The 70,926-nt window shown below is 40.7% G+C and overlaps 1 protein-coding gene across 1 annotated transcript; it reads right to left on the bottom strand.

The window, feature by feature from the left end:
- Positions 1-13,895: 13,895 nt before the first annotated feature.
- On the bottom strand, positions 13,896-57,046 carry MCOLN3 (mucolipin 3). Its single transcript, XM_036756902.1, has 13 exons — positions 56,997-57,046; positions 51,644-51,873; positions 45,269-45,436; positions 38,290-38,443; positions 33,143-33,227; positions 32,965-33,061; positions 27,880-27,979; positions 26,199-26,311; positions 25,922-26,071; positions 23,475-23,576; positions 23,232-23,354; positions 19,033-19,239; positions 13,896-14,027 (listed from the first exon to the last, which is right to left on the bottom strand). Exons 2-13 carry the CDS (start codon positions 51,869-51,871, stop codon positions 13,896-13,898), a joined length of 1,659 nt encoding a protein of 552 aa, XP_036612797.1. The 5' UTR covers positions 51,872-51,873; positions 56,997-57,046.
- Positions 57,047-70,926: the final 13,880 nt, after the last annotated feature.

Genomic DNA, 70,926 nt, shown 5'->3' with positions numbered 1-70,926 from the left:
TGCATGGACTATTACAATGACCTCGTAATTATTTTTTCTGTTCCAATCTCATCCCTACTGCCTCCAGCTCAAAGCATTCCTCAGCTTGGCATTTAAAGCCTTTCACCACCCTCCTAGTCTATCTTTCTAGGCTCATTTCTCATTACGCCCTGTCATTTACTCTTTCTTCCAACCAAACTAGCCTGCTTGCTATTCCAGGGTGTAATGGATAGTGTTGGACCTGAGTTCAAATTCTCCCTTCGACACTGGCTATGTGACCCTGGACAAGTCACTTAATCTCTGTCCCTCAGTTGCTTCATCTGTAAAGAGGAAGGGATTGGATTCAATAGCCTCTTTTCTAGCTCTAATCTAGCATTCTCTGATTCTCCCATCTTTACACAGGCTGCCCACCATGCTTGAAAATGCATTCTTCCTCATCTCCATTTAGAATTCTTAGTTTCCCTTGGGGCTAATTTCAGGCTCATGTCATTTCCTCAGTCCTGCCGTTGCTGATTCTTAGTCCTCAGTGCCTCTTCAGTCCTTATGTTGCATTTATTTAGTAGGGGAAGAAAAAGCTAGACTGGGAGTCAGAGGGACCTGAATTCAAATTTCATCTCTGCCTCTTGCTACCTGAGTTATCTTAGACAAGTCACTTGCACTCTGAACCTGAGTTTCCCCATATGTAAAATGAGCTGTTGAAGTGGATGATCTCTGAAATCCCTTTCTAGCTCTAAATCGAGTATCTATTCTGTGCCAGGCACTGTGTTAAGTGCTTAACAATATCTCATTTGATTTTCACAACAACTCTGGGTTGTGGGTGCTGTAATGATCCCTATTTTAGAGCTGAGGAAACTGAGGCAGACAGACAGGTCACACAGTATCTTCCAGCAGAATGCAAGTAAGATTCTTGAAGGGAAGGAGGAACGTTTGGGTTTTTCTCTAGTTTTCACCCTAGTGCCTCACACAGCACCTAGCCTTTAGAAAGTACTTAATTATTGTTTGTAGAATTAAATATAACAAAGAGATCCTGCCTTTATTTTAAACCTAAAATATGCGTCATATTTCTGGTTTTGTTTTGTTTTCTAAGAGAAAAGTGTGTCATAAAAGCAATTTCCTTCCAGCATAATTGCATCATTATTATACACTGTGTCATATTAATGGCCTCAGTTTTCAGAGATTTGGCTTGAAGACACCCAAGGGGATGGCCAAATGCACCCAAGTTAGTTAATACTGAGAAAGTTAATAGCTAGGCCCTGCAACTAGGTTGCTTTCTCTAGCTGAACTTTGAAACATCTATTTCAATTCAACTCATCAAATATTTGTTATGTTGCCATAGTCTCAAAGGGTTCCCAACATGTGTGGTTTACATAAGCCAGCAGGCCATCAGCGTAGAGACAATGCAATTCTATCTTTTCTCCATACTCAAGCAAACTCAATTCAGATGATTGCTCATTATGTGGTGACTGTGTGCTAGGTGCTGAGGAGAGAGACAAAAAAAAAAGCAAAAGCAGCTCCTGTCCTCAAGAAACTTGCCTTCTACTGAAAAGAGGTGGTGCAGTGGATAGAGCACAGAGCCTGGAGTTAGGAAGACCTGAGTTCAAATTCAGCCTCAGATACTTAACTGCATCATCCTGGGTGAGGCATTTATCCTCTGCCTCAGTTTCCTCTTCCATCAAATGGGGAGAATAATAGCACCTGCCCCCCAGGGTTGTGGTGAGGACCAAAGAGACAGTTATCATGAAGCACTTAGTACATGGCCTGGCACACTGTATGCACCATATAAACGTTTTCATTATTATTGTTATACGGCATTGTGGTGATGGGCTATGATGCCAACGTGGGTGATTTAGGAGGAGACATGGTGGAAAAACACAGTTGTTTGTGAAAGGAAACAAGGAAAGGCATTACATTAATGAGTCCGTTATTTGATTCCATATTTTTAACTTAAACATCAAAGAGGATCTTACCAGGTGGCACTTCCTACTGTCCATCATCTATCCCCTCCCCCTACTCATTTTGTGTGTCTATATCTCTATCTATCTGTCTATCTATCTATCTCTATCTCTATCCATCCATCCATCCATCCATCTATCCATCCGTCTATTTATCCCCCAAATGCTGCTCACCCCTCCACTTTAAAGAACTTTAACGGTTTTGCTTTCTACTTCTCATTATTTTATTGATACGATGAGAACAAAAAATGGCCTCTATTCTTGTCAGGAAGAATAAGGTATAAATGGAAAATTAATTCCAGCCAAATGAGAGGTGAAATGATGTAGCCCAACAGTCCTCAGACTTTGGTCTTGGGATCCCTTTACCTTCTTTCTTAAAAATTGTCGAGGACCCCTAAGAGCTTTTGTTTATGTGAGTGATATCTATTTATATTCATCACATTAGAAATGAAAACATTTATTATTAAGATAGTTTTGACCTCACAGACCCTCAAAAGGGTCTTGGGGGCCCCCAGGAGTCCCTGGACCACACTTTGCCTGTGTGTATGTGTGTATGTGTGTGTGTGTGTGGGGTGTGTGTATGGGTGTGGGTGTGGGTGTGGGTGGGTGGGTGTGGGTGTAGGTGGGTGGGTGGGTGGGTGTGGTGGGTGTGGGTGTAGGTGGGTGGGTGGGTGGGTGGGTGTAGTGGGTGTAGTGGGAGCATTCTGGCCTTGAAATCAGGAAGAACTAAGGTCAAGCCCTCTCTCATACTTACTAGCTGTGCAGGGGTAATCACTTGACATCTCAGAGGCCTAAGGTAATTCTAAAGTATAAGACTACAATTTATAGATAAGTAGCTAATTTGCTGTGCTGGTAGGTATTTCCCTACTGGGAGTGCCCCAAAGCAATGTAATCCTAGGACCAAAGTCAAAACAAAAAACTCCCAAGCAAAATATTTTCAGCCAACAGCTGAGCCTTCTTGTCAGCAAATACTTAGGAAAAAGAAAAATGATTTGAAAATTAAAAGAGGAATTCTTTTCACTACCTTCTCTAGGAGGCCTTTCTGAACTTGGCAAAGGGAAGTTTTAGATTCAAAACCAACCTTAATTCAACCAGTACACTTCCTCTTTGTATTATGAATGACACTGGCACTGTTGATTTTTAGTAGGACTATCCAGCTAGAGCTGGCAGGGACCATTGATAAGGCTATCTAGTGCACCCTCCCTCCCATTTTATTGATGCAGAAAGTAAGGACCAGAGAGTTTTAAAAGCTCACCAAAGGAACCATGAGTTAAGAAACAGAAAAATCAGGATTTGAACTTATGTCTTCCAACTCCAAATCCAGGCTTTTTGTACTGTACCACACTGTACTCTCGTTAGTTGCTTGTTTGAAGATCTCCAGGAGCATCCTAGCTTCCAAAGGAGAAGTGACAGACAGCAGATGCTTCCAGCCACCTGATCCATCGCCATCACCTCCCATTGCACAGCGGGGGACTGTTTAATCATTACTGAGCTTGCATCAAAACTTTACTGCTTAGATGTGAGTCCCTTCCTCCCAAAAACATATACCCTCCTTCCCAAAGACGCAGACTAAAGGGTGAAGGCTTCTTTTACCACATCTGTCAGGATGAAATATTCAATTCAAGTGAATAAACATTTCTTAAGCACCTATTATGTGTCAGGCACTGAGTTGGATACTGTAGATGTGAAGATTAAAAAAACAAAGCAGTTTATGACCCTAGGGAACTTAGAAAATCCTACTGGCCTCTTCCAAACCATGCAGGACAACTTTCTGAATATTCAGGTTTCAAGCACCCCAGCCCTGTACCTACATGGGCAAAGTGCTATGCTCCAACATCCCTAATACATAGAAGAACAAATGATGAAAAGGCATTTATTGGGAGGAAGGTATAACAGCAACCACACTGGCATACCCAGGATGGCTGCTAGCACAGGTTCTCAGATCTGCTTTACTAGGAAAGATAGCTGTTTAAGGGGTCAACAATCTTCTTTAACTACATTCACTAGTTCAGGAGAAAAGTCAGCACCCTGAACTTCAGAGAAAATACAAGCAGAGAAATAAAGACCAACAGACAGGGCTCTGATTGCCTGAATCAAAGCAACATTGCCGTACACTTTACATACACCACTGGATTGAGAAAGCCTTTAGATCTGAGCAGTCAGGGAGCTCTAAACATACTCAGAGTCTCAACCAGGGAATTATAAGGTCCTTCTCATAAGCAAGCCCCCAAAGCAAAATACCAACTCAGAGTACATACACACTTCGCAGAGCCAGAAAGAATCACAACCCTCGTGACTCAGTGCCTAATCAACTTAGTACCAAAATGTTTTGTGAAAGCCTTCCTACAAGCAAGCTTCCCTTAAGCAAGCTTCCCTTAATGGGCTCCATGTGAGGCTTATTAATGGGTAGGGAAAATCTTCCTATCCCATTAACATTACAGAAAGGAACAAGCATTTATTAAATGCCTACTGTGTGTCAGGCAAAGATTGCGGTGAGCACAAACATTTATTAATCACCTACTATGTATCTGGCACTATACTAAGCAGGGGATACAAAGAAAGACATAAGGCAATCCCTTCCCTCAAGGAGCTAATAGTGGAAGACAACACATAAAAAGAAGCTGGAAGGGGAGGGAACCAGGGAAATGAAGTCTTACAGCTGGGGGCAGGAAATGACCCAAGGAGGTATGAATGACAAAGTTGAATTTGTCTTGCAGGATGATGAGTTTCTGGAGATTTTAAAGTCAGGGAGGGTCTCTCTGATTCTCACAACAATCCCGAAAAGTAGGTGCTATTATTAATCCCATCTTACAGCTGAGGAAACTGAGGCAGACAGAGGTTAAATGACTTGCCCAAACCACACAGCTAGTAAGTGTCTCAGGCTGGATTTGAACTCAGGTCTTCCTAGGTCCAGGTTTCAGGTTCTATCCACTAAGCCAACTAGCTGCCTCACTAGCACTTCTGATGCGCTAAGCCCTATACGATTACAGGTAACACAGATACAAAAGAGTGACAGTCCCTGCCCTCAAGGATCTTAAATTCTAATAGTGAGAGAGAACACTTATAGGCAAAAGTGTGCTAGTAAGTATTTAACAACCGGCTCTCCTCCCACTCCCCCCAAAAGTACCCATGATACAACTTTCAAGTTTAATCTCTGATATTAACATTTTCTCCATCACTTTCTAAGCAATCAATAAAATAATAAATCAAGCTCTGATTTGTAGAGTTTGTTGATTTCTAAGACATAGATTCTCACACTGAAAATTTTACAATCATCTCATATCTGAGCTGCCTCAAAGGGCACCCTTGCATATAGAGAGTGATAGCCAGAAAAGGGTCAAGTTACAGGGATAGTACACTCACATATTAGTGGGGTTGTGCTTTGTAACAAGGAAATGCACATCACACAGTAAAGACAATCTAATTCTAACAGTGATAAGACTGAAAGTAATACCAACCTCAGCAAGCTTAAAACCAGGAAAACAAGAAAAAGAGAGGTATAATTTACTATAATGAAATTTATCAAAGCTTTAAAGATGAAACTTTAAAAATAGAGGTTGATACAACTAATTATTGTGTGGTTTTCTCCCTCTTCTTCCCCTCAAATAACTACAACATGACTCAGGTTTTATCAAATCCCCATTGTTTGAAAAACATTTTTCACCTTTCATTTTTCAGTATCTTAACAGTGTCTCTTCATTAATTAGGAAATCAAATAATATACCTCCTTTCCAAACAATTAGTCACTGAAAATAAGGCCTAAAGTGAAGAGGATTTATCAGGTTTGTGGTTTTAGCCTTCATGCAAATTTACCTGCTTTGAAATATAAAACTTTAGAATGATTAAAATGCCTCAGCTGTAACATTAGCCCATGGTATCTCCTATGACCTGTCAGTGTAACAAAAAACACTGCATTACTCAGCTAAGGCAAAATACTGTACTGCCTTAATTATAAAACTGTGCTGACACAGAAGAACTATGAAAATGCAACATGTTTTAAAGCATTTTAATGTTTTATTGCCAGTGGAAGGTTAAAACTGGGTTGGGGGAGGGGAAGGCATAAAGGATCACATGAAGAAAGTGGGAGTTGTCCAGACTAGCCTTAATATAAGAATGGGTACACTATAATTTTAAAGAAGCATTTGTTGTTCATTTTGTTGCTGTAAATGACATATTGGAATATGAATTTTTACAAATTTGTAAATATGTAGGACTATTTTTTAAATTAAATTTTACTTTCAGTTCCAAATTCTGTCCCTCCCACCTGTTCTACAAGAAAAACAAAACCCAGTATAAATATGTATAGCCAAAAGAAACTGAAATTCTCACATTAACCATGTCCAAAACCCAAATATACTTCAGTCTTCACTCTGAATCCATCCCCTCTCTATCTGGAGCTGGATAGCCTGCTTCATCACAAATCCTCTGGTTCCATTGTGTTGATCAAAGTTCCTAAACCTTTCAGTTGTTTGTCTTTACAGTATTCTTGTTTTTTTTTTTTTTTAAAAAGTCTTCCAGGCTTTTCTAAAACACTCCTTCATCATTTCGTACAGCATAACAGCATTCTGTCAAACACATATACCAAAACTTAGTCATTCCCAAATTTATGGGAATCCCCTCGGTTTCCAATTCTTTGCCACCACAAAAGGTACCACTCTAAATATTTTAATATATACAGGGCCTTCTCTTTCTTTGATCTCTTTGGAGTACAGACCTCACAGCACTATTGCTGGACCACAGAATGTACAGTTTGCAACTCTTTAGACATAGTTCCAAATTGCTTTCTGGAATGATTAGACTAGTTAATAATTCCACCAACAGTGCATAGATGTGTCTATTTTTTCCACAGCCCCTCCAGCATTTGTCTATTTCCATTTTTTGTCACCTTAGCCAATCTGATGGATGCAAGGTAGTACCTCAGAGTTGTTTTAATTTGGATTTCTCTAATTATTAGGTTTAGAACATTTTTTCACATGTCTATTGACAGCTTAGATTTTTCTCTTTGAAAATTGCCTATTCATATCCTTTGACAATTTAGCAGTTAGGGAATGGCTCTTATACTTATAAATTTGAATTTGTTTTCTATTGTGTTTTTTATCACAGAAATGCTTAAAAGATTTTCTTTCCCAGCTTCCCACCTCTCTTCTAATTTAAGCTACATTGGTTTTGTTTCTACAAAAACTTTTTAATTTAATGCAATCAAAACTATCCATTTTACATTATGTGAAACTATTTCCTATTTGGTCATGAATTCTTCCTCAATCCATAGATCTGGCAGATAATTTCTTCAATGCCCTTCTAATTTGTTAATTATATCACTCTTTATGTCTAAATCATATACCTATTTGGAGTTTGTCTCAGCATATGATGTGAGATGTTGGTCAACAGCTAGTTTCTGCTAGACTGCTTTTCAGTTTTTATTAAATAGTGAGTGATGGACTAGTCATTGCCTCTAGCTAGCTACTGCCCCCAGACCCATTTCTCATATTTCTCACAGAAACAGCAGGTGTGTCCATGAACTCATATTTCTCACAGAAACAGCAGGTGTGTCCATGAACTCATATTTCTCACAGAAACAGCAGGTGTTTCCATGCACTCAACCACAACCACATCTGTCTAATTTTAGACAGAAACACACTAGCTAGCCTATCAGAAAGCAGCACCATCAGGATGCCTGAGCAGGATGTGGACCCCAAAACAATAGAAGGGGCCTTCCCTAAGCAGACATCTATGCAGTAATAGCAAAAGCTGTCCTTTAGGTGAACTTATGATGTAGGGAAGCTTATTATAATATCATTATCATACATACATGCTCACCAAATGGGTTTTTCTATATGCATTATGTGTAGCCATATATGCAGTTCCACCAAGGCTGGGACCCGTACCCTATTACCTAATTCCTTAACAAACTCCTCCTACATTTTAATATTCATATATCCTGTAATGATGTAATTGCATCTTTTGCCCTATAAAAATCCCCATCCTCCTTTGACAAGCTGCTGGTTCCTTTTGGAATTCAGCCTGCCTCCTGAGAGGCATCACTCTTGGGTTAGAAATGGTCTGAGTCTGTGAATTCATTCGAGACAACCCCACATTACACCATGAAACCACAACACTAAGTTCTGGCCCCAATGCCTGGGATCTTTGGGTTTGTCAAATACTAGGCTACTGTGGTCATTTGCTTCTATATATCAGATACCTACTCTGTTCCACTGATCAACCTATTTCTTACCTAGCACCAAGTTGTTTTAATTATTACAGCTTTGTAGTATAGTTTGAAATCTAGTACTGCCAGGTCCCCATTGTTTGCACTTTCTAAATTAATTCCTTTTGCAATTCTTGACCTTTTGTTCCACCAGATGAATTTTATTATTGTTTTTTTTCTAGCTCTGTAAAGCAATCCTTTGGAATTTGATGGGTATAATAACACTTAATAAGTAAATTGATTGAAGTAGTGTTGTCATTTTAATAATATTGGCTCTGCCTACCCATGATTAATTAATATTTCTCCAACTATTTAGATGTTCTTATTTGTGTGAAGAGTGTTTTGTAATTGTATTTTTATAGTTCCCATGTGTGCTTTGGCAGGTAGACTCCAAATATTTTATACTGTCTGTAGATATATTAAATGAAATTTCTCTTTCTCTCCCTTCCTGCTGTATTTTGTTGGTAATATATAGAAATGCCAACAATTTTTGTAGGTATATTTCATATCCCACAACTCTGCAAAAGTTAATTATTTCTATTAGTTTTTAGTTAATTTTCTTGGGTTCTTTAATTCATCTGCAAAAAGTGATAATTTGGTTTTCTCCTTGCCGATGCTAATTCCTTCGATTTCTTTTTCTTTTATTATTACTATTATAGTTAGCATTTCCAGCACTGTATTGAACAATAATGATAATGGACATCCTTGCTTTACCCCTGATCTTACTGCAAAGGCAAGTAATTTAAGCTCATTAGAAATAACACTGGCTCTTGGTTTTAGGTAGATACTATTTATCATTTGGAAAAAAGCTCCATTTATTCCTATGCATTGTAGTTATTTTAACAGGAGAGGGTGTTGTATCTTGTTAAACCTTTTTCTACGTCAATTGATATGATCATATGATTTTTATTGTTTTTGTTATTAATATGGTCAATTATGTTTATAATTTTCCTGATATTGAATCAGTCATGCATTCCTAGTGTAAATGTGATATGTTGCGATAGTCTCTTTACTAATATTTTATATGATATATGATAAAATTTTATCAATGTTCATTAGTGATATTGGTCTATAGTTTTCTTTCTATGTTTTGATTCTCCTTGGTTTAAGTATCAAGACCTATGTCATACAAGGAATTTGGTAGGATCACTTCTTTTCCTTTAAAAAAATACTTTATATTTGAAGTTTAAGTGTTTGGTAGAATTTGTTTGTAAATCTGTTTGGTCCTGGGGTTTTTTTCTTTGGGAGTTCATTTATGGCTTGTTCAGTTTCTTTTTCTAAGATAAGATTAATCTAGGCAATTTACATTTTAGTAAATATGCATCCATTTCATTTACATTGTCAGTGTTATTGGCATAGAGTTGGGCAAAACAGTTCCAAATGATTGCCTTTATTTCTTCTTCATTGGTTGTGAATTCACTTTTTTCATTTTTGATACTGTTGATTGGGGTTTCTTCTTTCTTTTTTTAAATCAAGTTGTTAGCTAATAACTTATTTTATTGTGTTTTTTTAAACCAGCTCCTAGTTTTATTTATTAATTTAACAGGGTTTTTTGTGTATGTTCAATTTTGTCCATCTCTCCTTTGATTTTTAGGATTCATATTTTGGTGTTTAACAGATGGAGTCATTCTTAATTATATTCTGAACAAATTTTAATATTCTTAGCCTGTGTGCACAGCCTTTTCTTCTAAGAATTAAAGTCAATGTGATATTTGCAGGGCTGTGTCTATCCTTAGAATCAGGAATACCTGGCTTCAGGTCCTGATTATAATTCGCATTAACTATGTGGCCCTGGATAAGTCACTTAATGTTTTAGTTCCCAGAAAACTCTTTTAAGTTACAGAAGAATTGCCAATCTATATTGAGAGAGGAGCTTTCTACACCAGGAATGCCCTACACTGTTGAAATCACAGGTCCAGGACAACAACAGATACAAAACCAAACGAACTCCTTACAGCAGGACAAACCTGAACTCCTCTTTTTCTAGCCTTAGGTCAATGAACTCTGTTTTCACACAGATTAACTTGGCATGGACTATCTGTGTGTACGTGGACAGGGATGTCAGTAAAGGGTAGACGAGGGGGAAGGGAACAAGTCTACAAGTTCCAGGCATTGTGCTAAGCGCTTTACAAATATTATCTCATTTGAGATGCTAGTTTAGATTCAGGTGAGCTTACGAACCTGCCCAAGCTATCAGCCACTACAGCAGGTCCATTGGCTCAACCCTTTAGGGCCAAAGAAACATAAAGGGAAATGAGGCAGGATTAAGTGCTGCATATTTTCCTGCAACTCAACTTTGTTTTTATTCAGTTGTTTCCAGTTGTGTCCAACTCTTCATGACCTCATTTGGGGTTTCATTGGCAAAGATACTGAAGTGGTTTGCAATTTCCTTCTCCAGCTCATTTTACAGATGGGGAAATGGAGGCAAACAGGGTGAAGTGACTTGCCCAGGGTCACACAGCTAGTAAGTATCTGAAGCCAGATTTGAACCCAGGAAAGATGAGTCTTCCTGACTCCAGGCCCGGCTCCAATTGTTCAAAAAAAAAATTACAGCTTCTCTAGGTTTCCATTTTCCTGCCTTCCCCCATTGCAATAGACCTGCTTAAGTCTGTTCAAACTCACTCTGCTCACTAGTCTCCCAGACTGGAGGCTGACCTGACCTTAGAAAATTCCCAATCTATTCCACATGTCCAGGAAACTGTCTTCTCTACCATTTGGCAAGGATGGCAACATTCTCATTGGGCTGCTCATATAGCTAATGCACCTGCTGTTTCCTTGAAGCTGGTGCCTGAGCAAAAGATGGCATCATTCCATAGCCCTAGGGGATGATCATATGCCACCTCTCTCAAATATATTCAGCCAAACCAAATGGAATATTTGTAAAACTCTTAGCACAGTTAAAATAATAAATAATAAAATAAATTAAAAATAACTTTGTGCTATCTAAATGTTATTTTTATTATTATAAAGAGCAAAAAGATGCTATTGAAATGCTAGTTATCATTATTATTATTATTATTCCATTATTATTATTCAAACACCACCCCACACTAGAACATCTCAGTTTGAATCCAATTCTAAAAACATATTCAACATTCAGTCCCACATTTCCTGGGTGGAATCTCAGCCTATGAGAAGCCATTGCCTCTCTTGGCAGTGGACACTACTACTGAAATTTATTGTTCTCCCCTTATCATGGCCTCTTATCATTTTAAGGGAGCTTGGAGCATGGGGGAGGGGGTAGTAAGTAGAATGGGGAAAAAATAAATCCAACAAGATAACATGTTCCCCAACCAGAAGTTCAACCCCAGAAGGGTAATCAAAACTCCAAGCTTATAATTCAATCAAATTATACTCAAAAAGTATTTATTAAATGCCATCTATGTGCCAGATGAAAGATGGCCAAGATAGAGAATAGGTTTCAAGCCAAGAAGATCTGGTTCAAGTCTGACCTTTGATACTCAATTGATTGACCCTGGACAAGTCCCATCACTCTCAGTACTACAGGGCAGTTCCCTAAGATTTTACATTTCAGAGAAGGTACCAATCTACCTTGGTTGGGGAATTTCTTCATCTTGGAGTTTGAGATACTGATGAAATCACATCCCTATCCCTAAGCCCTATATGCCAGGCACTTTTTGGGGATCCAAAGACAAAAACCTAGTCTTAGCTCTCTGGGCACTTATTGTATCGCTAAAGCCAATGTTTTCTGTCTGAACCTGTTCCACCCAAACACTTTGGACATTTCTGTAGATATCTCTCTTTCTCCAGAAGACCCAGAGGCAAAAAAGAGAGCCAAGATGGACTAATCAGATGATTTTTATCTCCCTCATTAGTATGGTTTGCCAGTTTGGAAATTTCCTCCAATAGCCTAGATTGGTAACTCTCCTATAATTTGTGATCTTGCTATCCATATTTGTAATGGTTTTCACTTTTTCTTGCCTTCTCAGTGTGTTGGGGAGGGAAAGGGAGAGAAAGAGTATTTGGAATTGAAAATAAAATAAAATTGAATTCTAAAAAAAGTGGTAGTCTTGGTTAGGGAGTTTCCTGGGACAGTGAGAGATTAAGTGAAATGCCTATGGTCATCCAATGAGTATGCTTCAGAGGTAGGCTTTCCTGACTTTTAAGGCCAGGACATCATCTCCTATGCCAAGTTGCCGCTCCATCAGGTTGAACAACACAATTTTAAAATACCCACTGAATCTCCGAGAAATTCTAACAATGACTATAATACAAACCTCAGAACTTATAGGACATACATATACATACATACATACATACATATATATATATATATATACACACACACATACATACACACACACACACAATATCCTACATTCATTTTCCTTCAAAACTTTCCACTTCAGACACACTCGGTCATTATTGCTGTTCAATACTTGATGATAGCAGGGAGATTTCACAGCTTCAAGGATTTCATCAAGACCTTTAAAGACAAAATATACATAAAGCTTGTCAATTTCCTCTGGAAAAAAGCAAACAGCCCACTTTCCCACTTAAGAAACTCCTTATTTCACCGTTTACAAGTCACTCAAATTAGTTTCTACTTTAATAAATGGCATCCTATCCCTTAAGAAATGCTCTGCCTCAAATCAATAGGAGATTATAAGAAGGAATCAAAATTTGAATTATTTTTGTGTCCTTTTGTTTTCCCTGAGACAGATGTTTTCAGGAATCTCGGAAATGGGAAGACAACTTTTTTTTTTATTTCAAAAGGTAAAGTCCCTGTAAAGTAACCTTGACAATTTATCTTTTAAAACATGACTGTTGTCCCAAAACACCAAGAACCATAGAATCTCTACCCTACCCCCACCCCATCCCAACCACAGGAAAAATATTTGTAAAAATCTTGTTAATCTATTTGCAGTTTCATGTGCAATCATCTTTTTAAAAATTATATTATGTTATGGATATGGTTGCTAAATTTAAAATACAATAAATTTAAAAATTTTAAATCTTGTTACTATTTTCCATGAGACTGAAGTGCTAAAAAGCCCCTTTATATGAAAAAATTGTTAGTATACAGTTGTTGCCAGCCATGAGCACAGATATAAATTGTTTTAAGTCACCTCCCCTATCTTGGCCTCTGTTTCCTTCTCTCTCATAAAAAGGTTTCCTATTCTATTTCTAACAATTATCATGCTATGAATTGCCCTATTCCCTGACTTTGTCAAAATTGGGAGCTAGGTTTTAGGCTCAAATCAAACCCTAGAGGTGGTTTCTGTCTTTTTTTTTTTCCAAATCCACATTTCTGATCGTCAAAGACTGTTGATGGGAGAAAATTAATGCGAACTTTCATCAGGGACATGTACTTTTCCCGTTAGTCATCTTTTCATTTACGTTTTTGTATCTGCATTTGATTGGGAGGGAATGTCTGGGGGGTGGGGCATGGGTCAAGAAGCAATGACATTTGTAGGAAGCAAGACAGAAGTAGCAACTAGGAAAAAAATGAGTATAAAATATGTGAGAAAGAGCAAACTTTAAAATAAGATAATCTTTGATTATTAAAAACAAACAGTGTTCCTCTCCTTCAAGGAGCATCCCACCAAAACACTCACAAAACCCCAAAGCATTCTAAATACTACTTTTAACAACACTAATGTTCTTCTAAAAGAACATGTGTAACCCGACAACTTAGTATCTCCTCAGAGAACAGGGATCCCACTTCCATCATAAGCCAGTGATCTCCAAACTACTCGTCACTTTGTACTCTGTGGCAACCAAGAATTTGAGACTTACTATTTACAACAGCAGAAGAGCGACTTCCTGGTCTCCTCTTCCAACCTGTATCTACCAGAGTTGGGCAGATCTTTGCATTCAGACATAAATGTGTGCAGTTCAGTCTCCGGAAAGCCATCTTGTTGGTAATGCTAGAGAGGAAAGGGAAAGGAATCATACTTTGAACATGCCCTGTAAAACAACTGTAAATCTACTCTGAGACAGATCACGGAAGAGATTTCCTCTAAGCAGGCGTCCATGATACAGTGGAAAGGGTGCTGTCATGTCAGGGGGCCTCGTTCTGCCACTAACTACTTGTAGGGTCATTGGCGACAAGTCCTTTATTCTCAATTTCCTTTTCTGTCAAATGAAAAGGGTTGGATTATATGATAGTAATAATGATGATGATAACAGTATTTATATGGCCCTTGAAGGTTTACAAAGCGTAGTGCTTTCTGAATGCAACTCATTTGATTCTTAGAACAACCCTGGGAGGTAGGTACTATTACTATCATCATCCTACAAGTGAGTAAACTGACTGGCCCAGTGTAGGTGCCTGAGACCTGATTTGAACCCAGGTCTTCCTGTGCTAGAAGGTAGGATGTGGGGCTTTTTGATAAAGGAGAAGAATGTTTAAATAAGACAACTCCTGAATGGATGAAACTTTACTGTCTAGAAGGGGGATATGTTAAGAATACACAGCTTAATCTCTGTGTGGCCCATTTGATTATTTTTTAAATTGTTTTTTAAAATTTTTAATTCATGGAATAAAAAAGCATTTCCATAACATAGTATAATTTTTTAAATGATTGCACATGAAATTGCAAACGTATTATGTACAACTTACTACTTCTTTTAAATATATAATAAAATATTATGTAAATTTCTTTTTCCCCTCCCCCCCATAGAGACGGCTACCATTAGACACAAATATATGTGCGTGTGTGCGTGTGTGTGTGTGTGTGTGTGTGTGTGTACTCTGTGTACCCAATTTTATAGATGAAGAAAATGAGGCACAGAGGTTAAGGGATTTGTGTAGGGTCACAGACATAGCAAGTATCTGAGGCTGGATTCAAACTCAGGTTATCTTGATTTATTTCACTCTGTACTGAGATAACCTAGCTATTTTTAAAATGCCTTCCAGCTCTATATCTAAAGCAGAAACACCCTACCCTTCACATTACATCATGAATTGCTACCAAATGCCAGTTATCAGAAGCCCTAAACTCTAATCCTGGTTCTGAGATGAAAACACCACAATGATAACGATGATTATGACTGCCATATTACTACTTCTACTCCTATGACTGCTACTACTTCCCCTGGCTAGCACCTCCTATATGCCTTCCACTTTACGAATATTATCTCATCCTCACAACTCTGGCTGATAGATACTATCATGATTTCTTCCCCCCCCCCACCTTTGTTTTAATAGATGAAAAAACTGAGGCAAAGGGGGCTTAAGCTCCTTGCCCAAGTCACACACAGTGATTTGCCCTTGGGAGGTCACTTAAGACCTGAGCCTCAGTTACCCTGATCTGTAAAATGAAGCAGAGGGACTGGATACATGATCTTTTTGTAACTTTCTTGCAGCCACTTTGGCGTTATAATTTTATCTCCCTGGGTATTAATTATAAAGAGCTTTGGTCAGATTAGAATGAAGCTGGGGGAGAAGTCTGTTTTGTCTTAGGGCATTTCCTCTGGATCCAGGGAATCCTTCCATCAGTGATGTCATCTTAGCCTTAAGTGTAGGAGAGAGAGTGTCTAGAGTTTGTGGGTTGGAATGTTATAACAATAGTAACAGTAAGAGATACATACTAGCTTTGAAGTTCTCAAAGCACTTCACATACCTTATCTCACTTAAAAATGAGAAAGAGACTAGTCTCCCATTACAAATCCAAAGGGATTGGGAAGGGAGCAATACTGTGAAGGTGTCAAATGAAGGGGGTTGGGGGTAGGGAGAGGGAAGGGAATTAGAACTACATCCCTTACCAGAGCTGATTGTTAAATTTCCACTGTGAACATTTACACCTCAGAAATCAGCAAATGCCACAAATCTGGGTTTGATTTATGATTTTGTTGATTGTCTAGTCTTAAGAAAGTGGTGGACACAATGTGAAAAATGAAGATTAAACAGAAAACTGCTGTGCATATATTGCCCCACAGTGCCAGGCATTAAAAAATATCTTTCTCAGCATACCACTGTCCTAGCACCACCCTATGCTTGGAAGTTCTTCCTGATTTCCAGATTGACCTGAAGGAAACTGCTCAGAGGTCATTTGGCTACTAGGATCCTAGCTAGTCTCGTGCAGAGGCATCAAGCTCAAAACCTGCAGAGCTCCCTAAGTGCCTCTGGAACAAGATTAAAAATGTATTTGGGAAATGTTTAACAAAATAAATAAAAATAAAATGCAACATAGGTAATGCCAATTTGTGGTTTTCTAAATCAATAGGCAACCAGTAGGGATTTTTATGTATGGGTTTGTGGCCCCACTAGGGACCTCCTGAAATGAGACTGCAAGATTGGGAATCAAGAAGACCTGAGTTCAAATTCCCTCCTTAGCCACTTGACAGGTGGGTGATATTGAGCAAGATACTCTGTTTCTTCATGTGTAGAGTGATCAGTCATCTTCAGCCATCAGACTTTGGTGTGGTAGGAATGAGAATCAAGAAGGTCTTCGGGAAGGCTGGTTTCAGCTTACAGGTGACCCTAAAATTTGTAGTTCAGGATTTCAAGAATCTGTGAGGGGAATGGTTGCCAATTAGCTACTTAGTTATTCCTCAGCCTTGAGGTTAGCTTCAGTTGGCAAAGTGCTCTGGAACCATGGGCATGATCTCTAAGGCTCACGGGCAGATCACAGGGCACATTGGAATAAACTCGGTGTCGAGAGCAAAGGAAGTAAATATTCCACCATCCCCTGCTTTGGTCAGACCCCCATGTGAAGTCCTGGCTCCAGTCCTATCAGCTGTTAACAGGAAGATCTCAGTTTTCTCATTTGTAAAATTAAAAAGATTGGAATATGGGGTCTCTGAATCTCTACCAGCTCTAGTCTTATGACCCTTATATGACTAAAAGCCACTTCCTGGTAGGTAAGTGGTTGAAGGATATGGATAATTTTCAAAAATTGCAAACTATAAGCAATTGTATGAAAATGTGCTCTAAACCACCCTTAATAAGATGAATGTGAATTAAAATTGTAGAGAAAGATAACTAAATAACCAACTGATAAGCTAGAGAGTGTCCAGGATAGCCAACAGCCTCAAGAGCATAGGACCATGCTATCTATGGATAAAGGAACTATGGAGGTTTATACTGGAGAAGGGAAGACTTTGAGGGGGGGAGGAAGGAAAGGGAATGGAATTGGAATTCAGAGGCAACAGTTAGGATCTCCAAGCTCTGAAGGATTACCAAGTAGAAAAGAGAATAGGTATAGTTTGCCTGGCCTTACAGGGGCAGAACTAGGGGCAAGAGACAGAAGTTTTAATAAGATAAATTTAGACCTGACATGAAAAAATTCCTAAGAATCAGAGCTGTCCCAAAATGGAAAGGGCTACCTTGGGAGGGGATGAGTTCCCCCCATACTGGAGGTCTTCAATCAAAGGTAAGATGGTCACTTGTGGGGAATATTAGAGTGGACTTTTGTTCACATAGAGACTGTACTAACTGGCCTCTAGGGTCCCTTCCTATGAATGAAAGGCTAAAGCCTCTTTTCTATAGGACAGCTTCATAAATCCCTCTAAATAACTCAATATTCTAATTATAATGAATATTTACTGAATTGAATAAAATAACGTCTAGTCGTATTTTATCACACGTACCAAGATGGGTCTTCAATATTACTGTCAAGTGCCAACATCATAGGATCATAGATTTAGGACTGGAAGAGACCTAATTTCTTCACTTTACAAGAGACAAAACAGCATTAGAGAGTTTAAGCAACTTGTAATGCTTGGCAGAGCTGGGTGGAATCCAAACTCGAGTCCTCTGCCTCCTAATTTGGAACTTTCTACTTTGGCACTTTTCTAATTGGGCAGCTAGGTGGCTTAGTGGATAGACTGCTGGTCCCGGAGTCAGGAAGACTCATTTTCTGAAGTTCAAATCCGGCTTCAAGACACTTGCTAGCTGTGTGACCCTGGGCAGGTCACTTCACCCTGTCTGCCTCAATTTCCTCATCTGTAAAATGAGCTGGAGAATGAAATGGCAAACCACTCCTCCAAGATCTCTGCCAAATGGGGTCATGAAGAGTCAGATGCAACTAGAAACCAACTGAAACAATATGGCACCACCCTACCTTCCTGAAGTTATTTAGTCACTTGCCAACTCTTATGTTTATTAGCTCTGAGCCCAAACACATTTTAAACATCATGATATAAGAAACTTAAAGTCTGAGTCACCACACCATCTTCAAATCTCTTCTTCTCATCTTTAGGCATGGAAGGTGATCCATGGGCATATAACCACACAGTACAGTGTGTTCTGATCTAGAAGTGACTGAATGTAACTGAACACTTTAGAAAATAGCACATCCTACTACAAAGGATGGAAGCACGGCTGGCCACATAAAAGACTGAACGTTCTTCACCCCAACATTTAGATTTGGTTTCCTGAAGCTCCCTGCTTTTCTGCCTAAGGATCACCACCCCCTACAATATCTTTTAGAAAGTTAGAAAGTATGTGAGAGAGGAAATGGTTGGCAATGCCCTTCCTAGAAACTATCTTATTTGATTGCTCAAAATAGCCTTGTGAAATAGGTGCTACAATTATCCCCATCTTGCAGATGAAGAAACTGAGTGTCTTATTCAGCATCACCCATCTATTAAGTGGTTAAGGGGGTGGGGTGGAGATTTGATCCCAAGTCTACTTGATTCCCAATCTTTCAGTCTGTGAGCTATGCCCTGTGGTAGGGAGAGATGCTTTGAAGTAAAACCCTGAACACTTCAGAAGCTGAAGGTGCTTTCCTCCCTCACTACTCTATTTCAATATCTTTGAGATTCCAGTTCTTTCCTCTTCCCAGTGAGGACCCCTGGTGGTTCCGTGCTCTTTTTTCCTGCCTCTAAAGTTCTAAGTCTCATCGCCAAGGAGTAGCTTCTCCTTCTGAGACCCACTCTTGTTGGAACACCCTTCTCAGCCTGGAATCGTGGGCTTGCCAGACTTACCTTGATTGTTTCGTAGGTGTCAGTAATCAAGGCAATGAAGAGACTTAAAACCATGTAGATAAAGAGGCTGATGAAAGAGTAGAGGTAGATCCGACTAAACAACCAAACCAAGTAACTTTTTTGCTGCATTTTTGCAAATGTGGCAAACATGTCATCTCCATTTATGAGAGAAAAAAGGCATTCGGAGACCATGTTCAGGGACCGGAACTGAAAAGACCAAAGAGACAAACGTAGTCTTTAAAATTCATGGTCTTTTCACACCTGGACATTTTTCATGACACAACATTCAAGAGTGACCCCTAATACCTCCTACACCACTTTCAAACGATGTATAGGTTTAAAGCTGGAAGGCACCAGCAAAATCATCTAGGATGTCACAGTGGATAGAGTTCAGGGCCTGGAGTTAGGAAGACCTGAGTTCAAATCCAGCCTCAGACACTTCCTAGCTGTGTGTCCCTGGGCAAGTCACTTCACCCTGTTTGCCCCAGTTTCCTCATCTGTAAAATGAGCTAGAGAAGGAAACGACAAACCACTCCAGTAGCTTTGCCAAGAAAACTCCAGATGGGGTCAGGAAGAGTTGTTGATATGACTGAAACGACTGAACAGCAACACTGTTCACCTAAGCCAGTGGTGCCAAGCTCACGGAGGTCAGCAAAACTCCTGAGTGCTTCGTGAACCAGAGTCAAATGTAATTGGGAAATAGTTAACAAAACAAATAAAAATATAATAAAACATAGATATTACATTGTAAAACTAAGTCAACATGGGGCCTACAGGGATCCTTAGGTACCGGTGAGTGGCCACCATTTATTTATATTTGGGTTTGATATCACCAATCTCCGGCAACCCCTTCATTTTATAGATAAGGAAACCAACGCCCAGGGAGTTGAAGTGCCTTGTTTAAGGTCATACAGGTTTTAAAACCCAGAGCAAGGGTTGGAATCCACATCATCTGACTCCACATCCAGTGCAACACTTTTGTCCTAATACTAACAGCTCACCACGGCTACTATTTGTATAGTGTTTCTAAAAATTTTCAAAATGCTTTATAAACGTTATCCCGTTTTATCTTCACAACAACCCTGATAGGGAAGGCGCTATTATATCCCCATTTTACAGATGAGGAAACAGGCAGAGACAGGTTAAATAACTTGCCCTCTAATAAAAGTGTGTGAGGTAGGATTTGAATCCAGGTCTTCCTGACTTAGGCAGCTAGGTGCTGCAATGGATAGAGTGCAGGACCTGAAGTCAGGAAGACTCACCTTCCTGAGTTCAAATTTGACCTCAGACACTTACTAGCTTATGTGCCCCTGGGGAAGTCGCTTCAGCCTGTTGGCCTCAGTTGGCCTCATCTGTAAAATGAGCCACTATCTCTGCCAAGAAAGCTCCAAATGCAGTCACAATGAGTCAGAAACAACCGAACAACAATTTCTTGACTTAAGGTCAAATGCTCTATCTACTATCCCACCTTATTGGGTCTATCTAGTAGCCATAGAAGTGAATTGGTTTAAAAAAAATTTAAATTTAATTTAAAATTTAACCTGAGATCTGTGGATTTTTTAAAAAAAAAATTTGAAATCTATATTTTAAAATAATTGATTTCATTTGTAAACCTATGTATTTTATGCATTCAAAAACATTATTTTCAGAAGGGGTCCATCAGCTTCACCAGACTGCTAAGCGGGTCCAGAGCACCAAAAAAAAAAGTGGTTAAGAACCCCTGGTTTAAATCATAATCAGAGGGATAGGGCCAATGTTTACTGCATCAATCACATCATATGTACAAGTTTATTCTATCATTTCCCCAAGACAAGCTGTTCCTTCTTCATGCCCCATTTAACACAAGCATGAAGTAGGCCAGGCTGTAACCAATCTCATCACACTGCCAGTCCAAGCCTTGTTCCTACTTTTTCAAAGACTGAGATTTTGATCCATTTCAGAAATGATTCACAAACCAAGGCCAGGAGGGGTTATACGTCTAGCTAAAGCAATCAATTAAGAAGCATTTACGTAGCACCAGCATGTGCCAGGCACGGAGCTAGGCACCCGGGACACAAAAATGGGCCCAAACAGTCACTCCCCTCAGAGAGTTCAAATCCTAATGGGAGAGATAACTGGTAAAAAACAAACAAACAAACAAAAAACTAGGTCTATACAAGACAAATGGAGAGGAAAGAAAAGGTAATGTGAGAGGGAAAAGGTCCCACAAGCTGGAGGGACATGGGAAGTTTTCCCCAAAAAAAGGTAAGATTTGAACTGAGACTTGAAGGAAACCAGCTGAAGATAATAGACTCAAAACAGTGATGTAAATGAATGAATTTTCAAAACCCACAACGTGAATTTTTAGCTAATTTCTATATAATTATTTTTGCACATTTTTAAAAGGGAAGGGAATTAACCATTTAAATAGCCTCTACCATGTCCTATGTCTATGCTAAGCACTTTTTTACAAATATTATTTCATTTGATCTTCAAAACAACCCATGGAGATTGATGGTGTTATCCTCCTTTTATAGTCAAGGAAACTGAGGCAAGCAGAGGTTAAAGTGACCTGCCCAGGGTCACATAGCTAAGAAGTATCTGAGGCTAGATTTGAACTGGAAACGATGAGGCTTCCCAATTCCAAGCCCAGTGCTCTATGCACTATGGCACCACCTAGCTGCCCTGGCACATGCTAAGAGCTTAATAAACATTTACTAACTCTTGGCAAGTTACCTATGAACACAGGAAAGCTGGAAGGAAGGTTAATGGTCCAAATAGTCCAGCTCCCTCTTTTTCCAGAGAAGGAAACTGAGATCCAGAGGTCAAGTGCTTTGCCAGGGTGACATGGGTAGTAAATGCCATAGAGCCAGGATTCAGAGCTAGCTTTTCTGACTTTTCCCACTCTACCAGACTGGGATCTCAGAAGCTCTGAAATGGGCATGATAACTGCAATATCCAATGAAATGATGGCTTGTAAAGTGATTGGCAAACTTTGAGGTGGGTATTTCTGAACCTCAATTTCAGTTATGAAATGGGGATGGTAAGTAGAGCATTGAAGGAGATAAAGAACTTTGCAAACTGTAAAGCATTAAATAAAGGTCAGTAATTAGTAGTAGTATATATTTATACAATTTACTTCTTGATCCTGAGAATAACCATTCAATGTTTCTGAAGCTGGTCACAAATTACATTTTGAATCTCAAGTGCTTGTATCTAATTTTTTAAAAACTGTTTTATTGTTTACACATCATTTAATTTCTCCATGTGTCCACCAGGAAATGTTTAACAACTCACTTGGGGGGGGGGTAGAGAAATTGTACACATGGAACATTTTTAAGCTTAATTTAAGATAATTAAGTTAATTTAAAGAGGCAGTTAGGGGGCAGCTAGGTGGTGCAGTGAATAGAACACTGGCCCTGGAGTCAGGAGAACCTGAATTCAAATTCGGCCTTAGACACTTGACACACTTACGAGCTGTGTGACCTTGGGCAAGCCACTTAACGCCAATTGCCCTGCTTTCTCCCCTCAGAAAAAAAATAAAGAGGCAGTTAGTTGACATGTCAGATTGATCTCTGGGTTTAGAGTCAAGAAGACCTGAGCTGTGTGACCCCATACAAGTCATTTAACCTGTTTGCCTCAGTTTCTTCACCTGTAAACTCAACAGCATCTACTTAGCAGGGGTGTTGTGAAGATCAAATATGCTAGTATTTGTAAAGCATTTAACATAGTGCCTGGCATATAGTAAGAGCTGTCTAATACTTATTCCCTTCTCTTCCCTTCCCTAATTTGTATTATTAACATTTTCTCCAAGATCCAACAGAACAATAAATCAAGCCTGGATTTGTAATGTTCACAGACTTCCAAGGTTTAAACGTTCACACTGAAAACTGAACAATTGACTGGGCAAGCAGTTTGGAGCTGGCTCCAGCACACCCCCACCTGCATCTGTCTCTCCTCCCCAGAGTCATTCTTTATAACAAGGACTTTCTTTTTTAAAGAAACAAGGAGGAAGATGTTAAAAGTCAGCCAAAAAGATCACTACATTGGAAAAAAAAACGAAATACATGCAATGTTGCTCACCCACAGAGCCCCCAGATCTGCGAAGGAGGGACTCACGATATTTTCTAAAAGGATTTGTTTGTTTGTTTCTTTACCCCAGAAGTTCTAAGTTACCGACACTCAGGCATGGACTGAGAAACAGGACTGTTTCTCCATACCTTCACGTGGTAAGGTCCCAAGACGATCCAGCCGCAGAAGCAGTAGCCCAGATAGATCATGGCGGCGCAGCAGCAGAATCGAATCACATTGGGTAATGCTGCCTGAAGAGTCAGAATGAGGAGCTGTGGGAAAGAAGCACCATTGGTGAGCACCCTACCACCTGCCCTCAGGCTCCGGCGCTCCAATGAGACGACACCAAAGAAGTGCCAACCACCCCCGAGATCCTGAGAAAAAGACCTTACGTTGTACTTCTGGAAGAAGCCCAGGTAGCGAATGACTCCGAGCCACACAAGCATGGTGGAGGTCCCCAGAAGGATGCTACAGACGTCATAACTGGTTAGGCTCTAGACAGAGACCCAGAGAGACACTGTAAGCATGGGCCCCCCCACCTTTTATGTGCCACAGCTTAGTTTCATTAATAGCCAAAATAGCCATGGGAAAGTTACTACTGAAAACGTTACATTTTCCCCATCCCTGCACAGGGCTGTCTTCACATAATAATAATAATAATAATGATAATAAACCATGAAGGTGATGATGATGACGGCTAGCATTTACCTAACACCTATGTGCCAGGCACTGTGCTAAGCATTTTAGAAATATTATGTCATTTGAGCCTCACAATACTAGGAGGTAGGTGCTATTATTATCCCTATTTTAAAACTAGAGAAACTGAGTCATATCGAGGTTAAGTGATTTGCCTAAGATCACACAGCCAGTAAGTATGCCTAACATCGTGTCTGAAACATTATAGTCGCTTAATAAATGCCTGTTGGATTAGCTGGAGAAAGTTCTGAGGTGGGAATTCGAGATTGTTGAGCGTATGAGACCATGCCATATGGGGATATGTAATGTTTTAGTGCATATACTATATGTAATAAAATACTATACAATATACTATAATTTTACATACTATATAAACATTACATGTAATATGTAACATTTTATCACATGTATGTGACACAATATTGTGACATAATACTGTATTATAAACTATGAAACATGTGGCACATTTTATAGAATCATATGTATGATTTGTAGTATTCAAAGTCCCTTCCCTTTTATCATCTCAACTTATGCTCAGCATAACCCTGTGAGTTTAATAAGACCAATGGCATTGTTATCATTTAACAAATGAGGAAACTGAGTCAGTCACCCAAGGTCACATGGGTAGCAGATGGCAGAAGTAAAACTTAAACTCAGGTCTTCCAACCTACAAGTCTAGTGCTTTCCACTGAATGACTTTCCTGGAGCAGAGAATCAAGAGAGTTGTTGTTGTTCAGTAGTTTTCAGTCACATCTGACTCTCCGTGACCCTATTTGGGGTTTTCTTGGCAAAGCCATTAGAATGGTTTGCCATTTCCTTCTCCAGCTCCTTTTACAGATGAGGAAACTGAGGCAAATGGGGTTAAGTGACTTGCCCAGGGTCACACAGCAAATAAGTGTCTGAGGCCAGATTTGACTCCAGGCCTGGGGCACTCTATCCATTGTGCCACCTACCTGCCGCATGCACCAAGAGAATCATCATTTTACAAACAGGAAAAATGAGGCACATGAAAGTCAAATAATTTGACCCAAAGAGATCAAACACTTCTTATGCTCACTGCTGGTTGATATTTGTATTCTATATGAGATGAGTTTCTAGACATAGAAAGAGAGAGATATAGAAAGTGTACCATTTTGCAGTCAAGATTAAGAACCCCTCTGCTGAGTCCTGGCACTATATTTTTCAGGCTCAGCCAACCCCGCTTAATAGTGGGGAAGTTCGAGACACAGTGGCTGGAGCACCAGACCTGGAGTAGTGGATTCAAATCCTGCCTCAGACAACTACCAGCCATGTGATCCTGGGCAAGGCAGAGTTCACTTCTGTCTGCCTCAGTTTCCTTATTTGTAAAATGAGGAAAACCATGGCAGCCACCTTACAGAGTGGCTGTGCGGATCAAATGAGAGAATATTTGTCAGGCACTCTGCAGATCTTCAGGAGCTCCAGAAATGCTAGCTGTCATTACTGACACAACAGGTAATCATAAAGGATATTAATAGAAACAACAAATCACTAGGAACATTCTGATCCTAAGTAAAAAAGGCACAAATTACATGTTAAAGAATAGCATTATTTAGCATCTCGATGTTGAATCAAGAGTCCAGCAGGTTTTTGTAATGAGGCAGAGAAAAAAAAGTTTGGCGTACATGCTCCTTTGGGATCCCTGAGCAGGGAAAGGAACAGGCATTTATTAAGCGCCTACTATGTTTAGACTCTGCGGTAAGTTAACAAATATTACCTCTGAGTCACGACTCCACTGCTACCACTCTTTTGTTCTTGGTGTTCAGTCATTTCAGACTCTTCATGACCCCTCTTGGGGTTTTCTTGACAAAGGCACTAGAGTGGTTTGCCATTTCCTTCTCCAGCTCATTTTACAGATGAGGAAACTGAGGCAAACAGGATTAAGTGACTTGCCTAGGGTCACACAGCTAGTATGTGTGTAAGGCCAGATTTGAACTCTGGAAGATGAGTGTATCCACACTATGCCACTGAGCTGCCACACAATGGCACTGTCACCTCCTTATTCTTGAAAGCTATGCTTTTCAATGAAGCCCAAGATCACATTTCAATGGCTACGCACAGTTTTTGGACAATAGTGAATACAAGTCGAACACTGAAGCTTTTGTGAGCAGCAGAAGCATCTTACCTTAGCTTGGATTTCCATTTTCAGGACCGAGCCAACAACAGTCAACATGTCACTGACAATAATCAAAATGTACCATCCATTCACAAAAGCCATTTGATCAGTAATGGAAACTTCCTTTTTAAAATGGAGGAGGAAGAAGTCGACATATTCCTTTAGGGGAGAATTGGAGGGGTCAAAAAAAGGGGGAAGTGGAGTAACAGTCAACATATATTTTTAAATCTTTGCACCTAGAGTATCATTTCTAGAAAGAAACAAACACAGGACACTCAGTACACACCCTTTGGAGCTGAATTCCTTTAACCACCGACCGGGTGCAGAGAATTAACGAGGCTAAGCAAGTCAGGATGACAAAGGCGTCGAAAATCATCATGTAATGAGTATTCTTCTGTACTGCAAGAGATTAGCATCACACATCTTACAGAATTAGTCCAGGAAGTTACAGAGGAAGTTACAGAGGAAACGTTCAATTTGATGGGGATGTCAACATGGGCCCCCTTTGACTGATGCCAAATGGAAGATACAGATTCGGCCGGGCGCCGTTCCCATGCACGGGGACTTTGGCGCGTGCAGCGACTGGTGGTAAAGAGGTCTCCATGGCTAGAACTTGCTCAATATTATTATGCAAACTATTCATCTAAAACGCAGTAGCTGAAGGCGGAGAGGGGCACAGGGGTCTTTTGTTTTTAATATAATTATCCCTCCTGAGTCATCTAACAAGATTCTTATTTATTCAGTTGTATGGAGCAGACTGTGGGAAGCTTTCATAAGTGTTTAAAAGCACTTGTGAATTCTAGAATCAAATACTTGAAATGAATTTCAAAATGCCAAACAAAATTACATTTTTCCATTCACCCCCAATGCCCCGGTGCTTCATACAGTACCTGGCACATAATAGGCCCTTTATAGATGCCTGTTGTATTGAATCACCCACCTAAATGTCAAGTGGATTCTAATAAAGAAAATAAAGACGGCTTAGTGGATAGAGAGAGGGGCAGGAAGCCCTGGGTTCAAGTCTTGCCTCTAACATGTAAGAGCTATGTGCTTCTGGGTAAGTGCCTGAGGTACCTCTCAAAAACTATAAATTGCAGATGAGTTGCCAGTCTGTATGGAGGAGGGTGTCCCCATACTGGAAAAGAAAGAATAAGAAAGCATTTATTAAGTTCTGTGTGTGACGGGTTGGAGAGCAGGCCTCAAAATTAGGAGGATGTTGGTTCAAGTCACCTCTAGTGCCTACTGGCTACATTGCCTTGGGCAAGTCACTTAACTTTTTAGTGCCCTCTAAGACTATAAGTTACAGGAAAGGTCCTGCTCTGCCTTGGTGGAAGGCATTTCCTCACCTGGGAGTTCCCTATACCTATGAAATCACAGGTCCAGACCTAATCCCTAGTCAGTCCCTTATTATGTGCCTGACACCTACTAGGCACTGAGAATTCCCTCCCAATGAAATCACAAGTTCCATCCAAAGGGGAAAAAAATGACAATAAAATCTTTTTCACCAACTCATATAAACTAAATCTTGACACTATACTAATAATTGCAGAAGAACCTACTATAGCTCCCTAGCATTAAGTCCAGGCCAAAACACTGTTGTGAGTGCTACAGTAGGTGGGTATTGAAGACCAACAGAACTCATGATTAGACTGCATCCATCCACACCACTTTCCAGCCAAGGCAAAACATCCCTGACCACATTTCTCCTTAAATCCAAATAACTGCCATCCTAACCTGGGGAGGTAGGGATGGGAATGGTGAAGAAACAGGCTGTCTCCATGATCGGCAATGGCCTGCCCTCCCACCCTCGCCCCCCTCCCCTGCCTGACTCCTAACTGCACTTCAGTCAGTATCCAGAGACCTGGGAGCATTCTGTATTTCTCACTCGGCACCCTAGAGATCTCAAGGGTGGTAATTTAAAGAGATTTTCTACTCAGAAATTCATCCTAAAAAAGCTCATCACTCACTCGATCCGGATACGTGCCAATCTTTACATTCCCTGATGGCAATGTCATTGTCAAGGCTGATTTTAATTCTTCCGCTGTGCGCCTCATTGTCAAAGATGATCTGCGAAGAACAGAAAAAGAAAAGGGTCAGAGAGAGTCCCTCACGTGAGAAGTTAGGTCACGCTGTCATTTTCAAACAAAAGTCTCTATCCCTATTATTGCTTTAAAAATCCTCTCCAAAGAAAAGAACATAAAACCTACCTCCTCCCTCATGGCAGAGATGTGGGGGACAACTGAGGCAGATTATCATGTAAACAAGGGCAGAATACTGTATATGTTACCTGGCAACGTTTCTATGTCAGATATTTGTGCTTCACTGCTTTTCTCCATCACAATAATAGCCAGGATTTACATAAAGCTTTACGGTTATTTGGGTTATTTAATCTTCACAACAAACCTGGGAGGTAGGTGCTACTCTTATCTCCTTTTTTTACTAATGAGGAAACTGAATCTGGGAGAGGTTCAGTGGCTCACTCAGGGTCACGTAGCTAATGAGTGTCTGAGGCAAGATTGGAACTCAGGTCTTCGTGATTCCAAGTCCAGTGTTTTACCCATTGTGCAACCTAGCCCCTACAAAGGAGGATTCAATCAGGGGTGGGGGTGGTAAATGACTATGATGTTAATGATAAAAGTCATCAATAAAACATATTTTTAAACAATGTCCACTAAAGCCCTGCTGTAATGCCACAAGCAAGATGGAAAGACCTTGAGTACAGGCCCCTGCAATGGACTCTGTGTCTGTCTTTAAGAGGACTGGTATAGTTAAATCTGGAAAGGATCAACATTCAGTTAGTCACGGAGTCAGAGAGCACCTTCTAAGGCCAAGAGAGGGCTCACTTAAGAACAGAGGAATGGGCCATAGTAGCAGAGAGGGCCATACTAGCCATAGTAGTGAACTCTATGACAAAAGCAAGTTTATAGGAATGTGGATGCTGGACTGAACAATGGGTTGTTTTGCTCTTCAGAAGTCTTCTCTAAATACTACCCCGGAAGCCTCCAAGCGGGCTTCCTGACACAGTCGAGAATGATATAGCTAGATCAGATATGAACATGGTTCTGGCTGCTGGTGATGTCACCAACACTCTTTAAAATTCCTACCAGTGTATGTTCTCGATTTCCTAGGTGCTGAAGAAGGAGCATGGCACAGGGAAGGAGCCCTATATTTGGAGTCAAAAGAGGAAGTTGTGGCTCTGTGGAAAGAACTCTGGCTCTAGAAGCAAAGGATCTGGGTTCAGATGTCCTTTGACATTTATCACCTGTGTAACCTTGACCTCAAACCCCTCATCTGGAAGATGAGATGGTTGGATTAGATGACCCCTCCAGTCCTTTACTACTTTAGAGATATGATCCCTTGATGCTTAGGTACATAACAAGCATTCAATAAATGCTCACTCTATCAGTCAATCAGTCTAGATGTCACAGTGGATACAGTGCTGGGCCTGGAGTCAGGAAGGCTCATCCTGCTGAATTCAAATCCAGCTTCAGACACTTACTAGCTGTGTGACCCTGGGCAAATCATTTAACCTTGTTTGCCTCAATTTCTTCATTTGTCAAATGAATCGTAGAAGGAAATGGCAACCCATTCCAGTACCCTTGCCAAGAAAACCCCAAATGGGGTCACGAAGAGTTGGACACAACTGAAATAACTGATCAAAACCCAACCTCATGACCTGGGTTCAAATTTCGGCTCAGTACTTGCTACCTGTGTGATTTCACTACACTAACACCTCAGCTTCCTTATCTGTAAGAGGAGAGGGCTGGACTAATGACCTCTAGGGTCCTTTCCAGACCTAAAGCTAGAACCCCTAAAGGGATTTGTTATGTGAAGGTTGGATTCAGTCAAAGGGCGGCACTTGAAGACCTAGAGGGCCTCACTCCTGGACCAAGGCTCTTAACATGGGATGAGTGATTTTGGTTTTTAAGAAGTATTTCAGGACTGTATTTCAATGTAACTCATATCCTCTGCATTTTATTTTATGCACTTAAAAACATTCTGGGAAAGGATCTTTGACGCACAAAAAAGGTTAAGAACCCAGGCTTTAGTTCAGTACCTTAATTTTAGGGAAGGGAAAGCTGTGGTTGAGATGATTTAAGTGATTTTGTCCAAAGTCACCTAACCCAACGAGGCTAGCACATAGCAGAGCTAAGATTAAAACCGAGGTGCCCTAAATGCCCAACTCTCAAGGCCAGGGCTATTGAATGGAAACAGGTTGAAAGGAACTTGATTCCAGACTACAAAAGACAAACAACTCACACACTCCCTTCTTCTTAGAAAGGTTGGGGATCACCATAGAGAATGCCACATGTCTTATTGCTTGATTTGGCTTAACTATTTTTCTTTGTTACAAGGGAGGGTTCGACCAGGCAGAGGAATTTATTGGGAGATCACTGGTGTAAAAACATAAGGCGTCAGTGAGTTTTCTTTTAATTGAGGCAACACAATTTGGTGGCTAGAAAGTGGGTCTCAGAATCAGGAAGGCCTGGGTTCAAGTCCTTCTCCTGACACATGATGGGTGTGTAACCTTGGGTGAGTCTTTTAATCTCTAGGTACTCTGGAAGACTAGAAATGGCAGACAGAGAAGGCTCCTGTATCAGACCTGCAATGGCAGAGGAGGTTCCCTCATCAGTTCCCTAAAACAATGAAATCACATATCTGGTTCAAACAAAAAAGTAAATTAATAAGAAATTACTCTGAATGTTCCCTCAGAATACACATATAAAAAAATGTGTTCCCTGTATATCCTACTGAGATCTTCCCACTTATCTGATAATTATAACTTATTCAATAAACAATTTGATTCTGTGATTTCTTAACTGTTACTCATTTTATTCTCTATAAATAGGCATTGTGAAACACTCTTGTTTATTATTAAAGCTATTAAAGCCTTAAACTGCGGTAAGACTTTGGAGACACCCTGTGTTTTTGCCTCTTTCTTCTGCTGTCACTCAGTCTTTCCTGTATGAATTGAACTGCTGGATTGTGTGTTGTGTATAAATTGGGAATTACATATTTGTTATTCAGTCAGTCTCTTAAAATATTTTATTTTGAATTTCACTTTATTACATATCACTACTCTTCCTTTTTTTTAAAAAAAAATTTTTCCAGCTGGTATAAATACATTCCTTGTCATCTAACTATATCTTTTTGCATGTATGTGTTCCTTATAAATGAAGGAAGGAAGGAGGGATGAAGGGAAGAAAGAAAGGAAGGAATAAAAATAGGTTTAAAAGGAAAGTATTCCTTATTCTAAGATAACAACTAGGTCCTACAAAACCATGTCATTAATTAATAGGCCTTTAATATTAGAATACAAGGTATATACTGGGTATCCCAAAAGTCTTAGTAAAATTTGTAGCTTTAGAAAATTACATCTTTATTTTCACTAACATCTAACTGAAATTTAGGATTTCTGCCAATTATGAATGTATTCAACAAACCATTATTCTGGGAAGAGGATCATAGTTTTTATCAGATTGTCAATGGGGTTTATAACACACAAAAAAAGAAACATTAAGTTTAAGAACTCATCCCAAAGAGAGAAGGAGTTCCCATGCAGCGCAAGCCTCTTAGAGTAAAGAGGATTGTGTATAGGGCTCTGGAGATGGAGGAGCAACAAGGGACTAGCCTATGATATAAAGGAGCAAAAGCTCGGACTTGGGACTCAATTACCATCTTGAGTTACTCAGATGATTCCTATGTGATTGGAAGGAGGTTCTCTCTCTAGCAACCCCAAATTTATTTCCTTCTGTTGGGAGAGGGGGACTAGCAGCCTATACAGGTCCTTGGCTGGGACCCAATGAGCTGTTGAGGGAGATAGGTCATTTCTTTAGCAACCCTAAGTTCAGTTACCTTCTGAGAAGAATCCAAGAGGATGACACTATGCATCCTGAAGACCATTTAGGGCCAGAGGTGAGGAAGCTGCGGCCTGGAGGCCACACGTGGCCTTCTAGGTCCTCAAGTGTGACCCTTTGACTGAATCCAAACTTCACAGAACGAATCCCCTTAATAAAAGGATTTGTTCTGTAAAACTTGGAGTCAGTCAGAAAGGCACACCCAAGGACTAGAAGGCTACATATGGCCTCGAGGCTGCAGCTTCCGCACCCCTGGTAGCCTCTGGTTGGAAGGCAGGACTTACCAGAGGAAGGAGATTTGAATCAGTTAACAGGCTACCTTGACATCTTTGTGTTTTCTTCATTCTGTCCTATATAAAAAGACATCCTGAACCCAATGGGCATTATTACCTTAAATGCTTACATGGAACTTAAACTTTTTGCCCAAATTCATAGAGAACTAGACAGTTTGCTATATTGTGGTAGAAAAATGCATCAAAGATATATAACTTTGGGGGAACCCCCAATCTCAAACTGAATTTGCATACACCTAGAGCTTGGGGTGCTGCACCATGGGATATATCTGTTACAGATTACAAAGATTCTATTTTCCCTCAATCTAGAGTACATAAAACTTGACTCCAGCTTATATTTTGTGTCATTTTTTTTTGTTTTACACCTATATACTTTTTCCTATAAAACTAGATTTCATTTTAAGTTATGTCCTATATTTGGACCAGTAAAGTCACATTAAGGGACTGAAGCAGGAGAACTAAGAATGGCATAGAAGTTGTGAGAGAAGTCCCCTCTCTCTCCATGGGCCTCACTGTCATCATTTGAAAGGGGGGAGGTTGGACCAAATGACCTCTGAGGTCCCTTCCATCTCCAGGTTTAAAATCTATGCTAAGATAACAAAATAAGAAAAGGCACTCTGAAGCCAGATAAAGCCATATAACAATGAGTATGGGGAAGATTCAGAGACAGTTTAAAAATCAATAAAAAACCAAACTTGGTTCTGGCTGTTTTACAGGGCAGAAAACAACAAACCCTTAAGAACAAGCTAAGGACACCAAAAATCCTAAAATGGCGGCCTGTCTTTGGGGGATGATGATCATTTGCTCTGCCCTTTTGAAGGACAATGTCCCCCACAAGCCATATAATTACCCCATCTGGTTCTGATCCACATAAAACAAGTTGAGCCCAGCTCATACTCACAGTCAGGGTAAAGTCATAACAGTCAGGGAGCTCATGATGACGGACGGTCTGCAGATTGATGGCCTTCAGCTTAAACCGCAGCTCTACAGTCAGGAGCCTGGAAGGCAAGATGAATTGCTTTAGACGAATGGAAACTCAGCCTATCAAAGGGAGAGGGAATTGGTTGGGTCTCCCTCACCTGTGGAAGTCCAGAGTTAAGTTGAGTTTCATTTCTTCCAATGTTCCTGTATCAAAGGGCTGCATAGGATCTACATAAAAACAATCTGACATGAAAGAAGCAAAGACAGAAAGTATTACTTAGAAGCCCATGCCCTGCTAATGAAATGATCTAGCGTGTGTAAAGTGCTTGGCAAATCTGCTATGTAAATGTTAGCTATTATTTTCAAGTACTTTTGTTGTTGAGTCGTTTCAGTCATGTGTGATTTTTTTGTGACCCCTTTTGGGATTCTCTGGACAGAGATACTGATTTGCCATTTCCTTCTCCAGCTCATTTTACAGATAAGGAAACTGAGGCAAATAGGGTTAGGTGACTCGCCCAGGGTCACACAGATAGTAAGTATCTGAGGCTGGATTTGAACTCATGAAGATGAGTCTTCCTGATTCTAGTCCCGTTGCTTTATCCACTGTGCTACCTAGTTGCCCTATCAAGTAATTTAAAATATATTATTGTCACTATTATTATTTACAATGACTAGAATCACTTTGGTTTTTATTTTATGTGCTTATATATGTATATGTCTCCCCCACCTCCATTAAACCAAAATTAAGCCTCTTGAGGGCAGGTATTGTTGCATTTTTGCCTTGTATCTCCAACACTTAGCACGGTACCTGGCACATGGTGCTTAATAAATGCTTGCTGATTTAATGCTTAAGAAAACACAAACCTGAAAATCTCAACCTCTTGAACATTTATAAAGGGACAATAAAATCTAGATAAATACAGTGGCTCAATCTTTAAAATCTTACAATTCCTATTTCTTGAACTGAAAAAGAAAAAAGAAACACAGAGAAAAGTTGCTTCAGATCTCTACCTGATCATGGGGAAGACCTGGGGCACCACAGAAAGCATGGCCTGCCCATTTTGTTCTTCTCTCAAATCGAGAGTATGATTTTTCTCCTGGCAAAGTGAACACAACTATCTAGGAAAGAAATGCAAAAGCAAGGTAATCTGTGGCTTCCAAGAGGGGATTTGAGGAGCTCATTAAGAGATCTTTCCTCTTTTGAAGTTTTCTGTTGAGGATTTGTTCACGACAAGGCGCCCAGCAGAGTGCGATGTGGAGCAAAATTAAGGATGGAGCTCTTTGAGATTTTTCTCTGATTTCTTGCCACAAACAAAGAAGCTAAGGACTAATGCTGGAGACAAAGCTTAGTTAGTTAATGGCAGAATCCTCATTCTTGAACTCTGAATCTTCTTTTGCAGTTAAACTTTTAGTGAAGCTTTGGAGGAACCAAAGATGGGTTCCTCAGAATTTGATAGAAAAAACACTCTGGGGCAGATGCCTCTGGAATTACCTCCAAAGATTCCAGATACTATGTATTTATTTAAACATACAGATTTGTTTTGCATGACTGCCTCCATGTATAATCTATATCAAATTGCTTGCCTTCTCAAGGAGAAGGAGGGAAAGAATATGCAACTCAAAATTTTTTTAAATGAGTGTTTAAAATTTTTGTTTACATGTAATTGAGAAAAAATAAAATTAAAATTAAATGTAAAAAAGCATTCAGACCTATCCTACCAATATAAACAGCTAATCATATCTGTCTGTGCATTTTTTATTTTTTATTCTTTGCTTCGGACTTGTGATTCCATTGGTACAGGAGGTTCCTAGTGAAGAAATGCCTACCAATACAGATGGGCAAATGTTTGCAACTGATTGTCTTAGAGAGGTGCCTAGGGCATTGAGAGGTTAATGATTTGCCCAGGGTCACACAACTAGTATGTGGTGGCACTTGAACCCAGATCTCCTTAATTAGAAAATCTAGCAGCGTCATCATATTGTCTCACAGTCATTCAGGCAACAAACATTATTAAGCATCTGCTGTGTGTCAGGCGCTGTGCTAAGAGCTGAGGATACAGATTTGAATGTCATACTAGGGACTCAAGATGGGGACCACATCTGTTTAACTTGCCCTATTTGCTGTCTAAAACACACTTTATGTTCTCAGAGGGTAAGATTACCGGTTTATGAGCCACTTTCAGTAATGCTTTGAAGACTACGAATGATGAAAGAAGCAATTAGGAGTGGAGAAGGACAAAAGTCATCCCAATATTCAAAAAAAAAGGAAATTAAATATCTCAAGGCCAGTAAAGTTGATTTCTACTTCCGGAAAATTCTAAAATGTAGCATTAAAGGGATGGTTAGTGAGCACCTTAAAAGTTGTCTTTGAGAACCAGCAGGGCTTCAGCAAGCACAGATCGTGCCAGTCCTGGGTCATTTCCTTTCATTGACAAGATCACTAGATTGGCAGAATGGGGAATGATGGAAAAAAAATTTATGCAAATTTTAGCCAGGGCAGCTAGGTGGCGCCATAGTGTATACATACGGTCTGGAGTCCAGTAGACTCCTCGTCTAGAATTCAAATGTGACCTCAGACACTTCCTAGCTGTGTGACCCTGGGCAAGCAGGCCTCAGTTTCCTCATCTGTAAAGTCAGCCAGAGAAGGAAATGGCAAACTACTCTGATATCTTTGCCAAGAAAACCCCAAATGGGGTCACAGAGTCAGACATGACTGGAAAATGACTGAATGACAATAAGATTTTAGTCAAGCTTTTGATAATGTCTCTAATGCTATTCTTATGGAAAAGATGGGTTGATACTGGCAAGGCAATGGTACGTTGGTAGCGCTGGCATCAACTAAATGTCCAGACTAAAAGAATGGTCAGTATAGTTCAGTTATCAACTTGGTAAATATCAGATAATAGCTCAATATCGACTTAGAAGGAGGTTTCCTGTGAAGCTCCTCAAAGATCTCTGCTTCATCCCCTACTTGGTTAACAATTTTATCAATGACTCGAATAAAGGCATGAAAGCATTCTTATCAAATTATCAGATGACCCAAAGCTGGGAAGGAACACTAACGAAATAGACGATAGAATCAGAACCCAAAAGAAATCTTTATATGCTATAAGATGGGTTAGAAACAATGTCAAATTTAGTAAGGATGAATGTAACGTCATCCACATGGGCTCGAATAAAATAAACTTTAGGAAGACAAAATGAGAGAGACATGACTTAGTAGCCATTTTTCTGAAAAAGATCTGGGAATCTTAGTGGACTACAAGCTTAAAATACATCAACAATGTACTGAATTAAAACAGACAGCATTCAGTAGTAGGGACATGGTGGTCATGCTGCACTGTACCCCAGTTAGACCATATCTGGAGTACCATGTTCAGTTCTGGGCACAAGAAAAACACAGATAAGCTGGAAAACATCCAAAAGACAGTAACCATCTACTTTCGACCTTGCCCATGTTTCCACAACAATAAAAACAACTCCTCACTTGATCCAATCCTACTTACTCTCCAGCTACTGTCCCATATCTCTCCTCCCCCTTTTCAGCTAAATTCCTTAAGAAAGCCATCTACTTCTCATCTCACTGGCTTCTGAATCCTGTACAATCTGGCTTCCATCATTAAACCAAACTGCTCTCTTCAAATTTACCTCTAATTTCTTCATTGACAAATCTCATGGATTTTTCTCAATTCTCAGCCTTCTTGACCTCTCTATAACACCTGACAACGGTGATCACCCTCTCTTCTTGGATACGCTTTCATTTAGGTTTTTGTGATACTGTTTTCCCCTGGGGTTTCCCCCCATCCCTCCCATCTGACTTGCTCCTTCTCAGTCTGCTTTGCTGACTGTTCATCCCTATCATGTCCATGAACCATTGGTCTCCCCCAAGGCTTTATCCAGGGCCCTATTCTCTTTTTCTTCTATACTATCTTACTTGGTGATCTCATTAGGTTCAATCATCATATTCTATGCAGATAATTCTCAGATTTATATATCCAGCCCTAGTCTCTCTACTGAGTTCTAGTCTCACATTACCAACAGCCTTTTGGATATCTCAAACTAGATGTCCTATAGGTATCTCAAACTCAATGTGTCCAAAACAGAACTCATTATCCCCCTCTCTAAACTTTTCCTCTTTCTATCTTCCCTATTGTTGTCAAGGGTACCACCACCCTTCCAATCATCCAGACTCTCTACCTTAGTGTCATTCTTCACTCTTCATCCCATATACTCAACCTATTGCCAAATCTTTAATTACTACCTTCCCAAGGTCCTTATACTCAGATGGTCACCGGCATAAAGATTCTCATCACTTCTTATACAAGCTACTAAAATATCTAATTGGTCTCCCTGCCTCATATTGCTCCTTATGCCAACCCATCTTCCACTCAGCTGCCAAAGTAATTTTCCTAAAGTATAGGTCTGACCATATTACCACCCCCTCCCCCTACACGTTAAACTCCAATGGTTCCCTATTACCTACAGGATCAAATGTAAAGTCCTCTGTTTGGTATTTAAAGTACTTTACAACCTGGTCCCTTTCCAGTCTTCTCCTATTTTAATCCCTTGCACATGAGACTCCATTTTCTGCCCCCCTGTCTTGGAACTGGCTGAACTGGAATGCTGTACATCCTCACCTCCACCTCTTCATTTCTCTGGATTCTTCCAAGTCTCAGTTCAAATCCCACATTCTGAAGGGAATTTCTTCCCAACCCCTCAGCTGCTAGTGCCTTCCCCTCAGAGATGAGATCTTATCTACCTTTTCCATGTCTCTTGTGTTACCTAATTATCTACATGCTGTCTCCCCCATTAGAATGGGGGTGTTGCCTTTCCTTAGCACAGCACCTGATACGGAGTCTACACTTAAAAAATATATTTCAATTGGAGGACTCCTAGTTCGTATCATATGACTGGCTGAAGAAATTTTGGATGTGTACCCTGGAGATGAGAAGGCTACTGGGCAACATGATATCTGTCTTCAAATTCATTTGAAGGGCATTCATGTAGAAAGGGAATGTACTCTGTTTATCCCTGTGGTGGAACATGAAGGGGAGAAACAGGGCAATGGATAGAAATTGCCAAAAAGTAAATTCAGGTGTAGTGTTAGGAAAAACTGAGGTAAGGACTTCCGTTTCACCAGATCATCATCACAAAAAGGCTTGAAAGCCATTTGTCAGGGGTGTTTTGGAGGGGATCCTCGATCAGACATAGATTGGATGAGAAGGCTATCAAGATCCTGTGATTTTTAAAGTACAATACAAAAGCTGAAAAAAAAATAAAGTGTTGGCTTATGGGAGACAGTCACCAGTTTCAATTTCTGGATCAATATCAAAAGTGTCGTTTCCAGGAAAGATGCTGCCTCGCTTGTAGAACTGTTGACAGATTGCCATGGTAGACTGTTTAGCTCCCCTGTTTTCATAGGCGTGATTTCCAACGGAAATGTTTTGGAGCTGCACATACTAGAACCAAAAAGAAAAAGAAAAGGTGAAAGATATGAGGTGAGCTACAGCAAAGGTTAAGACCATGAGCCTCCCCAACTAACAGCAGGCTTTCATCTCTCTACCACAATCCTTGAACATTCTCTCACTGACAAATCAGTGGACTGGACCAAACTAGGAGTTAAGGTGGTCATGGCCTGAACTGAGCACATGGCCTTAGAGTGGGAAGAGCAGCAAGGGACTAAGGCACAATAAGGAGGAGTAAACATCTGGACTTTGCCCTCTTCTGTTACAGTAGTGAGTTATTCAGACAGGTGAAGGTCTGCCCTTCCAGAAACCTGAATTTAATTTCCTTTCCAAGGGGAGTCCAAACCAAAGGATGGTGCTTTGAGTCTGTTAAACTCTAGAGTAAACTATTGAGAGGGAAAGCAGAGTGTGGATTCCCTGAAGGAGAGTCATATTGATTGTTTAGGGAGTATGAATCCTTGTTGTATCTTCTACATTTTCTGTGAGGCGAAGTAAAGGCCGTTCTGTATTGAATATGCCTTGTTAACTGGAGTGTATAGGATCTGGGTACCCTTTACCATCTGTGGATATTTACACACAAAGTACATCCCTGCAATATTCTGAGATTTCTCAGAGGCAACCCTGGGTGGGAACAAAATAAGGTAAAGATATGGTTGTTGTTCTTCATGCTTAAAGAAGACCAAAATCACATCACAATGTTGGGGTCAAGGTATGAAGTGTCCAACTGTGGCTGATCAGACCAACACAAACTCAGAAGGCTCCACCAGAGGTTGGGTACAAATAGTCTATATGAACATTTGGAGTACAGATGTGTCTAAATTTGTACATCTCACATTTCCTTTGAGCTACTACAATTCTGCTTTGCTCATAAAGCACAGTGCCTCCTTTGATGCAGGCATGCCATGCTGGGTGGTCAGTGTCTCCCATGTCTTGTGATTAATTCCAAAGTTCTTCAGAGAGACCTTGAAAGTGTCCTCCTATGGCTTCTTCTGACCTCTGTGTAAACACTTGCCTTGTGTGAGTTCTCCATAAAATAGTCTTTTAGGCAAATGTATGTTTGGCATTCTAGCAATGTGGCCAGTGTATTGGAGTTGTACTCTTTGCAATAGAGTTCAAATGCTTGGCAGTTCAACTCAAGAAGGGACGTTAATGGGCAGTACCCTATCCTGACAAGTGATCTTCAGAATCTTCCTAAGACAATTCAAATGGAAGTGATTCAGTTTCCTGGTATGGTGCTGGTATACTGTTCAGTTTTCACAGGCATACCACAATGAAGTCAGCACATGGCCCTGTAGACCTTCAGTTTGGTAGTCAGTCTAATACCTCTTCTCTCCTTCAGAGAGTCCCAAACACTGAGCCAGCTTGGGCAATGTGAACATCAATCTCATCACCTACATGTACTCTTGGCTTGTAGCCTTTTCAAGTCAAATAATTTACCATCAATGCAGCAGCTGACTTTGATGCCATTTTCATCCTTGTTGAAGGCATCTGATGACATTGCTGAAACCATCATGCCAAAAAGCATGGGAGCAAGCACACAGCCCTGCTTCCCTCCAGTGGTGACTGGGAAAGCATGAGAGTACCAACCATGCAAGCATGCCGATGTGAATTGGTGAATAATACTGATGAACTTCTCTGGGCAACCAAATTTTGCCATGATCTTCCTCTAGCCTTAATGACTAACAGTATCAAAGGCCTTGGTGCAATTGATGACCTTTGTGTATAGACCCCTGCTCTGCTTCTGGCATTTCTCCTGAAGTTGTCAAGTAGCAAACACCTTATCGGCTGTTCCTTTACCCTTTCTGAAGCCACACTGGCTTTCAGGTAGTTACCATCTTCCAGGTGAAGGATAAGCCAGGAGGACTCTGGCAAGAATCTTGCCAGCAATGACTAAGAGAGAGATCTCCCTATGATTGCCACAAGACAATCTATTTCCCTTTCCTTTATAGAGATGGGCAATGGAGGCATCCATAAGTTCTTGGGGGATATCCTCCTCTTGCCATACAACCTGGAAGATTTCAGTCAACTTTTGTATGAGCAGTGGACTCCCCACCTTGTAAATCTCAGCTGGGATAGAATCAGCACCAGGTGCTTTGCCACGTGAGAGGAGCCTAATGACATTCAAAACCTCTTCAGTTGGAAGTTTGGCTAGAGAAGGATCAACTTGAGCCTGAGGCATATAGTCAATGGCTATTGAACTGAGTGATGATGCTATGGAAATGTTCTGCCCATCTCTCCAGGATCATGTCCTTATCACTAATCAATGTGGCTCCACCAGTGCTGAGTAGTTGAGATGTACCATAGGTCTTTGACCCATAAAAGCATCATAAAAGCAATTTGGATTGTTATTATCAGCACAAAACTTTCATCTGCCTTCTTAATAAGCCAAGAATCCTGCATCTGTCTAAGCTTTGCTTGCACTTTACTTCAAGATGGAGTTAAACACTGCCTTCTTAGAGATGGATAAACTATCCTGTTGGCAAAACCATTGTGGTTCTTATTTTTAATTTAGTAGCTTCTGAATCTCCCCATCATTTTTGTTAAATCAGTCTTGATGTTTGTGAGTATTCTGGCCCAGATGAGTAAATGCAGTGCTGTACACCATATCTCTGAAAGCTGCCCATTCCTTTTCTGCTCCACTGTTACCAAGAGTATGTTGGCTTAACTTTCCCTCCAAGTAGCAACAAACTGTTCAAACGTAGAAGTTATCTAATCTGTTGACATTAAATCTCCTAGTAGCTGTCTTGTGGCCACCCCTTTTATTGAGTGAAAATGTTTAGCTTGAAGAGGATAAGCCTATGATTGGTCCAGCACTCTGTGCTATACATCACCTTCATCGCTCTCACATCCTATCTGTCTCTTCTCTTTACAATGACATAGTCTATCAAATGCCAATGTTTGCTTCAAGAGTACATCCACAAAGTTTTATTGCTTTTAGGCAAATGGAAGACAGTGTTGATGATGGGAAGATCATGAGATTCACAAATCTTTAGTAGTAAATGCCCACTGCTATTGCTGTTTCTGACTCCATTCCTCCCAATGACTCACTGTAATATCTGATAGTCTATGCCTATTCTGGCCTTAAAGTCACTCATAATTACAAGCTTGTCCTCTTTTGGCACACTGATGATAAGGGTCCCTAGACAGTCATAAAATTTTTCTTTGACCTCATAAGGGTTTGCCATGGTGGGAGCATACATACTGATAATGGTGGCACTTTTCTGCAAGAGTTCTTGTTGTAAGAGAACTTAGCAAGTATCACATCCAAATAGCAGTCTTAAGTGAAACAAGGCTGGCAAACGAAGGCCAACTTGCCAAAGTTGCAGCTGGATATACATTTTTTCTGGAGTAGCGAGAGTGAAGGAGAGTGCCGAGAAGCTGGCATAGGTTTTGCAAGAAAAAATAATCTAGTCAAGAAGCTTGTATGCCTCCCCAAAGGAGCAAACAATAGGCTCATGATAATGCAATTGGCACTTACAGTGCCACTGCTTTAGAAATCTCTACTGTCAGAGATCCCATTACCTCCCCAGGTAATGCATCCTAGTGTTTAAGTAACCAAAATCTTTCCTGATCCAATTCAAGCCCACTTTCTTTGGTTCGGTTCTCTGCGGAAATGGAGAGCAGACTGTGTCCACCTCATAAAAACTTTTGATCAGTCTTCAGATATATTCTGTCAGTTTGCTGGTCTTGGAGTCAGGAACTCCTGGATTTGAATCTTACCCCAGATTCTTACTAACAGAGTAAACTAACTAGAAAAGTCCTTAACCTCATCTATAAGATAGGTGTAAGAACAGACTGACCTTGTAGAGTGATTATGACGATCAATCAATAAATATTTATTAAGCACCTACTATGTGCCAGGCACCATACTGAGGATACAAAAAGAGGTAAAAGACAGTCACCGCCCTCAAGGAGCTTACAGTCTAATGGGGAAGAAAACACGGAAACAAATCTATACAAAGCAAGCTCTGTGTGTGTATGAAGTAATTAAGAGAGGGAAGGCACTAGAATCAAGAGGGGTTGGGGAAGGCTTCCTGAAGAAGGTAGTATAACACATAAAGAGACTTCTACTACAGTTGTTCATTATTACTCCGTTGTAGTTATATAAAATCAACACCTATCCTCTGCTCAGGCACAACCACCCCTATTAGGATCATCTGCTCCTATTAGTAGATGCCGTTTATCTACTTTCCAAGAATAAAGAGCTTACACTAATCCCTAGGAAACACTTGACTTCTGATGAAAGGTGTAGTGTGAGTGCCAAGGTTTATTCTTCTTTCCAGATTCACTGGAGACCCAAGACAATACCAATCCTGAACAGGCTAAGGAGTTTTAGAAAAGAGCTGACCTGTAGTTTCCTTTAAGCTCATCTACTCAGATAGATTTGCCTTGGAGAGGCTTTAGGATAGGAGTCCTTAACTTGAGGATCCATAAACTTTTTTTTCCCATAGCTATATTTGTTGATGGGCCTGGAGTCAGAAAGAGCTGAGTTCAAATCTAGTCTCAGAAGCTGTGTAACCCTGGATGAGTCACTTAGTCACTATCTGCCTCAGTTTACTCAGTTGTGAAATGAAGATAATAGTCACACCTACCTTCCGGGGCTGTTGTGAAGATGAAATGATACAATATTTGTAAAGTGCTTAGCAGAGTGCCTGGCATATTCTAGATGTTATTTAAGTACTATCTGTTCTTGTTATAATTGGCCTCCTTTGGGAATCCTATTTTATGCCTTTAAAAATATGATTCTGAGAAAAGGTCCATAGGCTTTCCAGGGCTGACAAAGAGCTCCACAATACACAAGTAAAGGAAGGAACCCATGCTCTTGGATATCATCTTCTTGAAGGGTAGAAGCTCAAGACTGTGGATAAATCTCTTGATGCATGTTGCTGTGGGTCTTTTTTTCTGGGGTCTGTGTAACTTCCTTTGACTATCACCAAAGTTTTCTGGATTAGCTTTGCTTTTTACTTTGTAGAAGAGTGGTGATGGCAAAAAGGGATCTAAGATGGTACCAAGGAGGCCCTTGCCTTCACTGGCAGCTTGACATCTTCACTCCAAGTAGATTAACTCTAATAACTGATGGACTGTTACTGCAGTGACTTATGGATGACCATCTGTGAGAGTTTCTAAATCCGTACTACGGCACTAACTCCAGGTGGGGGCAATCTGGTTTCAAGAACACTTTCAGGGTGACTGAGAGAGTGAATCATTAATTTGGAAGCTTTGGGAGAAGTGGTGCCATAGAATAGCGTGGATCTCAGGATGTATCCATGGCACCTAATTCAGCTTTCAATTACTGACCATATGAAAAATCAACTACCAGGCTGTGCTTGGCAATTAGACTCAATGTCTTGGGGTAAAATTATTTATAAGATCATAGCTTTAAAGCTGGGAGGGAGGTCATTTAGGTCACTTAGACCAACTCTTACATTTTACAGCACTTAGCATAGTCCTGGAACTTAGTTGGCAACTAATAAAGGTTGGTTGGTTGATACAGATGAAAGAATTGAGCACCAGGATCAAGGCCATATGTAAGGGTATACAGGGAGAAATAAGCAGAGTTGAGATGTGCACCCAAGTTCCCTCACTCCAAATCTAGCAAGCTTTCAATAACATCATGACAAAGTTCTCATTTTGTTTTCAGACCTTCATGCATGAGCATCATAAATAATAATGACAACAGAGAGGAAGTGTGGCATCATGGTTAGAGAGCTGGTCTTGGGATCAGGCTGTCCTGAGCCATTTTGATGCCTATTGGCTGTGTGACCCCGGACAAGTTACTTAAGCAAACTTTGCAGAACTCTGGTAAACATAATGACCAACCACAGTTCTAGAGGACCAATAATGAAGCATGTTACCCATCTCCTGATGGAGAATCAATGAACTCAGGGAGCAGAATGAGATCTCATTTTTGACCATGGCCAATGTGGGAAGTTGTTCTGACTATGACCACAGCTTTTTGGGGGGAGTTGTATTTTCCCCCATTAGGTAGGATTTGGGAGGGAAAGAACCTAGCTTTTTGATTATTGGAAAAATATAAAATTAATTTTTAAAAATAGAGGAAAATTAAAAAAAAACTATTAGTCACAGATTTGCACTGGTAGAGTTTCCTTTCCAGTACTTTTCTATGCCAATAAAATTACAGGTTCAGATAGAAACTAAGCAATAAAAAGATCAATAATTATAAATTGGCATTTATATGAGGCTTTTAGGTTTACAAGCTACATTATCTCATTTGACCTTGACAACCAGCCTGTGCAGGAGGTAGTAGAGTTATCATTCTCTCTATCTCACAGATAAGATCTGAAGGTTGGAGAAGGGTCTAAGACTTTCAGCTCTAAAGCTGTTAGTCCTGTCAATCAATCAATAAACCTTATTAAACACTTCTTATGTGTCAGGCACTGAGTCCTATGATCATAGAATTGCATAGGCCTAGAGCTGGAAGGGATGTTGAAGGCTATCTAATCCAATCCTCTAATTTTGCATTTGAGGAAACTGAGGCCCAGACAGATGAAGAGTCTTGCCAAGGTGACATGCATAGTATGTATCTCAAAAAGGCTTCAAACTCAGCTCCCCTGACTCCAAATCCAGTATTCTTTCTCCAGTATTTCATTGGTGCTACTAAGTGGAAAGGCTGGTATCTCTGTTATCAGAGGGAGTACCCATCCCAATGAAATCCCATATATCATGAAACAATGAAGTAGACAAAGTAGGCAATATCAAGATGGTGGCTCTTCCACAATTGAAAGAAACCTTTATATCCCCATCAGCATCTCTCCAGACCATGTCCCCCCCCAAGATCATGCTTATATTTCCACTGACCTGTTGTATGGCAAAGAAGATCTGGTCATAGACGTCTGTTTGTGTGTACACGGCATAGGTGTCATCCATTCGGTCTGTGTACCCTTTCAAGAAGAGATGTTGGAAGGCTACTGTATTCTCTTCCTTGAAGGCAACTACCATCTGGTTGCTCAGCCCAAAAAAAACCAGCTTTTAAAGAAGGAAAACAAACAGGTTGCTTCCAAGGCAACATTCCTGTCTAGGTAGGTACATTTAGTAAACTTTTACCTTTGTTTTATATGTGTTCATTGAGGACAAGAGGTGACACAGTAGATAAAATACACGACCTGGAGTTTAGAAGACCTGAGTTCAAATCTTAATCTCTCAACTTAACCTCTTAACCTCTGTCTGCCTCAGTTTCTGCATCTGAAAAATGGAGTAATAATAGCATCTACACCCCAGGGTTGTAAGGATAGAGTGAGATAAAAACTATAAAGTGATTTGTGAATCTTAATCATTATGTAAATGCTAAATATTTATTTTTGATTAATATGAAGGTTAGGTTTCCAGGGTTAGTATCAAAGAACAAGGCTTTGCCTTGGTTGAACTCAATTTAGCAGGCATTCTAACACTCAAGAAGAAGCATGGCACAGTGAAAGCCCTGGGTTCAAATCTTGTTTCTGAGACCAGTTAGGTGACCATGGGCAAGTCACTTAACCTCTTGGGGCCTCAGGCAAATCTCTCAGAAATATCTACAAAGTCATACATGGGTTGTAACCTGTATCTGTACTTCAAAGAAACCACAGATATAAAAGTTCTGAGTGACTTTTTCGGGGAGCTGTTTGTTTGTGGTGGCTGGGGTTTAGGGTGGAGTGAAGGGCAGCACCAGGATACAAAAGTAGCATAAATATAAGCTTTTTTGCTATTAAGGATCTGACTATTTTGTCAGTGGGATAACCTACGAACTGGTTGTACATCAATACAAAGTAGGATATCAATCAGCAAGCATTTATTAATTACCTACTATGCATTAGGGGGTATCCTCTAGCATTTATTAAGTGCCTACTATGTGTTACAAGGTATCCCCTAGGGACTGAGGATACACACAAAAAATGAAATACACTCTGCCCTCAAGGAGTTTACATTCTATGAGTGAGGATAGAAGGGAGGTACAACATGTACGTATGTAAAAATATAAGAAGCAAAAGATAATATTTTGGGATGAAGGCACTAGAAACTTGAGGGAATCCCAAAAGGCTTCATGTAAAAGAAATATTTGAGCTGAGCCTTGAATGAAACTATAGATTCTAAGAGACAGGGTTGAGGAGGGGGAACTTTCCAGGCACAGGGAAAACAGCCAGTGCAAAGACGCATTGATGGGAGATGGAGTGTGATATAGGAATGGCAGACCTTAGAGTATGGGAATGACATAAGTCAAATTTGTGCCAGATTGTGAAGGGTTTTAAATGACAAATAGAGTTTATATTTGATCTTAGAGGTCATAGGACTATAGACTAGGAACCAGAAGGAACTAGAGACCATCTAGATCAAGCCCTCATTTTACAGATGAAGCAATTAGGCAGGGGCAGAGAATTTGTCATTTGCCCAGGGACACAGAGCAAGTAAGGTAGCAACTAAGGTAGGTTTTCCTGACTCTTATGACTCTATCCATTACACCACCCATCTCTCTCCAAAAGGAAACCACTGGAATTTGTCGAGCAGGGAACTGATCTGTGCTTTAAGAGTATCACTTCAGCACCTGTGTGGAAGAAGGATTGGAGAGAGGAAAGACTTGAAGCCAGGAGACCAATGAGGAGGCTACTGTGATAGACTAGGCAAGAAGTGATGAGGATCTGACCAAGGGTAGGGGTTGTATGGATAGAGAGAAGGGGATGGATGCTTCTTACTCTGGTGGTAGATTCAACAAAACTTGGAAACTGATTGTGAGGAATGAAGGCAAGTAAGAAATCATGGATGATTCCAAAGTGGTAAACCAGAGTGGGCTGGAAGAATGATGGTACTCTCAACAGAAATAGGGGGTGCATTTGGGAGAAAAGATAATGAGTTCCGTTTTAGACAAGTTGAGTTCGAGATACCTAACGAGCATGTAATTCAAAATGTCCAATGGACAGTTGATCATTTTGTATGAGCATTCAACAGAGTTAACTCTAGGGCTGAATAATGAAAATAAGGAGTTATCTGCATAGGGATATTGACCCAATGGGGGTTGATGAGGTCATCAAAGGAGAGTTGATAGAGCAAAGAGAAAGGGGCCCAGGCCTAGAGAATGCCCACAGTTAAGGGGAGTGATCTGACAAAGGGGACTGAGAAGGAATGGTCTGACAGGAAGGAAGAGAACCAAGAGAAAGTATTGTCACAAAAATCTAGTGAGGAGAATGTCCAGGAGAAGAAGACAGTCAACTATGTCAAAGCTACAAAAAGGTTAAGAAGACTGAGAATATATCATCAGATTTGGGAATTAAGAGAATACTGATAACTTGGAGGAAGGGGAGCAATTTCAATTGAGAAATGAAGAAGTGGATGCAGTAAGTGTAACCAGGTTTTTTTTGGAGTTTCCCCGAGAAAGAGAAGAGAGCTAGAGAATGAAATCTTGCTGGGATGGTAGGATCAGGTGAGAGCTTTTTAAGGATGGAGAAGACTGGGGTGTGAATAAAGCTTAGCATTAAAGTAAATGGTAGAAGCATAATCATCGTCATTAACAACATCTGACAATGATACAGTGTTTTCAGGTTTACAAAATGTTTAGAAAAAATACAGATGATAAATAGCAAAGGATAATTTTGGCTATGGTACTTGCCCAGGTTGGACCAGGACTTCTGTTTTCAGTTTGACTTCGGACTCAGTGAAACAGGAACAATACCCATCGGTTCCTTTCCAAAAAGGGGGCTTGCCACTTGATCCCCGAAGAGAGGGTTAGGGTGTTTTACATTAAGAGAATGGATTCGCTCCATTGGCAGATTGCATTGCCTTCCAGTAAGCTAAGACGCTTGCCCCAGCCTTACAGAAATTTGATACAAAGATGGAAATTATACCTAAACATCTGATCATGTCCAGGTTCTTTTATGGCAATAACCCTACCACGGAGTCTTTCTGCCTCTTTTAAATTACATTCAGGTTACTTGCCTGACGCTGCTAAAAATGCACATACTGCAAGTTTCGAGATGTCTTTGCTAAATAACTAACTGCTCTTAGTTTTCCTTGTAAACACCATGGGAAGAACAGGGGAATTAAATTAATTTCCTGAAATCAGGTCACTTCTTTGAACTTTCAGCTCTAGGCTTCTCAGGCTATTCTTTAATCTACTGAGTAAGACTGACTAAGAAAAAGGCATAGGTAAGATGGTATTAATGATTAGGAACCATTGTATTTCCCCTGGGACTTCAAGGCATTCACAGGATCAGAGGCTTTAGAGTCAGTCAATAAACAAGCATTTATGAAGTGTACTGTGCTTAAGGGTTGGGAACACAGATACAAGTAGAAAATCCCTGCCCTCGAAAAGCTTAGATTTTAATAGAGATTTTCATTTAAAGCTGGAACAGATTTCAGAGATCACCTAGTCCAAAGGTTCTTAACCTGGTGTCCATGATTTTGTCTTTTTAATATTCTGATAACGTATTCCAGTGTCATTGATTTCCTTTGCAATCCTCCATGCTTCATTTTATGCGTTTAAAAACATTGTTCTCAGAAGGGCTTCACCAGACTGCCAAAGAGATCCACCACATATAAAAGGTTAAGAGCTCCTGATTTTGCCCAACTTTCTCATTTTATAAATGAGGAAACTGAGGCCAAGAGCACAGAAGGGACTTGCCCAAGATCAAAAAAATACTAAATGTCAGGAAGAAGATTCAAACCCAAGCTCTCTGGCTCTCACTTTTGTACGTCTAGTCTTCAGTGTCAAGCTGAGTCATCAGAATTTACTAAGAACCGAACATGAAAGATCACTCTACTAAACTGAATACTGGACAGCTTAAAAGAAACACAACAAAAGTGGACCAATTTGAGTATGCTCGGGTACATTTGTAATCACGGGGTTCAGACATTTCAGGTCTATTTTCAAAATTGTTCAATTTCATACAATCACAGTATTTAGGAGTTGGACTTCGATGGCCATCTACTTCAACCTAGACATGAAATAAATGCCCATTAGAACATACCCAACCAGTGATTGTCTAACATCTGATCTACTTGAAGATTTCCAAAGATGGGGGACCCACTACCTCTCAGTACTATGTCACTTTTGGACAACTTTCCTAAACTTTTTACTGACATCAAGTCTTAACTGGGTTTTTTTTTCCACAGCTTCTACCCACTGCTCTTGTTTCCACCCTTTGGGGCCAAACAGACCAAATCTAATCCCTCCCTCACAGAACAGCCTTTCCAATAGTTGAAGGCAGTTAATGTGTCCTATCTCTTCCCCCTTCCCCCACCCTTTTCTTTTATAGGTTAAACACGCCCAATTCTTTGGACAGAACCTCATATGATGTGGACTCAAAACTCTTCAACAGTTTGGTTGCTGCTGGACAATCTCCAGTTTGTCAATGTCATCCTAAAACCATGACAACCAGAAATGAACTCAGTATCTTTTTATCAAGAGAAAAAGGATCCAAAGTAATACTAATAGAAAAAAATACTGGCTTTCGACTCTGGGTTCAAATCTTACTTCTATCACTTACTGTCTATATGTACTTAACATGTTGGCCTCAGATTCCTAACCTGTAAAATGAAAGTGTTACATTAAATGACCTCCATGGCTCCTTCCAGCTCTAAATCTATGAACCTGTATTTTAAAAGTTTAAATAAAAGCAACTTCTACTTTTCCCATCAAACAGCATCCTTTTTTTTCCTCTTTTTACACTTATTCAACCCTGGTCCCCACCCTGTTAAAGGAGAAAAAAATACAACTACATCTCCCAACCAATTTTATAAAGAAATTCTCCAACAATATTTAGAAGTGCAGAGTAAAAACGATTCAAAATTCTATTTGAACTGCATGAATTGTGTCCATCTGGAAATGGGTCTATGCAGAAGAGCGTAGGTAGCTATCTTTTCCCCTAATATATTCAAAATTATGGGTAATTTAAATGAAGACATGCATGGCACACCAATGTGGAAGTAACGTGAAGTTAAGAGGGATGGCTAAGAGTTTGGATAAAAGAATCAGGATTCCAAAAGACCTCAATAGGATGGAATGATGGCCTATATCTATGGAAAGCATTGGCAAGGAACCAGGACAAGCTTCATGCAAAAGGTGAGATTGGAGGGCATTCTTGAAGAAAGCCAGGAGGCAAAAGTGAGGCAGGAGAGCATCCCAGGCACGAAGAATAGCTAGAGAAAAGGTACAGAAATGATGGATGAGGTGTCACGTTTGAGGAATGGCAAGCAGGTCCATAGGCTGGATTGGAGAATGTATGTAAGGGAGTAGGACGAAGAAGCACAACCAGATAGGATGATGACTCAAAACCATGCTGGACAAAGGTGTTGCAGAGACTGTGATATAAAGACAAAAGGCATCCACAAATTGCAATTTTTTAGCCACTAGGCCAAGAAATGTCTATGCCAGATACTCTCTATTGGCACAAGTTGCTAGGAAATTCAACTAGACGGGAACAGAAAGGAGAACCAGTGATAACTAAACCTCTCCCTGGGCTTGGGATAGATTGGCCAGAGACCATTTCTTCTGCCGATTTGGGGACTTTCAGATAAACTTGATTAAAACTGAAAAGAGAAGTGTGTTCCATCATTAACTGGATTTAGAATCAGAGTACATGGGTTGGAATCCTACCTCTGCCAATTAATAACCTCTTTGGGCCTCAGTTTCTTCATGTGTAAAATGAGGGAAATAGACAAGATGCCTTCTAAGGTCCTCAGAGCTCTAAACCTGATGGTCCCCTTCCAAGAGCCAATCAGTATTCTGCATGAAAATTATGTTAATAACAAAAGTAAAAAAAAGAAACAATGAAAGATACAAAAAACCAAGTCCTTTTCACTAGTATTTAGGACAGTGATAATAACTGGCATATTTAAAGTTTCTTAAGTTTTACAAAGCATCTTCCATGCCATATTTCATTTGAACCTCAGAATCAGCCCCTCAGGTAGGTACTATAGATATCATCATCATCCTCAGTTTAGAGATAAGGAAGACTCTGACTTGCTCTTGGTCATACCACTAGGAAGTATCAGGGGTGGTCTTTGAACCCAGGCCTTCTTGACTTTCAGTCCAGCCCCCTGTATCCACCATACCAGATGCTTCTCAGGAGGATGGGAGTTTCCATTGTCCAGATGTTACACCACTATACCAGCCCTGTTTATTTACATAAAACTCAGAGGGCTGGTCCATTTCTACAACACCTTCTTTCTGTTATGGAAGGTTCATATCATCATACTTGAAGGACCTACCTGGATTGTCACCATTGCAATTTTCAAAATCTGTATAACCAGCTTCCATGGTTTTCTACCCCGAGCCCAAAATTTCTCACAAGGATTCATGAAGAAAAATTTGAGTTTCCTTCTCATCTGGTCTTCTAAAAGCAGCTCCTGAGAGATTGATGCCTGTTGCTTCGTATTGTAGCGACTGTCATCCTCTTGAGAGATACAGCTACTTATAACTATTCCTGAATTTTCCATTTCTAGAATGAAAAGTATTCATTATGGAAGTCAGATAGTTTAAAAAAAAAGCAAAAGAAAACCCATCTCCTAGCTTCAACAAGAGGTTTGGTTTCTGCAATCAATTACTGTCTTTTCGAAACCTGTTTCATACATCTGCACACATCCGATAAGTGGTGTCCTCCAATATAAAGATGTGCTTTTCCAATCTGACTCAGATACTGAGCAGAGCATTGAGTTAAATGAATTTTCGCCCTACAAAAAACAAGTCACCAAATGCAAGGGCTTATTTCTACTTTTAAAAGCATCCTTTAGTTAAAACAAGCAAACAGATATTCTCCTAGGAAAAGTCCCCTCCAGAGCTATAACTAGGAATTCTGCCACCTGGGGCATATTCATTTGGAGGGGAGAGGGTAAAGGGGAAAGGAATAAGCATTTGTATAGTACCTACTACACGTCAGGGTGTTGGGTATGGTCTTGCAGGTCAATCCCCAAGAGCAGGCAATGGTGGGTACACAGTGGTGGGCCAGGACCCTTGTGGAGGTTGGACCAATAGGGTGATTTTCAGGTATAGGGGAGGGATGAAGTGCATTCCCCAAATGATGGATGGCACCTTGAGACAGAGTCTCAGTTGTCCTACCCTAATTATGTCTCTAGATACTCTACAGCCCGCTTCGAAAGTGCATGCATGGAGCCCTTGAAAGGAAGAGCACCCATTCCCCAGTTATCAATTAAGGCTTTTTACTCATAGTATTTGTTAAGGGCCTTTATTCAAAAAGGTTTGCCTTTTCAGGCACTACAAAAAGCTCTAAAGTGAGGGACTCGGTTGTTCTGGGTTGGAAATAACTCTAAACTTAAACCTCAGATCTGGGAGACTTCATTGGCTTCCCTTCTAGTCGATATATCAAAGAGATTGGCACTGGTCTGGGAATGTCCTCCGCTGGGGCCAACTGAAACCCATGTATAACTTAGGAGACAGACCTCTGGAGGGGCCTAAGGCTCACAGAGTGATTTGCTCGGGGTCCTGAGGCTAGCATCAGAGGAAAGATTCGAACCCAGGTCTGAATGAATCCATGTCCATTACCCTCCCGACTCCACTAAGCTTTCTCTCTCCATTGTGTGGTACCTGGTGCGTGGAGATCAGAGATTTAAATCTGGAATTTAAATCTTCGAGGGCAGCTAGTCCAACCCCCTCATTTTATAGATGTGGAACTAGGACCCAGGGAAGTTAAGCAACTTGCCTGAGGTCACACCAGTAGTAAGTAGCAGAAGAGGGATTTGAACTCATTTCTTCTGACTCCCAGTCCACTGCACTTTACTTTGAAGAGAGGAAGCCTAACGTATGTGGGGCAGGTAGGTGGTGCCATAGTGCACAGAGGGCCAGGCCTGAAGTGAGGAAGACTGTCTTCTTGAGTTTAAATATGACCTTAGACACTTTATAGTTGTGTGACTCTGGGCGAGTCACTTAACCCTGTTTGCCTCAGTTTCCTCATCTGTAAAATGAACTGGTGAAGGAAACCACGCCAGTATCTTTGCCATGAAAACCCCAAAGAAGGTTACAAAGGGTCAGGCATGACTGAAAAATGACTAAACAACAAGAAGTCAAAAATATTGGATAGAGAGTTGGCCTCTGAGACAGGAACCAACGAGATTTTATTAAGCACCTACTATGGGCCAGGCCCTGTGCTAGGCACTAGCGATACAAATACAAAGAATGAGACGGTCTTTATTTCAAGGAACTTATATGCAAACAGGTATTCTCACCCAGGAGAGTCTGGGTTCAAGAGCTGAGTCTGTCAAATACTGGCTATATGACCTGAGGTAGATCCCTTAACCTTTTAGTGTCCCAGACAACTCTGTGAGGCTATAGGTGCCGAATCTTCATTGGTGGAGGAAATTCTGCATTGGAAGCTCCCTAGACTGAGGAGTTAGACATCTGGTTAAAACACACAGACACACACAGACACACACACAGACACACACAGACACACACACACACACACACACCCTCTGATGGTTTGCAAAAGGCATATTCCTGACTATGATCGAAACTGATCCCTGTGATCATTTGTGAGGTCGGTAAGTAGGTGTTACGCATTATTTTCTCATTTACAAATAGAGATTAAATGACTTGGCCAAAGTCACAAAAAGACTGAGCGGTGAAGCTGAGACTGGGAACCTCAGCTGACACGTACTTCTATTTCATCTAATAAGCACAGATTAAGGGTCTACTATGTGCAAGGCACTGTGCTAATTCCTGAGGCTATAAGAGGAAAAAGTAACAGTACCTGTCCTCAAGGAGTTTACATTCCACTGGGAGATACATCTCCTAGACAGGTTAAGTATAATACATGTAATACAAGAAGTATGAGTATAATACAAAGTGTAATCTAAGGAGGAATAGAGGCAGTTAGACAATGCATTGGATAGAAGTGAGCCAAGTTCAAATCTGGCCTCAGACACTAACAAGCTGTGTGACCCTTGGTAAGTCACTCAACTGCTGTCTGCCTCAGTTTCCCTAGGTGTAAAATAGGGATAATAACAACATCTATCTCCCAGGATTGTAGTGAGGATCAAAGGAGATAATAGTTGTAAGGTACTTGGCAAAGTACCTGGTATGTAGTTGGTTTTTAATAAATGCTTCTTTCCACAACACTCCTTCCAAGGTATTGAGGGAGAGGTGAGAGAGAAGAGAAATCAAGAAAGGCTTCCTGAAGACGGCGGCCTTTGACCATTTTGTTATACTTTTAGAATTCCTCTTATTCTTTCCCTCCTTTTCAAAAAGCTTACCTATGAATTTTAAAGGTGATTCTGTGATTATCAATTCAGGACTAATCATAAGATTACATAGTGACGCTCTTGTCCATTACTCTAAGGGTCATAGATTTCAATTCAGGCCCTCCAAATCCCCCACCCCATTTTTTTAAAGAAGAAAAATAAAATTAAACTTAAAAAAACCCTACAACACAACAAGTAACTTTAATCCACAGGAGCAAGGAGAAAATGAGCTAGCCACAATTAATTAATTACATTCCATTCATCTCATCAGGTTATCCCAGAGGAAAGACACAAAGCACTCTTTACAAGGGCTAAAGACTACAGACCTGGCCGCAAATATTAGACCTAGCAAGCTGGGAGCCCTTGAAAGCCACAAACTCTCCAGAAACCTATTAGCTGTGCAAGAGTGCACATGAAGCCTGTCAAACACCCACTTGGAGCAGAACCAGGCTAAGTGATGCTGAGCTGGACTGCAATGGGGAGGGGGAGGATGCATTTCAGATATCAGGTACACTTAAAAGCTGCCAAACCAATACACATTACTGGCCAGTGGAATTTCACTTCTGCTGTCAGTATTTTAGTTGGGCTGAGTAAAGACAAAAGTGGACACAATCGCCTAAGTGATTTCCATAAAGGGCTTTTATAAACGGTAAAAATCACAATCTAAAGCACCTGAGTCCAAGGTCACTCTTTATAGCTCTCTTGCAAAAAACTCAGTCCCACTTAACCAGCAATATAACTTTGGCTTCCCCCCCCCTTTTTTTTTTCAAATATCTATTAACTTAACCAAAGCTACACTGAAGCAAGCAAGCCAAGGGTAGGAACAAAGGTAGAAATTCTGTAAAATTGTAGCCCCCAAAAAACCAAACCCCCCCAAATCTTTTTCACTTTAAAAGCCAACCTACTGACATTAAAGGTAGGCTTTCCTTGAAGTTTTTTCAGATGTATCTCAGAAGATTTCAGCCCCAGAAAGGGACCCTTAGAAGTCATAGGATCATAGATTTAAAGATGGAATGTCCCTTGAAGGCCAGCTAAGAATCTAACCCCACATCTTACAAATGGGAAGACTGAAATCCAGAAGGTTGTAGCAGATTGGCTAAGATCAGACAAGAAGTAGGTGAAGGAAGCAGGTTTTGAATGGGGTCTTCGAACCCAGAGGCCAATGTTCTTTCCCAGGAATTTAAATTGCTTTTAGGGCAGGTAAGGAAACCAAGGCAAGGCAGGTTAAAGGATTTGCGCAAGGACACCCAAATATGGTGTCAGTGGCAGAGTCCACATTAGGAACTAGAGTCAGGGTAGTGGAGTGAAAAATTAGTAGTGGATTTGGAGTCAAAGGCTCTGCTATTGAACTCCAGATCTGGTGCTTACTACCTTGGGCAAGTCTCTTGACTTTCCTGGGTACTGGCTTTCTCATCTTTCCACTGAATGCTCTGGACGATGAGACTTCTAAAGTCCTTTCCATCATTCAATCGCCAACACTACAGAATTTTGACAGGAACCTTCCGATACTCCTTTTCTCATTACAGGGGGAGAAATGACCTTGGACAAGTCACTTAATTTCCCCAGGCCTCCTTTCTTCAGTGGTAAAATGAGGGAGACAGTTGGCCTAGATGGCCTCTGAGGTCTTTGCCAGCTCTTAGTTTCCCCATCTGTAAAATGAGTCCAGTTGGGGCCTTTGAGGTTCGGACCAGCTCTAGGTCTATGATCCTATGATCCTATAATGGGGAGGGGGAGGTTAGTGACCTCTAAGATCTCTTCCAGCCCTCAATCTTATGATCCTACTCCCTGGGGCTCCCTCCCAGGAATACCAAGGCACAGCAATTTCTTTCTCCATCTTCCCAACCGCTCATCACAAGTTGACCAATACTTCCTGCGTAGGAAGTGACCATCTCTTCCATTGGAGAGGCTGGGCAAAGAGCAGGTCACTACAAGGGCAGCCCTCACAGAGAAGCAATGGGGGTGGGGAGGCACATCCAGGGAAGGCCCTTCCTCCTCCCGACCCACTCCCTGCTCCTGGCCCCCTTAGGGTCCTCTTCCCTCGGCTCTGCCCCAGGGGAGTACACAGCTGCGCCCTGACCTTAGCCCACGCTCACCTTTCCGAGGCAGGTGCGCAGGAGGACCCGAGAAAAGTTGCAATTCGCATTCTGGGCCAGCCCCTGTCCCCGTCCTTTCCATTCCGCCCCCGGCCCGGTGGCCCTGACACGGTTATTACTTATTAAATAGCCAGGCCCGGCTCCTTGCCCAAGCACCTGCCCCGGGCCCAAGGCGGTCGGGCAGAGTTCCCGCAACACCTGACACGGGCGGCGGGCGGCGGGTGGCGGACAGCGGGCGGCGGGCACACCTGGCCTCCTGCTCCGCGGCGGCTTACCTGCAGCCCGGGCTGGGGAGGAGGGCGGCGATGAACAGCAGCCGCCGAGCACCGGTTGGGTGCCAAGCGCAGCGGTGCTTAGCTGGGGCCTGCCATGCCCCGGGGTCACAGCCCCTCTGGCTGGCCCGGGGGGCACTGTGGGCAAGGGGGCTGCCCAGCTGGTGACTGCCTAACGGGGTTTCTAAGCCTTCCCAGGACCGACGGGCCGGCGGCCACAGCCCCGACGTCGCCTGCCTTTCCTCGGGTTTCTCCTCTGGTGCCCCGGGACAGGAGAGTTGCTCCGGGCTCAGGGTCATGCAGTGGCAGCAGCGACTGCATCCTCCCCACCCCACCCCACCCCGGGCAGATGCACTCAACTCGTGATCCAGGCCCTTCACCCCACCCCGCCCTCCTTCCCCCTACTTCCCCTCCCACTCCTCTACCTCCCTCTGCTTTCCAGTCTGCTTCAGTCCCGGGACTTGAGAAGGGCAAGGATCCTGAATTAACCCATTGCCAATCCTCCAGACTCTCTGGAAGCACAAAATTTGCTCGTGGGGGGAGGGTGTGGAAAGTCAGGTCGCTTATTACACTTGACTGGCCGTGAAGCCAGCGTGATAGAGTATTGGATTTAACGTCAAGAAGAAAAATCCGACTGATTGGATGACCCCTAGAGAAGTCATTTAACTGAACCCCTCTGAGACTCAGTTTCCTCATCTGGAAAACGGGAATAATGCTAACCGAAGCACCTACTTCCCAGGGTTTTCAAGAGGCTCAAATGAGGAAAAGTGGGTAAAGTACTTTGAAAACGTGGAAAGGCGACATAAATGTCAGTTATTGTCTCCCCTATCCCCTATTCCACCGCAGAACCAGGGCCATTTTCATTTCCTGTTATGCACGTACCTATGCATGTATCTACATACGTACATATAAATACACTTATGTGTATTTATGTACATACAAACGTATGTGTATGTATGTATATGTGTGCATGACCTCCAAAGACCCACTTGAAGAACTCTGTAATTCAGTAGAACCACCTCTTAGAATTGCTAGCTATCTTCCTTCACAGCTCAGCACAAGCATGACCTCCGACAGGTATCTTTTCCTGAATCCCCTAGATGCTGGTGCTCCCCTCCCCCATTACCTTATAATCACGTTGTAAGCATCTTGCACATATTTATTTGGGTACATATTGCTCCTCCTCCCACCCCACCCCAATATATGGAAGTTTCTCACTTAGGGCAGAGACTAGTTCATTTTTGTCCCCACTCCGACACCAAGTGCCTAGCACATAATAAAGGCTTCATAAATACTGGGTGTCCCAAAAGTCTTAGTGCAAGTTGCATTAAGTCTTTCTGGACATTGGTACTTGTTGAGTGATTGACACAGTAGAAATCATTGGATATGGAGTCAGAGGACCGGGGATTGAACCCCATCTCTGCTACTCAATCATGTGACTATGGGCTGTCATTTCCCCCTCTCTGGCTTTCATCTTCCTTATCAGAAAAATCAGTGTATTGGACTAGAGATGATCTCTAAGGATCCTTGAATGCCTTGACTGATTTCAAAGGCAGCTTTTCATTGCTTTATAATCATACTTGGCTAGTGTCAACTTGGCTTGCGGTGTCATAAAAGGACTGTGTTTCAGAGACGGAAGGGACCTGGCCCTTTGTTCTCAAAGAGGACCAAAATGACTTCTCTAGGCTAGAGTCAAGTTATAGTGTGGCCAACTGTGGCTGATCAGACCAGTATGAATTTAGAATGTTCTACCACGGGTCAGGCACAAATACTCCATGTGACCATTCGAGATGGATTCTCTAAATTTGTACATCTCTCATTTCTTTTGAACCACTTCAATTCTGCTTTGCTTATAGAGCACAGCACCTTCTCTGACAAGGGCACACCATGCTGGGCGGTCCTGTGCCAGGGTCTCCCATGTCACACAACCAATTCCACAGTTCTTAAGAGAGACCATGAGAGTGTTCTTGTATCACTCCCTCTGACCACCATATGAGCACTTGACCTCTGTGAGTTCTCCATAAAATGGGAAAGGACCTAGTAAACCCAAGGAAGAATCCCCTCTACAAGATTTTATGGGTAAAAAAATTGAGTTCTAGACAGATGAAGTGACTTGGCAGAAGTCAGCTAGGTGGCAAATTACAGAGCAAGGTTTCCACCCAAATGTTCTAACTCCCAAACCAGCATTCTTTTTTCCCCAAGACCTTGGGCCGCCGACTAGGCAGCATTTTTGAGCTCAAGTCTCTAATCCCCATAATCAGTATTTTAACAGCAAGAATGAAAAGAGGTTGAACCACACCACTTATACAGAGTCCTCCATAATTGGCTGTTTCCAGTGCTGCCTTGAGCTTTGGCAAAAGACTACAAAGCCTGGATCCCACACTTTCGACTAGATGTTTTCATTCTGAGCCCATGAAAATACAATAAGAGGTACTTTAAAATACAGTGCAAATGGGAGGGGCCATACCCTTACTTTGACTTCCTGCTAGGTCCCTCCAAGGTTATGTGGGTAGCAAACCTTTTATTTTTTCCCTCTCAGCTATGGGTGAACAATCATTTACGGTACCTCCAATGACCTATCACACCTTGAGGAGAATAAAAGAGATGACGGATAGAGGCTTTATTATAATTCTACTTTAAGTGAAAAATTGCTATTAAATAAAGAAATTCTAAAAAAAATAACCACAAAACTGGTGATATGAAAAGAAATCAAAGAAAGCAAACCTTGAGAGAAATGTCTGGCAATTTTATCTAGCTTTTAAAAAGTTTTTCCCCCCTCAAGTATTTTGCAAGCAAGTGTTGTTGTTTTAATTGAGTTGCTACTCAATACTACTCAAGAAATGGAGCAAGAGACCCAGGATTCTATGGGATGTAGGTGGTTCTAACCAATATTGACCCCATTGTTCTGTGGGCCCATCACATCAACTACTAATCAAAGCCCTTTTTAAAAAAAAATTAACAAGCATTTAATTGTTCTGCTTTCCCTCCCCCTCCACTCCTCCTCTGAAAAAACAAACAAAATTATTGTAGCAAATGCAAAGACAAGCAAAACAAATTCCCACATTAGTTTAAGTTTTTCCAACCTCAATCTAATTCTCTACATCCTATGCATTTCATCTCTGTCTCTCAAAAGAAAATGGACAATTTCAGGTGAAAACATGATTTTCAGAATATGGTCCTAATTATACGAGAAAGGTCACCATCGAGTCTCTCTATTAGGTATATACCTTTAAGAATGTCAAAGTAATAAGGGTCCCACATACACCAAAATATCCCTAGCAACACTTTTTGTGGTAGCAAAAAACTGAAAACAAAGTGGTTAGCTTTTGGGCTAGGGAATAAAATGTGGTATATGAACACAAGAAAATATTATTGCTCCATAAAAATTATTAATTTGAAGAATTGAGAAATCTGGCAAGACTTGTAGGAACTGGCCCCTCCCTTCATCAATAAACTCCCGTGACTTCCTCTCTCCCTCCCTCTCTCTCTCTCCCTCTCTCTCTTACACACACACACACACACACACACACACACACACACAAACATTCCAGTCACACTCACCTACTTCTTTTTCCTCCCACAAGAAACTCTGAACCCTGGTTTCCCTGGCTTCTTTCAAGGCTTACCTAAAATCAGCCCTTCTAAAGGAAGCCCTTCCCAACCCTTCTTCATTCTAGTGCCTTCCTTCTGTTAATTATTTCTATTTATCCTATAGATACTTTTTTATAAATAGTTGTTTGCATGTTGTCTCACCTATTAGAATATAAGCTCCTTGAGAGCAGGGACTGTCTTTTGCCTTTCTTTGTACCCCCAATGCTTAGCACCAAGCCTGGCACATAGCTTAATAAATGTTTATTGACTGGCTGACTCATATAAAATAAAGCAGGCAGAACCGCAAGAAATATACAACAGGATAACAATGATGGAAATGGAAACAATATGAAATGGAAGTTGAATTTAGATTAATTTCAATGAATAAGTTTGGTTGTAAAGAATGGGTTATTTCCTACCTTTGAGGAGCAAAGTAGCAGACAAGTCACATACTCTGTCGGACAGAGTCACTGTGTTGGTTGTTTTTGCTTAACTATTTTTCTTCATTATGAAGGAAGGAACATTTTGTGGTCTTGGGGAGTGGAGAAGAATACGAAAAAAAAACAATTAAAAAACAAAAGCCAGAAATAAAACTCTTTTTTAAGTATTTAGTCCAAGTTGACAAAGATGCCTATAGAGGAATAGTTACAAATTTTATAAATATCTTTAGTTCAACTTTGAAAAGGAAAACACCTAAGAACTTCAACAACAATAGTAATTATCATGATTACAATGATAAATCTATAATCCCTTCAGGAAAAATCTATCAACATCCTTCCCATTTTAATCAACAAATATTCGTTGAGTGAATGAAGCAATGAAATGATATGAGAGATTCCTCCATCTGGGGAAGAAAGACATTCAAGCCTGTCTTTTATCACCATCTTCTCTTTGACACTCTCTTTGTTTCTGTGATATTCTCATGACCAATACTATCTTCCATTTACCTATATGCAATAAAACTTTGTGCATGCACCCTCAGAGCAAACATTGGCATTTAATAGACTATGTGATTGTAAAGAGAAGAGACAGAAAGGATGTGAGAGTAACAAAATCAATGTATGTTGCAGAGTGCTGGACTGATCATAGACTTATCCTCTCCAAGCTAAATATTTACATTCAATGAAAGCGGGGCCTCAAGGAAAAATAACTACCAGAAGAATTAATTCTATCCCAGTTCTCCTGTTATCTACCTGACCATGCCTTCTCGATTTCCTTTGGTTGATCTTCATCCTGGTCATGCTGGATAACCATGGATGGGTGTAGTGGGGTGGAGAAAAGAAGAGAATAAGCATTTATTGAGTGTGATTCAGTAACTCCCTTGCTGTTCCTCAAACAAGACCATCTCCCACTCTGTGCATTTTCATTGACTTTTGCTCATGCTTAGAATTCTCGGATATTTCATCTCCATTTCCTGGCTTTCTCTGACTTCCTTCAAGTCCTAGTTAAAATCCCACCTTCTACAGAAAGCTTTTCCTGGTAGCTTTTACTGGCAGTAGCTTCCCTCTGTTGATCATCTCCAATTTACCTTGTCAATAGCTGGTCTGTACATAGCTGTTCACATGTGTTCTTTCCCATTAGACTGTAAGCTCCTTGAGGGCAAGTGCTGGTTTTCCCCTTTCTTTGTATTTTCTGTACTTACTTAGCATAGTACCTGGCATGCAGTATGTGCTTAATAAATGTTTGTTGATTGGATCTCTCCACTCTTCCACACTGCTTCTCAGGGTGAAGAATAACCTGGCTTAGGTGAATAGGGATGATTTTTGATTGCATTCACTCGATAAACCTTCTAATTCTTAGGAAGTCAGTTTGAAGCAGGTAGTAGAAGGGTGCAATGGAAGGGGAATCAAAGGACAGGGTCTGAATATTGGCCCTGCCGCTTGCTGCTCCCTGTGACATCAGCTGGCTGCTTCATTCTCCACGCCCCAATTTTCCCCATTGATATAAAATAACAGGCTTGGACTTCAGGTGTGAGGACTTTGAGGTCCTTCACATCTCCGCATCCACGATCACATGACCTTTCTACTTTGTTTCTCCCTAATGTTAATATGTCGTAGGTTTAGAGCTGGAAGGGACCATTACAATCCATTCATTCTGGAGGGCAGAAAGACCAAACTTGTGATTTTTAAAAAAAAATTCTGAACTTAAACATCAGGTAAAAAAGGAAGGAAAATGGAGAAAGAGAGAGAGAAAGAAAAGAAGAAAAGGAAGAAAAAAGAAGGAGTGGGAGGAAGAAGGAAGGGAGGAAGGAAGGAGGAAAGGGGGAAGGGAGAGAGGAAGGGAGGAAGAAAGGAAAGAAGAGAAGGAAAATGAAGAAAGGATGAAGGAAGGAAGAAGGAAAGAGAAAGAAAGGATGAAAGAAGGAGGAAAAGAAAGAAAACATTTCCATTCAGCAAAAAATGCCTCGGCATTGAGCAAAATACTAGACTTATTTTAACTGATGTAGAGAGCTTCCCATGAAGAAACTCCCTCCAGCAATGCAGGTTACTACCTGCTCTAAAAGTTTTACCTTTAGAGAGCTTTCTGGAGGCACTGAGAACTACTGGCCCAGGGTCACACTCATGGTTTGAGGCAGAGCAAGGACTTATAACAAGGCCACTTCTCCACGGCTGCCTTTCTTTCATTTTACAAGTGAAAAAACCAAGGCTCAGAGAGGTTAGTCATGTGACTTGCCCAAGGTCATACAGAGCAAGCAGCAGGGCTGGGATTTGAAGCCAAGTTATCTGATGTCTAATCCATCATTGTCTCTGCAGCACCAAGTGTCTCATATAATATGCTTAAGTAAATGTTAATTGCATGATTCCTATAATGTCTCTCATAAATAATAAGTTCCCAGAGGGCAGTGCTCTTACTTGGAACAGCATCTAAGACAGGTATTTAATTGATTTTTAATGATAATGAATATTACACAGGCATACACCCAAAGCTTAGGTTCCATGTAGAGTTCATAGCTCCTGGTTCCTGTGTTCACAATGTTTACTAATTTAAAACAATATAACAAATGTCAAATGCAATTTTTGTCTTTATTAAGTCCTTCAACCAAATGCCACTGAACAGTCTCAATCTGAAATTCACTAAAATGTTGCTCCAGAAGTTTGTAATGTCCAGATTTTCTTGTTCCACTTTTAAATCAACCAATAAAAGAAGAAGCAAAGAATCATGATCAGAGTTTTGCCTCTGACCCATATTGGCTGTGTGACACAGTGCAAATCACTTAATCTTTCAGTATACTGGCCAACTCTCAAAGACTACAAGCTTCCCACACAGGTGACAACTTCCATTGTTAGAGGGAGTTGTCTCATTGTGGGGTTCATTATATCAATAAAATCACAATTTCAGGCCATTTATCTACCCAACTATGACCCAAAAAGACTGAAGGTGTTAGATAAAATAGCTGTCTGATTAATAAAATGAGAATCAGTATGGCATACATAATGAATGTCTTGGTTTCAGGATGAACCGGGCATGTGTCATGCCTCTGATATGTCCATCAAATAAACAGTCAACAAGGACTTATTAAGCACCCACTATGTGCTGAGCTAGGTACTGAGAATATAAAGTCAGAAATGAAATAATCCTTGTCTACAAGGAACCAGGAGAAGACACACACATACACATGTATACACAAGATGAATACTACCACTAGCAGCTGGGGAGATCAGGAAAGATCTCCCATGGAAGGTAATATTAAGCTGAGCTTTGAAGGAAATTAGCGATTTTTAAGAGGTGATGCTGAGGGAGGAGAACATCCTAGACATGGGGAAGAGCCGGCCACAAAGGCACGAATATGGAAGATTATGTGAAAGAAACAGGAAAAAGGGCAGTTTGGCCAGACTGCCCAGGAGAAATACAATATAGGATAAGGCTGGAAAGTTAGACTGGAGCCAAGTTGTGAAGGACTTTAAATGCAAAACAAGAGTTTTAGACTAAGAAAACTAGAGGTAATAGGGATCCACTGAAGGTACCTCAGCAGGGGAGTGACATGGTAAGATCTATGCTTTAGGAACTTCACTCTGGCAAGATGGATTGGAAAGGAGAGACATTCAAGGCAGGGGTCCTGATGAGGAGGCTGTTAGAACGGTCTAGGCAAGAAGGTTGAATTAGGATGGTGTCCTTATGGGTAGAAAGAAGGCATCAGAGGAGAGAGATATCATAAAGGTAAGACTGATAATATTTGGCAATAGATTGGATATGTGGGGCGAGGGAGAGCAGAGTGATGACAGTGAGATTTCGAACTAGCCCTCAACAAAAATGGGGAAATTTGGAAAAGGGGAAGGTTGAGGCAGAAATGGGCAAGATAAAGAATTGTTTTGGACATGTTGAATTTGTGATGCCTAAAGGGTATCCTGTTTGGAATTTCCAATAGACAGTTGGTAAGGGGGAATCGCTAGCTCAGAAGGGGCACACACACACACACACACACACACACACACACACACAGACACACACACAGAGTATCCCCCAAAGTCTTAGTGCTGTTGTAAGCAAAGCTCACTGGAGAGAACATGAGATGGTATATATCCAGTACTGGAAAGGATGGGAGATGGGGGATGGGCTGTAGAGTGCTCTGGGGGCAGCCAAATCTTCATGAGGGATAGAAAATGAAAGGAAGGAAAGAGGTCAGAGATGAAGGGAAGTTTGTTGAGGCTAGAATTGAGATGCTAGAGGGAAAATGGAAGGGGGGAAAGATGGGGAACAGAGCTAGATGGGGACATAGGTAGGTTAGGGATCTAAGGTGGATAGGGATAAGAAAACATGAAATGCTGGAGGGTGGGAGGGTAGGGAAAGAGTTGCTTAGGCAACAGGAGATCCCCCTATCGATGGAAGCAGAAAAGTAAGAAGAGGGGGGAGTTTCCTAGACATAGGCGATATAATGTACTTTTTAGTTGCACCTCACCTCTTCAAGAGATCTGTGAATGAAAGTTTACTTTCCAGTGTTAGGCCACAGGTGCTGGGTTGTAGAGGTAAGGACCTGATGTCTGAGTGAGGTAGCAAAAGACAAAGTAAATAAGTGAGAGCAGGAAGTGACAGGCGAAGTGTGTGAGGTGAGCCCAGGAGGTGAATGACATGGTATGTGTATGAGGTGGGACCAGAAGATGAAAGGCAAAGCGAGAAGATGGCGGCAAGAGACAAAAAGGAAGGTAAGGAGATGAAGCCAGGAGGTGAAAGGCAAAGTAAGGAGAGGAGAGCAGGACGTGACAGGCAAAGTACGTGGGGTGAGCGCAGGAGTGAATGACATGGTATGTGTATGAGGTGAGACCAGAAGATGAAAGGCAAGGTGAGAAGATGGGGGCAGGAGACAAAAAGGAAGGTAAGGAGATGAGGACGGGAAGTGAAAGGCAAAGTAAGGAGAGGAGGGCAGGAGATGAAAGGCACAGCATGAGAACTGAGCTAAGCCTTAGAGCAATAATTCTGTCAGGTTAGCAATAATGGATCTTACCAGTTCTCCCAAAGACCACAAATGAAGGTTTGGGTGTTTCAGTTGCTCCTCCCATGATGGCCATGTGATCCTTAGCAAGCCACTAAACCTTTCCAGGAAGATCTCTAGGACTCTTAATTATACGAGCTGCTGATCTTCACCAGTGCAAGAAGTCATCAAACCACTATTAAAAAAAAAAAAAAAAAGGTCCGAATAGATCAAGGGAGACTCTGAACATGGTAGGTTCTTTCTATTTGGGGCCCTTTCTTTGAAAAACTGGAAAAATCCTGAGTTGGAAGCAGGCAGAAATGACTAAACTTTCCCATTTCTAATTTCCTTGAGACTGTGACTCATTCCCCAAATGGGCATCCACTTGGGTCGCCTTCAATGTCTCACCCAGATTACAAACCTCTAAATCTGCCTTTCTGAAATCTGACTTTACATGCTTCTGGGATTGTCCATGGAGAAAGATGTGTTTTAGAAGGATATATAGGTTTTTAGATTATAAATTTTTAATAGATTAGAGATTTGTTTTTAAGGAGAAGATAATCTATGTTCAAAATTTCTGTAACTTTAAAAAAGTTAGGCAGCTAGGTGGTGCTGTAGAGTGCTAGGCTTGGAGTCAGGAAGATTCACCTTTATGGTTCAAATCTGGTCTCAGACACCAGCTATGTGGCTCTGGGCAAGTCACTTAACCCTGTTTGCCTCAGTTTCCTCATCTGTAAAATGAGCTGGAGAAGGAAATGGAAAACCACTCCAGTATCTTTGCCAAGAAAAACCCCAGAGTCCCAAAGAGTTGAACATGACTGAACAACAACAAACTTCAAAAAAAAAAAAAAGGAATAGAGGAATGATTGTGTTTAATTTCATTACCACTAGAGAGGCAGTGTGCTGTAGTGGGCAGAGTACTGGACTTGGAATCAGAAAGACCTTCATTCAATTCCTGATTCTAACACTTATTATCTCTGTGTGACTCTGGGCAAGTTACTTAACTTTCCTGAGCCTCTATCAAATAGGAATGTTAATAATTCCATCTAGCTGGCAGGTTTTTTGTGAAAATCAAATGAAATAATAATATATGGGCAGTATTCTGCAAATCTTAAAGTGAACTATGAATGAATGTCAGCTATCATTATAGTTCTACCAACTTTAACATAAAGGATTCTCTAATAACATTTTCCACCGGTCCAGAGCACATGTTCCTCTTGCTATTACCATCAGAAAGCAACGTAAAGAAACCTAATATATACCTTAGAGTTAATTATCATTCCCAACTGTTAAAGAAATGTTTCTGTACAAAATAACAGCTGACTTTTGAATACAACCTTAAGGTTTGCAAAACAATTTACATACATTATCTTATCCATGTGAGGAGGTAGCTTGATTCAAAGGAAAGCACCGCTGGGTTGAGCATGAAAGGACCTCAGTTGGACTGCCTAGCTACTTCTCACCCACCTGTGTGACCTTAGGCAAGTCTGATGACCTCTGTGGGCCTCAGCTTCTCATCTATAAAGAGAGTATTGTGCTAGATGGTCTCTAAGGTTCAGTCCAGCTCTACATCTATGACCCTATGAGCAAGCCCCTAAGGTGGAGACAGCTTGGTACCGTGAAAACACCACCGATTCTAGAGTCATCTGGCTTGAATTCAAAGCCCAGCTCTGATTATTTCTCTCTGTGTACCCTTGGACACATCACCCTCCTTCCCTGGACCTCATCTGTAAAACATGAGGGTGAAAATATCAAAACTAATAGTACTTCTAATTTGGCCTCTGAAATCCCACCTAGCTTTAGAGTTATAATTATACATAGGTACTTTATCATCCCCATCTTAAAGATAAGGAGATCTTCCACAGCCGGCAATTAGGAAAGATTCTCTGGCTCTTCCAAAGAACCTTCTTGACTCTGTTCTGGAAGCTTCTCTGGAAGATTCAGGATGCTGCAGGTCCTAGGCATTAGCAGTTGTGAAATATTCCATGCCCTCCAGGAGCAATACCACTTTCTAGGCTATTTCTCCCCTAGCTATGTGCTAAATTGAATCTCAAATTTTCCATTTCTTTTCTGGTCCTCCTGACCTTGACTGTCACAAGCTACGAAGCTTAAATAATTTCAGAAATGAGAGGCAGAAAATAATACTGTAACAACATTGAAGTATATATGATTATTTATTGTATTAGAAACAAGAAGTCAATAAGCATCCCAGGAAACAACGGTTCCTTTTAATCATTTGCAGTCACAAGAGAGAGATGACCATGTTTTCAATGAGATGATGACTGTAAATTTTAGTCCAAAAATCAAATCTATTTGAGAATTTATTTATTACTGACCTGTCAGTATCATATAGAAAGTAATCTTTGAAAGAAAATTATGAGTGTTTTGATGTAAACACATCTCAATTTTATTAATAATAAAGTCCCCAGGCTCCACACTTGAGGCCCAGAGAAAGCAGATTAGATCTCTTCAAATAATTTTCATAGATTCATTTTGTGCAGTTATGGATCAACATAACCTGGCTTTCAAAAGAAAATAAAAAAAAAGTTTCTCCTATATCCTGCACATTGAGAGTTCTCCGGATAATTACAATTTCCTATTTAATTTCTGAAAAGTCCTATATGATCTTTCTGTATACCAAGTAATAATCTTGCCTTCACATAAGGTTATTAATCCTCCAAAATGTTATTTATTTACAAATCACTAGCCAGTGAAATATTTTCACTTACCCTTGGGTGTAACAAATTACAGTAGAGGCTGTAATTACAGAATCTGATTACATTCCTTTATTAAATTCTTCCCATTTACAAATCAGGAGATTGAAATTATATATTAAAAAAAAACAGCCTCCAGAGAAATGAGTTTCAGTGAACGGCTCCCACAAGTATTCATAATCACAGCATAAAATGAATCTATTATTTGAAGAGATCTAATCTGCTTCCTCAGTGCCTCAAGTGGGGAGCCTGTGAATAGGTACTTTTTACAATGGATTATTTTCATGAGATAAGGCGACATTTTTTAACAGGCTAAGAGTAATGTGTTACACAGAACATTTAAATGGGAGACCCTGAAGAATCCTATCTTTCTTCCCTCAATTGGAGGAAGATGTCTTTTGGAAGAGAGATTTATCATAGAGGTTTTCTCTCAAAGAAAAGGAAGAAAAAGAATTCTTGCCATTTGACAGTCTTGACTCTTTTTTCTCTTTCCCCCCACTCCAAATCAAACCAGCTAGCCAGCACTTATTAAGCACATACTACTTGTTTTAGGGTGCGTTCAAATGAGAGTAACTCTTCCCAAATGAGATTAAGTAGGACCTATCCATAGAGGGGCAGCTAGGTGGTGCAGTGCGTAGAGCACCATGTCTGGAGTCAGGAAGGCCTGAGTTCAAATTTGGCTTTAGACGCTTAACTAGCTGTGTGACCCTGGGCAAGTCCCTTAATTCTGTCTGTTTCAGTTTCCTCATCTGTAAAATGAGCTGGAGAAGGAAATGGCAAACCACTCCAGTATCGTTGTCAAGAAAACCCCAACAATAACCCATAAAGAGTAAGCAGGTCAAATCCAACAAGTATTTATTAAATGCTAGGCAATTTGGAGTACAGCTAAATGGAAAACAGTCCTTGTCCTCAAAGAGCCTATACTCCCCTGGTTCTGGCATTAGCTTAGAGCAGGAGATGGAAACATTCTTCTCCCTCATCTTTTTATTCCAGCCTATCTGACCTTTACCTTATAAGAGATTCTTCCAGGGAAAGAAATCTTCACAGAGGACAGTATCTCACAACTCTTCTCATTCAAGTGCCCATTTCTGGTGTCTGAAGGTCTCGAGAGAGAATTCCTTTTTTCATAGTAAAAATGGTAGTTTTTGGCTTAGCGGGAATTTTTTGGGTGGTGGTTGTATTGGGTGGGATTTGCAGCGAGGACTGGTGATTTCACTCGTGTGATGAAGGTCCAATATGGAATCTCCCTCTAGCAATGCAGATCAGCAATTTGTAAGTTATGGTTTTAGGAAGTTGCCTGGGGGCAGTAAGAGGTTAAATGAGTTGTCCAGGATTATATAGTCACTATGTGCCAGATATAAAACGGGAACCTTCTGCTGCCACAACTGGCCCTCTCTACCCACTACAACATAAGACCTCCTGAATGGATGATTAATAATAATAATAATATGGAATACTATTGTGCTATAAGAAATGGGGAAGGTACAGACTTTATAATAACCTGGAAAGGCCTATGTCATGTGATGCTGAGTGAGCAGAGCAGAACCAGGAGAACATTGTATACAACCACAGTCATATTGCTTCTGTGATAACTAACCTTGATAGACTTTGCTTTTTTCAGCAATACAAGGTGCAAAGACAACTCCAAAGGACTCACGATGGAGAATGTTATCTACATCCAGAGAAAGAACTATGGAGTCTGAATGCAGATTGAGGCACACTTTATGCTTGCCTTTTTTTTTCTTTTGTTTTTTTTCTCTTTTGTTTTTGTTTTTTTGGTTTTGTTTCTTCTTTCTCATGATTCATTCCACTGGTCATAATTCTTCTTTACAACTTGACTATCATGTAAATAAGTTTAATGCGAAGTTATATGGGATATATAGAAGATATATCGGATTCCATGCCATCTTGGGGAGGGAAGGGGCGGGGGAAGAAAATCTGGAGCTCAAAATCATGCAGAACTGAGTGTTGTAAACTAAAAATAAAAAAATCTTAATTAAAAATAACAATAATAGTGGTGGTGGTGATGATGATGATGATGACAATATCTTCACAATGATAAAAGCAGTACCACAATGATGACAACTGCCTTCACAGAATGACAAGCTTTCAAAGTATAGGGGAATAGGGGCCTATTAGAAGAAATTAATATTATGGAGGAAAAGAATGAGGTACATGTCAATCCTGTTGTCTTATTTGCTACTAAGTTATCAGGAGCTGT

Source organism: Trichosurus vulpecula, chromosome 4 (genome assembly GCF_011100635.1).
Source record: "Trichosurus vulpecula isolate mTriVul1 chromosome 4, mTriVul1.pri, whole genome shotgun sequence".
Classification (NCBI taxonomy): Eukaryota; Metazoa; Chordata; class Mammalia; order Diprotodontia; family Phalangeridae; genus Trichosurus; species Trichosurus vulpecula.
The sequence above is the reverse complement of the archived record's forward strand: the minus strand, read 5'-3'. Positions and strand labels throughout refer to the sequence as shown.

Coding starts and splice junctions, on each gene's coding strand:
- MCOLN3 (XM_036756902.1), bottom strand. CDS start 51,871: ATGGAAAATTCAGGAATAGTTATAAGTAGCTGTATCTCTCAAGAGGAT. Junction 45,437..51,643: donor TTGCAATGGTGACAATCCAG/GTAGGTCCTTCA, acceptor CTTCTTTAAAAG/CTGGTTTTTTTTGGGCTGAG. Junction 26,072..26,198: donor AAGGAATTCAGCTCCAAAGG/GTGTGTACTGAG, acceptor TCTCCCCTAAAG/GAATATGTCGACTTCTTCCT.